Source organism: Corvus moneduloides, chromosome 4 (genome assembly GCF_009650955.1).
Source record: "Corvus moneduloides isolate bCorMon1 chromosome 4, bCorMon1.pri, whole genome shotgun sequence".
In the NCBI taxonomy this organism is placed as follows: domain Eukaryota; kingdom Metazoa; phylum Chordata; class Aves; order Passeriformes; family Corvidae; genus Corvus; species Corvus moneduloides.
The window spans coordinates 27,566,526-27,636,433 of record NC_045479.1 but is presented as its reverse complement, the minus strand read 5'-3'; the positions used below and the strand labels follow the sequence as shown (position 1 = coordinate 27,636,433).

General features: G+C 39.2%; 2 protein-coding genes across 6 annotated transcripts; both read left to right on the top strand.

Moving 5' to 3' along the window:
* Positions 1-12,877: 12,877 nt before the first annotated feature.
* NR1H4 (nuclear receptor subfamily 1 group H member 4) lies at positions 12,878-50,260 on the top strand. Of its 3 annotated transcripts, XM_032107357.1 has the most exons (11): positions 12,878-13,011; positions 13,708-13,800; positions 17,783-17,922; positions 26,442-26,804; positions 32,741-32,893; positions 37,029-37,162; positions 37,692-37,790; positions 38,382-38,481; positions 39,427-39,573; positions 48,243-48,356; positions 49,407-50,260. In XM_032107357.1, the coding sequence occupies exons 3-11, from the start codon at positions 17,838-17,840 to the stop codon at positions 49,643-49,645; spliced, it is 1,434 nt and encodes a 477-aa protein (XP_031963248.1). In that variant the 5' UTR covers positions 12,878-13,011; positions 13,708-13,800; positions 17,783-17,837; the 3' UTR covers positions 49,646-50,260. The 3 variants fall into 3 exon arrangements, with proteins under 3 accessions (XP_031963248.1, XP_031963247.1, XP_031963249.1); XM_032107356.1 differs by lacking the exon at positions 13,708-13,800; XM_032107358.1 differs by lacking the exon at positions 13,708-13,800 and having other exon boundaries at positions 12,879-13,011; positions 32,741-32,881.
* A 467-nt stretch (positions 50,261-50,727) lies between these two features.
* Positions 50,728-68,855, top strand: GAS2L3 (growth arrest specific 2 like 3). 3 transcript variants are annotated; one of them, XM_032107189.1, is made up of 11 exons: positions 50,728-50,795; positions 53,594-53,755; positions 54,506-54,633; positions 55,986-56,032; positions 56,998-57,166; positions 57,560-57,678; positions 58,389-58,530; positions 61,075-61,138; positions 61,809-61,947; positions 62,786-62,893; positions 64,275-68,855. In XM_032107189.1, the coding sequence occupies exons 4-11, from the start codon at positions 56,015-56,017 to the stop codon at positions 65,646-65,648; spliced, it is 2,133 nt and encodes a 710-aa protein (XP_031963080.1). In that variant the 5' UTR covers positions 50,728-50,795; positions 53,594-53,755; positions 54,506-54,633; positions 55,986-56,014; the 3' UTR covers positions 65,649-68,855. The 3 variants fall into 3 exon arrangements, with proteins under 3 accessions (XP_031963080.1, XP_031963082.1, XP_031963081.1); XM_032107191.1 differs by having other exon boundaries at positions 50,777-50,795; positions 53,607-53,755; XM_032107190.1 differs by lacking the exon at positions 50,728-50,795 and adding an exon at positions 51,198-51,921.
* The last annotated feature ends 1,053 nt before the right edge of the window (positions 68,856-69,908 follow it).

The window sequence follows — 69,908 nt, the reverse complement described above, 5'->3', positions numbered from 1 at the left end:
TCATCACCAAAAACAACATGCCAGGTGCTTTCTCTGAGCTGGGAATAACTGTAATGAACAGCAGAGGAATTAGTGGGAGAAACTTACTGACACAGTGCTTAAGATAAGGGAAAGGGGACTTTCTCTTCTTTTAGGGAAGGGACTTTGATCCCATCTGCTTGTTCCCTGCCCCCTCTCTGGTGTGTAATCAAAAGAAAGATGTCGGCAGGTCCTGAGCGACCCCATTTATTTCTTGGCAATGATCAGTTGTATAGTTTGTGCTGGTACAAATCTGCAGGGGGCTGGAAGTGGCTTATGGGCCCTTACTGATGTATGTTGGGTGAGGGGGAAATCATAGTACTAACATGAAACTTGAATTTAGATGTGAAAGAGATTAACATTAAGGACAAACAGGTGAAAGACAATCAGTGTGAATGGATGTAATGTTACTTCTATGGAATAATGCTGCTGTGTGGGGCAGACACGGGCAACTGGGAGTAACCCCAGCAGGTAGGTTTTCCCTCAGCAAGGGAGTGTAATGGAATTACCTCTCTTGCACTGTTCACTTCCCATTTCCCAGTGCCCCATACTGGCTGCAGGTTTACCTGTTACAATGCTTGGACAGAGCATTGTAGAAAAGTGCTGCAGTCACGCCAGACCCCTATCTTTACCTTGTATTTTCTTGTTTTCATGAGTGGCTTCCCCTGACCCTTGCTAACTGATGGAATGGTGTACAAGACACCAGGGCAACCCAAAGTCAAAATCAGCAAGGGTTTACTTTTTAGTGTATTCCTTATTTTATTTTAATTTTTTATTTTTGCTAGGAAGTGGCAAATTTTGTGCTAAGGTTCCTGGCAGCAGCAGCTGGACCTGTGGGTCCATGGTGGGCAGCTGAAATGTTACCCTGGCTGGCCAAAGGTCAAGGCCATGCTGGCCTGTCCTGCTCCCTCTGCTCTGCCAGAGCACACAGCAAACTGTCACGCTTGTAGGGGTCTGAAGGGCAAAGCTGCTGACAAAGCACTCAGGATCTCTGTCCCCTACCCTTGTTGGTTGCCTGGGTACAGGAACTGTAAGACCTGAGAAACACCTGGTGTTTCCAAGTAAGTTTTGGCATTCCTCATACGCAATCTTATTCCCAAGGAACAACCTCTATTGCAATTTCATGGAAAACTGTGAGCAGATTAAAATGCCCCTTGTCAACTGGCATCTTCTGCTGTTGTATTTACCTGGGACGAGGAATAGCCCCACATCGAATTCCTTCTCTGTCCCAAGATGTATTCCAAGCCAGGAGTCCATTATGCATCAGTGCTCCCAGTCCAACCCTCCTTCACTGCCCTTAAGCTGTACCTTTGGTAAATGCCCCCCTCTTGCCCCCTTCTTCTTCCCCAGAGCAGTGGTAGGTGCCACAGCCTGGGAAACATTCAAGGTCAGGGTAAATTGGGCTCTGAGAAACCTGGTCTAGTTGAACATGTCCTGGCTCATAGCAGGGGGTTGGACTAGATTACCTTTAAAAGGTGCATTCCAACCCAAACTATTCTATGATTCTATGATTCTTGGGCAATTTTATGTCTTTCAGAGAAGATATGGTGCTGACTCATGCTGACTCAGTTATTGGGAAATACTTACCTCAAAAGAATCTGCCTCTTCAAAAAGGCAAATAGAAGAAGTTGGCTAGCAGGTTGTTCTCTGCTTGTGTCAATGGCTGGAATTGGTTTCAGAGGACACAGACACATATTAATTAGAAAAAAAAAATCACAGGATGTTTTCTTGAGCCATCAAATTGCTGCAAGACCTGAAGGTCAGCAAGACCTCCAGCCCAACACACCACAAATGCAGATTTCCTCATCAGGAACGCCTTGTATAAACCCTACTAGGACAAAAAGCATTTCCTTCAGTAATATTTTCATTAGTGCTTCTCCCAAGAAACTATGAAATATCTAAGGAGGAGCAACTAAAGTCCACCAAACTTGTGTAGAGTTTGAGTTTCCATACCTGGTGTTCTCTCCAAATTGTGGGTAGGCTTAACATTTTAATTTTAATGCTACATTTTCTTTGGAGAGATAGATTTCTGTAGCTAGCGTCTTAGTGAAAGATGCCCAGGTCAATTTGGCTACTCCACAGGGCTATTTCTCCCCAGCTGCAGGACTTGAATTTCCCTTTGTTGAAGTTCATAGGATTCCTGTCAGGCCATTTCTACAACGTATCAAGGTCCCTCTGAGTGGCAGCATGATGAGCTGCCAAGCACTCCTGCCACTTTTGCATCATCTGCAAAGCTGTTGAGGGTGTGCTCTGAAATTCACCCCTGGGATATACCACAAATCACTGCCTCTAGCTGGGTTTCATGCTGCTGATCCCAAACCTTTGAGACAGTTTAGCCAGTTTCAAATTAAATTCACTTCATACTTATCTAGTATGTGCTTTATGATTTTGTCAATGAAGACAGTGCTGAAAGCCTTGTTAAGTTCAAGCTCTGCCCTTATTCACTGAGCCTGTCTTCTTCTTGAGGAAGGCTATCTGGTTCCTTCCCTTCTTAAAGACCAGTGTGATGTTTGATTTTTTCCCAGTTATCAGGAATTTCTCCCAGTAGTTATGACCCTTCAAAGGCAATTGGAAGTGACCTTACAGTGGCATCAGCAGCTCCCTCAACACTCCTAGTCCATCAAGACCCATAGACCTGTGCATGTCCAGTCTGTGTAGATGCTCCTTAAACTGCTTCTACTCTATGGAGGGCAAGTCTTTCTTGTTCCGGACTTTTACACAGGTACCTGAAATTCCTGGAGGCTGCTCTTATCAGCAAAGACTGGGGCAAAGGCAGCATCATATACCTTGGCTTTCTCTATGTTTATCAGCTTGTCCCCTGTCCCATTCAGCAGCAAGCCCAAATTTTCCCTAATTTTCCTTCTGCTGCTGATACACCTGTAGAAGTCTCTCTTGTTGCCTTTCCCATCTCTTGCCATATGCAATGGGGTGGTTTAACTTTCCTAAAACTGTCTCTGCAAGCTTTGCATGCTCTATATTCCTCCTGGACCATGTAACACTGCTTCTGCCACTTCTATGCTGCTTTTCTATGTTTGATTTTAGTTAGAAACTCCTTGTTCATCCATGCAGGCCACCTGATGACTTTGCTTGATTTGTGCTTTATGGATGGATTGTTTTTTAACTTGGAGGAGGTGATTTTTGAATGATAACCAGCTCTTCTGGACCTCTCTTCTCTCCAGAGCCATATCCCATGATATTCTTCCAAACAATTCCTCAACATGCTGACATATGCAGAGTTATGATCCACCATCTAAAGACAAAGAATGGAGACACCCCAAATTTTTAATTAATTTCTAAAACTCTGGACTGGGAAGTAGATTGCTAAAATACTGTTGAATTGTGAAATTAAGTGGAGGGATCAAGCATAGGTACAGGAAAAGAGTGCTTTTCCATACCTCAGTTATTGCCTTGAAATAATCCAAGGTTAAAGGCAGTCAAGGTCTCATTTCATTTTAGCACCTGCTGGCTGACAGTCCAATTAGAAAAATCTTATGTCTCTGCCCACTTTTACTGGTAATCTCAAAAAACTGTATTCTGGCAATTATGGATCAAGATTTTCCACCTGAAGAAGCAAGGAGCAGTATATTAACAGAACAGAGATTTATTACGCTCAAGAAGCCTAAAATATCTGGTTAATTACTGGAAAAAAATGATGATATCCCAAACAAGATTTTATCAGCTTCTTTGCAATACAGTCCATTTTACTGGCAGGCTGTTCAAAGGTTTCTATTGCAACTCATATTTAGGAGAGTTACATAAAACTTGATGTAGGAATAAGTGACAAAGGTTTTGTTTATTTCATATTATTATCTGTTGACTTTAAAAGACCTAGGTAACAAGACAAGTTAAGCAACAAGTCAATGATTAAACGGATAAAATGAGTATCAGCTCTGCTAGTTTAAAAAGGTATTTAGAAAGTATGAAGATAAAAAAACAGTTCTCTGAGTTGTAAGAAATTTGAAGTACTAAAATTTTTTCTGTTCTGCTTATTTAAAGCCTCTGACATTTATTAATTATCCTCTTTCTCAGGCAATTAATTTTTGTATAATTTTAAATGCTTCAGGAGAGGCATCTTTTTGGCAAATTCCAGTTTTAGAACAACTTTACAATACAGAAAGGTTATGCTTTGCCAGTTTTCCAAAAAGATTTAAGACTTGATGTTTCTTCAGAGCAAATATTTTTGACTATAGACAGTATCATGCTGTAGCAGTGACATAAAGGTCTTGCATAGGTTAAGGTTATAGTTCATCACCTATTTCAACAGCAGTTCTGTCACTGGGAAAATAGCAGTTCCCTCACATTTTCTAACTTTGACTTACATCCCTTGGACTAAATTAAAAGTAGTAAGAGCTAGGTATATTCTTCCTTTGCTCTCTCTGAAATGAACTGGATGTAGAGGAAAAAGAATGCAGTTCCAGATTGACATCACATATCCAGGAGAAAATTGTTTTCTGTTTTGAAAAACTAATGTTGCTACATGCATTTTTTTTCCGCCTCTATTAATCTTTTATTTGGCAGCATGCATGTATAGTGACTGCACATTAGCGAGACACAATCTGGAACAGAATCATCTGCTGGTATTTGGGTAATTTTCATGCATACAGGAAGGAACCCCTTTTGTTGTTGTGTTTACATGAGGATGACTTTCTGGAGGTATACATTTCATACTGGAAGTAATCAGTTTCTTAATATTAGAACAGGATTAGTCACATTTAATAATCACACTACTGTTCCAATATTTGGTACCTTTGATATTTCCATCATCTTCTGCTGCTGAGTTTATCAGCAGTAGCTGTTATGGGAAAAGTCTACTGGAAAGAGAATAGGGCATGACTTTTGCCCCTCTTGTTGGTGACGTTAATTTAATCACATGTAGAGATTCTGTTTCCTTTAGTAGAAATAGTAGAACTAACAGCACTTACATATAGACACATATGTGCTTCACCCCCAAAAAAATTCATGGGTAATTTTGCTGTAGCTAAGACTTAGCTGTAGTCCTCATGACAACCAGAATAGCATCTCTCATTATTGGTGCTGTCTCATTTTAATTTTTCACTCAAATTTAATAGATCAGAAACTGGAGCTGTATTCTCCATACTACATGGTGGCTGGTTTGTGTGGCCTGGGGATGTTTTTGTTAAGCAGTTCTGTACATCAAAGAGGTTGGTAGAAGGGCTCCTGATTACTACTGGAGCCCAGTTCTTTGCCAGTTCCTGCCAGACAAAAGAGTTAACACCTCGATCCAGCCACTTCTCTGAAGAACTTCCTAGATGGTACTTCTGTAATGATAGCACCTTCCTTTCCCCATTTGCCACTGTGATAATCAGTTACTATATTCAAGAAGCACAAATATGGCTGAAATTGGCTGTGATATGTAGGTATGAATCCCACAGGCTTGCACAGAGTTATTCTGCCATGGATTAGCAGCTGAGAAAGGGCCATCTCCTTATGAGCACAGCACATTCTCTGGGTAGGCAACTCCATTGACCAAGGGAAATACAAGTTTTGCTTGAAGGCTTGTAAATTCAGAAAGCAGTAGACACAGTCCCACACTAACTTGATGCAATTTTGAGGAAACCTCAAGGAAAAGGGTAGAAACATCTAATTTGGCTCCATATTTGTGAGGAGCCAGTGTAGAGGGAGAAACAATGGCTTCAGTTGCTGAGTAGGTGAGCTGCCATGCTTTGAATTGACTTTTTTTCCCTTTTCCTCATAAATTGTCTTATCCTACCTGCCTATTTAAAGAAACAGTTAATTGCCTAAAATTCCTGGATTTGTAAGATTCCCTCCCTTGTGAAAGTTTTGCAGGAGGGGGTCACAAAAGATGAGAAACAGAACTAGCTAAACTTCCCATGCATGCAATCTACTCTAGATAACCTGGTTTTGTTACATGTTTTGTGTTTTGGGATGAGATGGGGAGATAAAAGACACCAGCCAAGTGAGATTTGACGTAAATAAGGGATCTGCCAATGCAAATGATCCCATATTTTGGGATGAGACCCAATTTTGGACAAAAATGGTATTCAGATTAGATATTGATAAATGAAGCTTTTGTTCAGATTGAGCCCAAGCTAATACTGGTATGAGATAAGTAACCTCTCCATTTCCTGATATGCATTATTTAAATTTAATAAACTTTATACCGTATTTAGTTTCTTTCTTCTAAAAAGGGAAGCAATTTGTTTTCAGAATGCAATGATGTCAACCGAAGATTAGGAAAGAAAGGAAAATAAACTAATTCCTCCAAGACCTATTGTTCAATATCCCTTTAATTTTCCCTTCAATGACCACACTTTTCCTTGACCTCCAATTCCCTTTCTTTCCTCAGTACCAACTCTTTACTAGGTGGAAACTAAAAGGATGATCAGATTGACCTGGGCCCTGGTACATGAAACTGTTTTTCTGAGTTTGGAAATAACTCAGCTATATCCAGGTCCTAATATTATCTGATTTCCAGCTCCTTTCATCTCTTCTTAGCTGGGTGGAGTCTTAAATACTCTTCAGCTAAACTTGTGACATGTCTTAGTATTTTCTGTGCAAGTTGGATGTTGAAGGTCTAGTTCTGCTGCTACTCCTCTTGCCTGCCACAAGTGATCATAACCATGTTCATCATTTGTCTAAATTCTGTTAGGGAACAAGGAAGAGTCAACAAAGCTTTGAGAGCTGCCCTTCATTAGGGTCCTGAGGCACTAAAAGGCTTTAAAAGGCCTGATCAGCCTCATCTGGAGCCTCCAACATGCCTTGCCTGGGTGTTGAGGATGCTGTTTAAGCTCAAGCCTGGCCTTCTAACCCTGGTTTGTGATAAGCTTGTGGAAGTGTGTTTGGTATTGTCCTGTCATCTCCTGGCTCATGAGTGGATTTTTCCCCAGATGGACTGCAGGTGTTAAACTGTAGCCTGCATTATCTCCTGTCTCTGCTCTGCCTCCTGGAAGGACCTTGGGCTGATGCTGCAAGCAGTGTGTCTCCAGGCCTCCATCTGGCCCTACCTCTTCCTGCTGCTCTTGGTTGATACCTGGATAGCCCCTCACCCTCATTTACCATGTTCCCTCCCCTGAGCCTGTTGCTGTCAGCACCCTGGCTCCTCAGGTACTGTGGAGCTATCCTTAGCTCCAGTTTTATCTCCTCATGGAACAGAACCACTCCTGCTCCTTCCTGATGTATGAGTGTCTGCCTTGCTGAAGGAAGAAGGCAGCTTCTCCCAAACTGAGCACTGCATTATTACTTGTAGTGGAATCTGACGTTCCCTTTTCTCTTGGATATGAAGAAAGATGTAATGAGATCTCCATCAGCTGCTGAGTGTGCAATATTCCCATTTTTCCCTGGTTATCATGGACTTCTTGAGATAGGATGGGGAGATTCCCCCAGGCTTTGCCCTCGGTACCTGTTGGGCATCTGATGCTGGCTCTGCAGCCCTCTCTCTCAATGAATAATGAGAGCAGTCATCTGCCTGCAATGCTTCAAGGCATGGTAGAGCCTCCTCTAGAACAATAAATGATAGAACTGAGGGTTTAAGAGGTTAACAGTGACTCTGGCTTGCCAGATAGTGTTAGCAGAACTCCTCCTGCACCTCCAATGATTTACACTGTCCATTCATATGACATCTAGTCTACGTTTCCTCTCCCATCCAGAAAGAAATGGTTTCTTGCTAGCTACTGAACTGGTTCTTTTAAACATCTCTTTTTCCTTGACACTATACAAAGGATGAGAAAAAAGTAGAGGTTTAAAAGTTTGCAGAATGAATTTACTTAGACTGATTATTTTAACAATTCAAAAACTCATCTAAAAATATCCTAATATTTATTTATTAATAATACTTCACTTGTCACCTTTGACATTTAGTTTAAAAGAACTACTTATTAATGAAAGGACAGTGCTGTCATTTACTGGAATAGATCAACATTTCTTTATAATTTTATCTCTCCAAATATTTACATAAATGAAGGCTAACCCTTATTGAACTCAACACTACCACACTGTAAAACATCAAAATGTCAAGAGAAAAAATTGTAAGACTAGAGTATATATTTAGTTCAAGGCCTCTAGAAGAACTTCTTATCAGCTAATACTGTCCCAACATGTTTAATTTAAAGCTGTGATTTCTTTAGGAACTTGTAAACTTGTAACCTCTAGCAGGGGGTAGGGGTGGGGAAGAACATGTAATATCAGTGTCTCAATTAAAATTTAAAATAATAAGAGATAATCTAATGTGGAATACCAGAACTTATTCATAGAAAAACACATCCTAAATTTCAATTAAGTCAGCTGGAGGAAAGTAGACCAAGTTTCCCCTACTGAAACTTAGCTTTTGATGCTGTAGCTGATGCCACGTATACTCAGCTCTCCTCTTGCACCCAGGCAGCCATAAGATGGTATCTTACATATATGCTCTTGCTAGACCATGCTGGCTAACAATTAACTGCCTGCCACCAGGGAGGAATTCCCCCTCATCAGACAGATTGTTCTGTGGTCATTTTACCCTTCATGACATTCCACTTAAAATATGTGAGTGACAAAGATTATTTCATCAGGGCGAAATATAAGATTATTGAATAAATTTTGCCCTGCTCAGAAACTGAATAATCAGAGAGCAACTTAAAATGAAGAGGTTCTGATTAATGAAAGACTTATTCAACAAACTAAACTAATCTTAAAAGCAGTTATTCCTCCACTTTTGAAATGCAGGAGGTAAAAAAAAAAATTGACAGACACTAGAGTTAACTCACTGAAACTTTGCACCCATTCCTCACCAATTTTTTAACCTGTGCAGAAACAGCCATCTCTATTAAGATTACTTAATTATCTTTAGATGATAAAATTTATTGTAAGCTTGTTGTAAGCTTGGACATCTTTCCAGAAATGGAAAGCTGAGGGTGTCTGAGAGTAAGAAATGGCTGGTTTGAGGAGACAGACCATGGCCCAAAGTGGTGTAGATGGTGTGTATCATCTGTGTAGCAATAATAAATAAGGGGTGCTGCAGGGATGAAAGAAGAGCTGAGGGTGACTGCTGTTTAACGGCAACTTTTTATGATCATGTTGTGAGCACTTTCTGAGCTGAAAATGATGTTTTGTACTGAGGCACAGTTTCATTCACATGATCTCTCAGGTGCCTGCAGTACCATTCATTCTGGGAGCTGTGAGAATAGGGAAAAAGAAGTCCTTGAGCACAAGTAGATCTCAGTCAAGATGCATCCCTTGGCCTATAAAACAAACACAGGTGCAAGGTATCTCACTCATTGTGACTGCTGCAAATTGGATCTTTTGTCAGAAATGCCCAGGTGTTTTCAGGGTATTGACAGCTCCAGGTGCCAGTTGGAAATGCTGATTTATCTTTCAGCCAAACCAGATCTACTCCTTCTTGCAATTCCCACCTGCCCCAAGATGTTCCCAAGAATCCTGAGGCCAAGAAGATACATTTTCCCACTGGAAAGACAGGAGGTTTCTCCCCTTGAATCATGGGGAACAGAGAAATTAATCCATTGGCAGAGATCTATCTGGCTTTAACTCCTTGTCCTCACCTTCCCTGTGGTAATGACTGTCTAATGCAGGAAGGAAATGGTCTCCAGTTGTGCCAGGGGTGGTTTAGGTTGAAAAAAGGAAAACTTTCTTTACCAATAGGGTTGTCAAGCATTGGCACAATCTACCCAGGGAACTGGTTGAGTTCTACTACTCAACTCTGGTTGAGTCACTATCCCTGGAGGTGTTTAGAAGGTGTGTAGATGTGACACTTAAGGACATGGTTTATTGGTGGACTTGGTGGTGCTAGGTTAATGGTTGAACTGAATGACCTTAGAGGTTTTCTTCAACCTGAACGGTTCTACAACTGTCATGTGTACAGTGGTGTTGGACCTCCAGAAAACTGGCTGTGAGTAGTCAGAAAGCTTTGCAGCTGCTGGAAAATTTTTCTGAGCACAAAGGAGCAGGTACTGGTCATTTGTGTGTGTATTATTTTCATAATTTTTTTAATGTGTGATGATGCATTCATCCAGATGTGAAGAGAAGGATATGTTGAAGGTGAACGCCCAGCTTACTTTTTCTTCTTTTCCCCCTATCTCTTTCTGTACGAGATTTTTCCCATCCACACTTTTGATGGGAAACTACTTTGTTGCCAGGATTATTTTTGCCTTTCCATGACCCAGGCCATGGAGCTTCCTTGCCAGTGAAAGTGCGGAATAGCAAATATTTCAGTGGAGAAAAGACAGAGTAGCAGGAGGAGGAGCAAACGAGCTACGGCAAACACCCCCATTCTTTCATGGAGTGTGAAGTTAATGAAGTGGTATTTTCTAGGCAGACAGATTTCTAGCTTTGAATGTTCTCTATATCCCTGGCTTTGTTGCTGAACATGTACTTGGACTGGTAATGGCATAAATGTACTGTAGAACACATGCTCTTTGTCACTTACAGAAGTAATGTTACTACTGTCCAGAGAAGCTTCAGGATGTCAGATAATATTCTGAGATTTTAAAAATTATAGAATGCAATGCTATCTTAGGAAAGATATTCCATTTATAAATATCTGTGTTTGAATACTTTCTCATTCTCTTCTCTCCTGAGATGCTGTGTATGTAATCTCCTGAAACACTACAGAAGATATATTTGATTTGCTCTAATTCCTTTCTCTTCAATTCTCATTTGTACATGAACCACAATAAATATGAACACCTGGCTTTAACCAGTAATGCCACATGTCATTGCTACAGGCAGTATTTCCTCTTTTGACCACGTGGATTATTTCTTTGCTGTTTCCAGTAATATCTTGAATGTATCGATTAGTGGACAAAGGACCATTTTGGCACTTGCCTCTTTATTATCATAAGGAAAGAAAAAAATGTTTTAATGCAACAAATGTGTTGGTGAATAGGGGGACTAAATTCCATTTCCTTTGTGCTAAGCTATTTGCTGTCTGACAAACAACATCCACACACAGGAAAATGCTTTTTGGGAAAGAACACTTATTGATAGTTAGTCTCTAGAGACTTCTAAAAAGCAATTTCTCTGTGCCACCAACTACATCAGACCAATGCTGGGGGAAGTTGAAAGATGGAAAAGAGATTTCAGATCCTTGGAACTTGCCAAAAGACAGAAAGCTTCATGAGACATAATGACATTTGTTGGACTTCTTGGCTGCACTTCTGCTTTTTTTCCAATGTGGGACAAAACCCATCACTGGCCTCAGGATGACCAAAGAAATTGGTTTTTTTGGCATGTGTTTTCTAGGCACCACTGGAGTGGACGTATAGTGGAAAGTGTCAGATGGGCTGTTGGCATGCTTGGTTGAAGAGACCCTCTGTCACCTCTGGGTAGGGTTATTTTGGAAGAATTCCCTTACTTGAAAATAGTTTGTCAATTTTGCTAAACATGAATTTGTCAAACAGAAACATCATTGTTTACAGAAGTAAGATGGTGTTCAGAGAGTCAGAAATGAGGACTGAGAGAGCCATAGTCTTAAATATACTTATCATATGGCCAGTACCTGCTGGAATGAGCTGTAGGCATTACTCCCTGAAAACAGTAACCCCTTGGGAGTCAGTGTCCAGTGACAGCCTTATAGCATCATTCTCTCACTGTTCTCTTCAGAAATATGTCATACCATGACTGTTTGGCTGGCTACCAGGTGAATTTGCAAGGGACAGAACACATAAAAGGGACTCTTTATTAATAATATTTTTATGAGAAGTATGGAGAATTTATAGAGAATTAGAATTTCTCTGATAAAAGCTTGAGGATGAATATACCTTTTTAAAGTATTATTTTTTTCTCTTAAAATGAGGCAAAGTGAAGGAATTTTATTCTTGGTAATTTTAGGGTCAGCAGATCTCACCTTTCACATAGAAAGGACTGTGTTGGCTGCCCAGTGCCTCTCTTTGCTCAAGCAGGAGGCACAGCCTGTTTCTCTGTGTATTCAACCTTGCTCAGACTGTGCAAATGCCTAGGGAAGGATGGAGATCATATACTGTGTGGCAATCATGAATTCACTTACCATGAGTGATGCTGTCAGTGGTCTCCTCTGACTGAAATTTGTCTCAGTATCACTGCCAGATCAACTCATGCCCACTGGATATGTTTAGCAATGCAAACCCGGGAATTATTATGCTTCCTGTGTACGTGGGATGTTGAAATAAAATAGCCTCAATCCATTCCACTTCACTTTAATTTCCTCTGCAGGGTAAATGGGGATGTAGTAGTTCAAGGTCCCCTTTCTGCCAGTGACAACACATCGGTGTTTTCAGATACAGTGCAGCTCACTCAAGGATGTGGTTTTCAATCTACAGGTACCAATTTCTTCCCCTTGTGCACAACTAGTGCATGAATCTAACAGATTTAAAATTAGGGGCCTCAGTTTCTTGTCTAAAGCTCTACGCGATGAGCCCAAATCAAAATGGTGCAGTTTTTTAGAGATTCTTGCAGATACAGGAATTAAACTTTAATGTCCTCATGTCCCTGTGATGCTGTAATTTATAGCCTATCTTTCTTCAGTACTCAGTGTAATGCTCAGTCTCACTAGAAAGGGTAAAAAACAACAGAAAGACTTAGAAATCAAGTTTATGTCTCGGAATAACACCTGGGCTCTTTGGGTGGGAAAGACAAGGAGGCTGAGAATGTCATAAAAATGTACATGTGCAAGGAAAGGGTTATGATGAGCAACAAGGTGCTATCACCCCACTGTTTGAGTTAACTTCCCCTCTGCACCCGACCAGAGTATTAACAAGCATCTCAAGTCTCTGTGCTGCTGGTCAAGTTGGAATTCACAACATTTTAATACAGCCCATGTTTGGAGAGTTTCGCAAAGAAAGAATTGTTAATGAGTAATCCTTGTCCATTAGGGCACTGAGCCAACAAACGCAAGCTTTGATTCATTGTGTTATCACTACAGGCTTTTGCTAAACATGAAAGCAAAACAAAACAAAAATGTTCCTATGTGAGAATCATTAGGATACTGAACTGAGCACAGAACTGTCTTACATCCTGCCATCTGCAGTCTTCCAGAAAAAAACAGTAAGTAATAATTCCTTAAACTGATAGTTCTTGCTGTTATGTAGCATAGAAGTAATTTTATCACCTGAATTATTTAGTGGATGTTATTGGATTTTTGATCAGAAAAAAAAAATTAAAGTGAAGAATAATGTAAGAAGTCATTTCATCCACAAAACTGTCTCAACAGTAGGAATTCCCCTTGGGAAAATGGTAAGGTGGAAAATAAGGTCATGTTGAAATTGTCTTTAGAAAGCTGGCTCTGTGTGTCACTGGAACAGAAGGCGTAAGCTCGATAATGAGACTTTCTTGCAACAGCACTATCTAGTTAATTGTGTGCATTAGCTCTAAAATTGTATTCGTTGGTTTTTTTATCCTTTAGAAACAGAAAATGTTATCAATGTGATTAATGGGAGAGCTGAGAGCAATCCAGAAAGGGAAAATTATATTTGTTTCATGTAGATTTTTATTTGACAGTTCTGCGTACAGATTCCAAGTGTGTCTTCCAAAGTTGAAGACTTTAGCACATATTTCACATAACTAGGAAGAGCAAAAGGGGTTTCAAATTTCAAGTGATTACCATTTGAATCCATTGCTAGTTTTTAAGAAAATGTAATTCTATTCTGAGTGTTCTGCTACTCATTTATCTTCAGAAAACTGTAATTGTGGCGGAATACATTTTGCTTTTTGTTATTTTTATGGCTATTGCTTGTGTTACAGAGAACCTAGAGACTGGGAATTAAATTGGAATGTCCACTAGTCTAAATGGCAGTCCAAAACAAGTTAGGAATGGAGGGCTTGCAGTTTTATCAGGTGAGACATGAAAGAGATGCTGGAGAAAGAAAGACGCACAGAAATGGTGTTTAGGAGGTAATCCAGGGACAGTCAGAAGTGGCCCCACTTTTTGCAGTTACTTACCTGCTTACAGAAATGCCATTGATGCTTTCATAGAGTTTTTCAGTTCTACATGGGACTCAGACACCCGGATTTGCCTACAGAATTAAGCAAGAATTTTTTTTTTCTGTGTCGGTGTCTCTTTCCTGCTCTGATTTTTAAATGCCATATTGAGAAAATCTAAACAGAAACTTTTCAAATAAACACTAGTAACACTAGTCCTGCTCTGGTTCTCAAACTTGCTCCTATGGTTGCTTGCATTTTTGCATCAGGTTGCTGTGCAGTTTGCCTGTAGTGCTGTTCTCTGCCAAAATGACCTGAGAGCAAAGGGCTGGAAATAGAGCGAATAAATCTCCCTAATGCTTTCAGGTCTCTCTTGATACATTTTAAAACAAACAGGTAAGCAAATATAAATAGCTTCTCAAATAACTGAGGCACTGCATTAAATATTCTACAAAAGGCATGAGGCACATCAAAAGCCTGTGAATGAGATGGGAATCTATCTTCCCATTGATGTTAACAACGTTTGGATTGGGCCATAGATTAATGATGTTACTGAAATTTCTCTTTGAGCAGTAGGCAGTCAGATGTATGAAGAATAGTAAAATATTATGGGAAAGGTGGAAGGAAATGTACTTCACTAATATTCGTGAAAATTTTGTAAGAGCTTTGATAGATCTTCCTTTGCTGAGTAATTGAAATAGATTCAATCATTCTTCTGAAGGTAAATTACAATTAGACTGTCATGGAGCTTTTCTGGTGATGAAACGTATTTTTACATTACTTGAAAGTGTGGGGCCATGATGCTTTTGTTTTCAGTGATCTCAGTTGATTTAACTTTAATTATTTCACTAAGAGACTTGGCTTTGCTTACACAGAAGCCAGGGAGAGCTTTACTACTGACCATAGCAAGGTCAGAGGTAGTGCACAGGTAAGAGCCCACAATAAATCTGAAACCTAGAGTTAAGTGGTAAGCCCAGTTGTGTATACATACATATTTGTATACCTCAATGAACACATTTTCCCATAAGAAATCTGAATAAACATGTATATGCACCCATACAGTGGAAAAACAAGCCCCATAAATAATAATATACATGTAAATTTTCTTAGTCAAACATAGAATGTGTAAACACACATAGATTGACAGTTCTAAAGTATGTTAAAATGTAATAAAATTTTATGTAATTCAGAGCTCTTGACACGTAATTGAAGACAATACTCTCAATCAGTTTGGCACATATTTTACTTTATACATACTGATCTCTGTTTTTCTTTGCTATATATTTTGGCCTATGAAGATAATCTCCAAAGGTGGTAGGGTAAATAGGTTTATTTAAAAAGTTAACTAAAAAAATTATTTGGAAAAAGAAGCTTTCTAATTTGTCACATGCCTCTTCTTTTCTCTTGTAGGCATCTTATTTTGGAGAGCAATATTGATTTCCTGTGCTTCTATTGCCTTTATTTCAGCTTTTACATATCAGATGCTCTTTTTTGTTGTTACACCTCAGAATGGAGTATCAGCCCAATATATAGACCTATATTATTTCCCAGAGCTGAACAATGTGTAGCTTAAATTCTCTGTACTGTGTACCTAGTGTAGGTGTTACAGCTAGAAATCAGCATCTGTTGCTTTTAAATACACGTAAAATTAATTATGTGGGTAAATCTAATATAGGTTAGATAGATCACAGCAGACTGGACTCAGGAGAAAATCAAAGCCAAACATTAATAAGTATTTAATGAAGAGTTTGGTGTCCAGTGAAATTTACAGTAGCAAAGCTACATGCAATGGAAAATATATATCCAGCCTTTTTTTATGGTAATCTTGTGCCTTGAAGAAATCCCAAGAAGATAGGAGTAATCTCTTTCATGAAATCTAGTAAATGGTCTACATCAGCTGGATATATTAAATGAAATGAAGTATTAAAATTCTGGGAACTTTAAAATTATCATGAACATTTGGCTTGAACTGAATCCATCCAGACCAAAATTTACGTGGCAGAAGGCTTAAAGTTACAAAACCTGTAACATCCTACAAAAGCACAGATTCTTACAAATATGTCCTCAAGATTCTTACTATAAACAAGGCAGTATTAATAACATGAGGGTTGGGTCTCTTTGTGTGTGTATGCAAAGAATAATAGATTCTAAGGAGTCCATCTTGAGGTTAAAGAGGGGCATTATATATATGTTAAAAAAGGGAATGGCCTCAATGAAGCAAGAAAGTAGTTTATAGACATATCAAAGAGGCTGTAAAAAACACAGGCACTTTACAAGCATTTAAAACATAGCCTGCTGCTTCCCTCTTTATTTGCATCACAAACTAGAAGGATGCCAGAATATAAACCTTAGAAGCTAAGAAGTTATGCACTGAAAGTCTGACTATATATTGGCAGTCCTGACTGTGCTGCTGTCTCCTTCCAGAACACTTGTAATGCACTGTAGGAGGAATTGCATCCCTAGAGCTTGTCACGGGTATTTCATGAGAAAACTGTCTGTCAGGAATTTTAAGACCTTAGAGCTATGTGGGTAGCCCCACCTCTTGATTTCGGCAGATAACTTCCCTGGCAACTGAGGCAGCAAGGCAGTAAAATGGTTGGAAGTAAATGTGGACCTAGTGGGGTGGCTGGGCTGATTGCCAAACCCCATCCAAGATACATGGAGTTTTTCTGCTGTTGCAAAACTATGTTTCTGTGCTAGATTTGAGACACTGTGTTTACATGTTATTTGCCACAAGAACCCTATCTGGTCTGCGATACAAGTAGCTTTTGACATTTCTAAGTAAACTGTTTAAATTATCTGTGGGCAGACATTTAAAATGCATCTGTCTAATTAGAGGGCCTCTGTTTATGTTAAGAAAGAATTTAATGAATCCTTACGACATACAATTACAGAGTGTGCTTGCCACTTTCACAAGCTACTTCTCAGTCTGCTCAGCATTGTGGCCTCCTGCAGCATTCACGTTTTTGTCAGATGACTTCATTTCTGCTCAAGAAACATGCTGAGATCTCACTGGGAAGCAGACTAGGCTGTAACTCTCAAATGTATTCAGTAAGTGGAAATGTAGTCCCAGGGACAGTCCCACGGTAATAAAACCAAATAAAGGAATTAAGACTATGAAGCAAAGGAAAACAGATTGCTGTCGACTTTATGCAGAATCCTCTTGGTGTCTGTAGAAGCCCTGAGAACCTCTCCTTGGAACTCTGTATTCCCCTGTTGGTCCTGCCTCAAACGCAATCTGGAGTTGGCTCCACTCCACCCCACATGGGCCTGGGCAAGGGAGCCCCTTTTCCCAACCTCTCCCAGCCTCCCCCAGGTGAGAGTTGTGTGGCTGCTTGAGACCACCGAGAGAGCGGATGGGCGAGCCCTGGTTACAGAGCCAGGCTTGGCTTTCTGCGTTTGCCACCATTCCCTCTTGTTCAGTAATCACTGAAGGCAAGATAAAGAGCTGGGTCCCTGGAAATTAAACTCAAGTTTCCTGTCTGTGTCTCTGCTGATCTAACCATAAACTTCGCACTTTTCAGTAAGTGAAGCAATGACATGATGAAAGGGTGGTGAAAAATAATGCAAACAATTGTATTGCATGGAAGGAGGGCTGGGCAGCATGCCCTCAGGAGGTCAGGCCCAGTGCTCACTCTGAATATTTGAATAAATTTGGGCATAAACCTCCATTAATTTAAAATGAACAGAAAGAGGGTAAATAAAATATGCCACATCAAGGAAAAACCCAACAGGCTGGATGTAGCATTTTATTTAAAGGCCGAATTAGGTATTGTAACTTCAAGATTAATGTTTGTTTACAGCAATATTGAACTAGCCTCCTGCATCCTGCCTTACACTAGGTACACAAAAGTTAGTTATCTTGTTCTAAATACTCTTTTTGCTTCATATTTTTCAGGGTCTCTTTTCAACCTCCTTTTTAATCAGCATATTCCTCCTGAACTGAAGAATAAATGGGATCTGAAATGAATTTAATAGGACATCATCAGCTAGCCACAGCTGATGGATTTCCTCTTGCTGAAGGTCCTCATTTGTTTGGTAAGTCACCAAATTAGGTTGAAATAGTAAGCTGTCCCTTTACTCAGAAAACCTAGGGGAAATGCACTGAAATTTCAAATCAAGGACAGGTGGCTGAAATGTGCAACCTTCTTGAATCTTCAACACTTGTGAAAGGAATAACAAACAATACATCTGTGGTGTTAATGTAATCTTGCACACCATTGCTTTCATCACTGCTCTTAGCAGAACCTATGGGTTGTTTTCGTGACACTCTTCTAGTACTAGAGACCATTTGGCAAAGACAGACTTTTGTATGTAGGCTGGATGTTACCTTCATGTGAGTCACTTAAATCAAGCTGAGCAGATATATTTCCAGTAAATCTGTAATAAAATTACAGTGCAATGTATTTGCATTGCCATATTATGCAAATTTATGAAAATAATTTCACCTAAATTAAAACACCGTTAAAAACTTAACCTATTAACTTCAGTACACAAGAAAGTTTATAAAGCAGGCTGGAAGATCCTCCTTGCTCCAGTTCCACTGAATTTTTCAAGGCTAAGCATGAGTTTGTTAATGAGTGAAAAATTCTTGGTCAATATTTTATAAGCATGGGTAAGCTTATCTTTTCTGATATATGTACTGCTAAGGGGAAAAAAAGAGGATAATACATCACAGCAGAGTGGGTCCTTCATTAAGTTATGGCACATTGAGGGATGCACACATAATACAAACCCCCACAAAATGCTGCAACACCTCAGAAGTTTACAGTCCAAATAACACCAGAATTCTGCCTTTTTGAGTGCTGGAAAAACTGAACATATTCCAGTTTCATCTGTCTGGAGCAAGAGTAGTGCCTGGGGCATGGCAGGAAGGACTCTGACACCCAGAGCTGCTCCAGCTGCAGAGCTCCTAGAAGTCAGGAACATCTCTAAAAGTCAGACCGCTTCCAGTGTCCTGGCTCCATACAGCTAAACTAAAGCATGATCACTAATGATAAGCAGAACCCACTCCATTATTGTGTGTTACTGGTTTTTATCTCTCTTTGTTTTGGGGTTTGGTGGGAGAAATGTTTTGGAGTTGTTAAAAAATAATATGCTAACAGCTAAACAACTTCTTTGCTACCTCTTAATTCCAATGTCAGGCCATGATATACAGAGAGGAGAATGATGTTCAAATCTAGGGTGCCAAATATGATATCCAGTCATCTTTTAAAACCCCTGCCTATCCGAGCTACTTCAGATTTTTGTCAAGAAATTTGACCCAATATCTATTTTTTATTTAATTGTTTAATTATTTTAAGGAGTAATGATAAGGTATTTTGAAAACACAAGGAAGAATGTTAATGTAAAATACTTGCCCTCCACAGGGTAATCTTACTTACAAATTGTGAAGCTTTCGGAAGAGGGATTGTGTCTCTCATTATAGGTGTTCAGAGCTCAGCACAATGGAGATTTAATTCAAACTGACATTTCTGTAACAGAAAGAAATAATGTATTAAGGAGTTGAATCAGGGGTCCCATTAGAAAGAAAACCTAGCTCTCCTGCTGTGTTTCACTTAACCTGACTTTTTTTTTGTGGGGTGTCACTCTAATGTGGTGTCTTTTTTGCTTTTATAGCTGGAAAAAAGCCTATCAGAAATAATATGCAACTGAGTCCACAGGGAAACTTACTCATTGTGAAAATATGACTCTATCTCTCCAAAACACTTGTAGGAAATGGTTTTGTCTCTCAGTTTTTTATCTTTGTAAATTACTTGCATTTTTTTCACATTCAGTTTTGGCAGGAAGTGACTTCTGAACCCCAGAAAACAGGAAGAAAGCTTTTCTTTTAGATGGTCCTTATAATGCACGTTTCTTTTAGGTCTTCTCATACATTGTAACTCACAAGTTAAAAATTGCTGGCTTACAAGCATTAGCCTTTATACAAACCAGTCTCCTTTATTCAAAGATGCACACTCACCTTCTGTAAAAAATCCCTGGAAATATATTTTCTTTTCATTATGCTTTATTCAGTCTACAGGGAGAGTGTTCTTCAAAAACAAATCTAATTGCATCTCCAAACATTAGCTCCAGGTTCAGGTATTTCAAAAGAAATGTTGTCAATTCTGAGTTGCTTGTGCCTCACCACCATGGTGATTCCAAGGCACTTCTACATACTTAGCCTCAAGGCTTCTAGTTGCAGCAGGTTTCAGAAAAACGGTTTTCACCTTTCTGTAGCTGAAAATTTCATGCTGCTCTTTGAAGAGCGTATGTCTAAGGTAAAGTATCTCTGTATGTCTTTGGAGTTAGTGTGTTTTAACTATGGATTTTCACTTCTGCAGTTATGAGTCCCTGGGAAAAGGGCCTCAAAATGCAAATGAGGAAGGATCTTTAGCCTAGTAAAAGTGAGGGTGCTTCTCTTCCACCCTCTCTTCCTGAAAAACTGCTTTTCTTTTTCCAGCTCCCTACTCAGGTGATTTAGAAATATCCTAGATCTCTTTACAGGAAATATATCTTTGAAGAAGTAGCCAAAACCAAATATATAAAATGACACAACCTCTATAGTATCTGCACACAAAATCAACTTTATCTTTCTTGCAGCTCTGGTTTTCCCAGTGAGGGAAAGGGACTCTTGGTAACAAGAAATCCCAGAAATGTGTGGGTCTCCATAAGACCTGTCCTGTTGAGATTCTTCCCTTCCTCAGTCAAATCCTGTTTTCATTTCACAAGTCCCATTGTACTGAGCAGGGCCAGCTGTGTGAAGACTGGGCCAGTTTCATATCCTGACCTAAGAGAAAGTGGCACACCTATCAACCTTCCTTTTTTAACCTCTGTAATTTAGGACTGAAATCTCCTTTAAAATCTTTGGAAGCTTTGTAGTTCACCTTGGAGCCATGAATTTATTCTGTGGACATGTCTACCATGACAAACCTAGACTGATCTGAGCTCCTCCACTTTGCCCCAAATTGGCTGGACACAAGCTGTGACGTAGAACATGCTGAGGCTCATTAGCAGAGCACTGTGACAAGCCTTGCTCTAAGGCTTGGCAATTCAGCAGGACTGTTGCAAAAAGGTGTTTGATAACATCTTTCAATTGCCTTTGAAATTTTTTCATATTAGAGACAATCCATTGTTAAATACCTATATTCCCATTAGCTTATTTCTCTCAATGGTCTTCACTTGTCTTTTATCACAAGGGACTGAATGAATTTTCAGACACCAAAAAAATCTCTCCTTCAAATCTTATATGTGTAAGGTTATATATTTGTGTGGCACCTGAAATACATGACTCAAACTGCCATTTCTATGATAAATAGATGGTATCTACCTTATATAGAAGTTAATATGCAAGATACTAAGTGTGAAACTTCAGATATCAGAAATGGAATTATTTCTAAGAACCTGAAAAGATAATTCAGTACTATTGTATGCTTGGTTTGAATGAAGACCTATTTTAAGTATTTTTGATGGCCTGAAAATGTTTTCCTGTAAGGTGACATTAAAATATAACAAGACAAGAAATGCTACCCTCCTTGTACATGTCCCTAGCTGGGAAAGAATTTTTAGGGGAAATGAACACTCTTAAAAGCTGTATTGAAAAGGATGAGGAAAAATAAGAAAAAAAATGACATGTTACAAAGCGGGGAAAAAAGCAATATATTGAAACTTCTTAATGAAAGAACTATGAATGCCACTGAAAATTGTTGTAGACATAGAACAGTGCCTAAGAGGAGCTTAAAAGGTTGACTCCTTTTAGGTAAATCTGCATTTTTTTTCTGGTTTGGGGTTTGGTTTTTTTTCTTAATAAATAACAGTAATAAAAAAGGTAGTAGGGTCAAGTGTCCAAACTGATTAAACCGCTTCAAGATCACAAGATATGTTAAATAACTACTTGTCTTTAGCACCACCTGGCATTTGATGCAACATCTGGCATCATCCCTGCAGAGAAGATAATTAGGCTCATAACTGACCCCCAAATCAAAAGGAAACAAACCAACACAAATTAAAACAGAAAATCTTGGATGCATAATAATTATGAAGAGAGCCAAACCAAACAGAGTGACAATGTGAGTAAAAAATTTAATGAGAAGGACAGATTGGATGTGGCTTTGAGCAACCTGTTCAAGAGGATGGTGTCCCTGCCTATTTCAGGGGGTTTGGAACTAGGTCATCTTTTAGGTCCCTTCTAACCCAAACCATTCTATCTTGTCATACAAATGTGTCCAGTAGGGTCTGAGCACTTTGGCCTTTTTTTGAGAATGCAACATTTCTGCGCTTAGAAACATGCTTCCTGTGATACTGAAGTGGTTAATCTATTGCACAGAACCACCTGGCCTTACCAAATATTTATTGATATAAAATTTTGTTGTAACTAAACCACAATAGGTACAAAAATACAATGGCTAGGCTACTTGGAGGCATCCCCTCAGCTGGTAACCCAATTTTATCCGGGTAACTCCACACTGGGAACAGACATTATTTCCGGCATTTACAAACAAGTTTCTCGTAATGAAGTTAATTAGTAAACTATATAACCTCTGGTCTGTGTCACTCCTTTCTAATCTTAAAGAAAGTTCTCACAGTAAAGAAGTTAACAGGACACAGACAAAGCAGAATTGAGAAGTTTCATGTATATATAGACTTTAGGAGGTATAAAAGAAAAAAAGAGAAGGAAAGCAGGACTGAGGCACCCTAAGGAGAGTATTTTTCGTCAAGAAATGGTCAGACTGAACACAGCCTGAGGTAGGATATTGCTCTATTCTCACTTGGATATTTTTGTTATCTTTTCTTGCACTCTTCCTTGAAATTGTAGGATGCTAGTAGGTTTTTTAAACCAAGGGATCTTTAAAAGATACACAAATAATTTGTTTGGAATTAAACCAGGATTTTGTTAATGGCTATGCCATGGTTTCCAAATTACCTAATTCTGAATATCATTATTTTATTATGTTCCTTCAAAAAAAACAAAGGAGAGACAGGGGTTCATATTTTAAACCTGCTTAGAATTTGTTTAGCTTTGTATGAGTGGAACAATAACTTTTACATTAAAATGTCATCTCATTGTAATTTATTTAATATTCTGCATAAAATCCCCTTTAGCTTACACAAGACATCAGTTTAGCTCTGCAAACTGAAAACAGTTTATTCCTGCAAGGAAAATTATCTCTTGTTTCTACAAGTCAAATATTTTTTTCAAGTTTAATGTAGAATATTCTGTGTAAAATTTAAAGTAATAAAAGTAAAACTCTCTAATAAATTTAAGTTGCAAGTAGAAAAAATATTTGTAGGACAATAATCACATATATGTGAAGGTTTCACTTTGCTTTTAGTAAGCTTTCCTTATTTTTGTAAAAGGTTTTCATTGAAAAACACTTACTTGCAAAATATAAGATTGGCAAATTGAAAAAGTCTGCAGCTATAAGTAGCATAACATTTGTGTGTACTTAAATAGTTGTTCCTTAAAACTCTGAAAAGTATGCTTTCAAAAGGAAAAAGTGATAAATGTTACAAAATATTTAAGACCACACAAACAAAATGTCGGTGTAGTCCAGTGAGCTCATTTTTGATTTCACTTTCACTGCTTATAGTACTGCAACTTCAATGATGTTACTGGGCTACTCATGCTTTAGCTGCATGAAACCAGTCCATCCCAGATTTCTACCAATATATATATCTGGAGAAAAGCTTATGTACATTCCGCTTGGTAAGATAAGATTACTTTTCTTTTGTGATAAGAAATTATTTGGTCTAGACTCTCATGTGCAGGTCTACAGGTACATCATGCTCAGGTCTACTTAAAACAAACCAAACCAAAACCAAACAAAAAATCCTCAAAACTTCAAGCTAAAGTGGGAAAACCTACATAGATGCAACCTAATTATCTTTAAAATTCATACTGGTCCTTGAGCACTTCCCAGAGTTTTAGCTATAAGTCTATTTTACATAAAACAAGACCATGTTCTCTCAGTCTGCCTCAGCCTTGTCTGTTCTTCCTTTTTCTTTCCATTGACCTGAGCATGGACTCAGTTCAGCTAAATTGTTTAAATCTGAGTCTGATACAGAAGGAAAAAGGACATTATATAGGCTGTTTGGCTTTTTCTCCTGTGTTTAACTTAACTAATTCAGACTCTTTTTTTTGTTTGTTTCCTCTGGAAGCGGAGTACAATGGTTGGGAAGATTTTTTTAAACATATTTGTAACCCAAATGGCTCTACAGTTGTTTAAATACACCCCCACTATTGTCTCAGGATGTGCTGCAGTTCTTTAGTAGCTCTGAGTTTTTAACAAGCCCTGAGATTTTTTTTTGGGGGAGGAATGTTGCCTTCTCTTCTTGCTCTTTCAGAGGTCCAAGAAGTTCAGGAGGCTGGTACACAGCTTTTGTGGAGTTTCCTGTGGAGGCAGAAAGCTAAAAATCAACAGTTTCTTCTTTTTCATTTTGGGATTGTCCCACTTTCCTTTAGCAAACTCAATTAAATAATTACTGACTAGCAAGTGAAAACTTAGGTTTCCATGGTGAACAGATTCCTTTCCAAAGAGAGATTAAATGAATGTGTATCCCACAATTAACCCCAGCTTTTGTACCTAAAGTACCTTGACCAGTCTTCATGAGCAGTGGCCCTGACAAGTGGTAAATATAGCTAAAGACCCATTAAAGACTCATTAAACCTATACTGGATATCAACTCATCGTTGTCCTCACCCTTTACTTGTTTTGTCACCACTGTGGCTGGCAGGTATCAGTGATAGTTTGCATCTGATGCATGAAGCTGTAATTTCACTTCCAGGCTCTTCCATAGTGTCCCCAGATGCCCTCTGTATGTCTATACTCTTGGTTTAAATGGCATAACCTTGGGTTTGGGGAGTGCCTTCTGCTACTCTGCTCTGCAGAGTAGCAGAAGGCACTTGGTGTCCTGGCCTCTTCTGGGGCAATGAAGTGCAACCATAATTAAACTAATTACAAGTAACAAAGGGCACCATTATTCTCACTCAGTTTTGTGTCACATTTTTCCAGTCATAGATCTTGCTGATTATTCTGGAGCTGGGACCTCAACCCTTGCTGTGGGCAATAATAGAGCAACCACACAAACCCAAAACACTTGCGGGGCTTCTACAGCATGGTAAAGTAGGAAATGCAGAAAGCTGCAGGGCAAGAGCGTGAGACCTTGAAAGCAAAAAAGTAGGTGTAATTAAAAGGTTAGTTTGTGGCACTAACTGAAGTGAGACAAAGGAGAGGGGAAGATCCCCCACTATAGATTTTAATTATTTTTGTCATTACGGATGTTCCCTCCTCTTAATTGTTGACATTTCTTTGTTGTTTCTGATTCCTTGCAAAAGGACACTTGTCTGGGACCAATTTTGTGTCAGCAAAAATGTTTCTGGAGTTCTTCTGAAGCACTGTTAAGTGATGGTCACCAACGAACATTAATCTATGATTTCCTTGTAAATACTGCTGTTGACTCAAATAAAAGTGGACTGGTCATCTGCCTGGAAATATGCACTATTTTTCTCAGACTCTTCTTGGAACTGTTGAAGGAATTGAGTCAGTGTTTTCATGAAACAGCAAGATGTGGCTCTCTCCAACAGAAAATAAGAAATAGTTTGCAAATAACTTTCAAATTCAGCTTTTCAGTTGTTTGACATGGGCTTGATTTTAGCTACACCATCCAGGGACTGCTAGATGTTGTAGTGTCTGGAGTACAGAAAAGAAATGAGAGTTCAGTTGTTTGCAATTTTAAACATGCTATTTAACAAGCAAGGTTAAGGTAACCTCCAGATACCATGTTGTTCCCGACAGGAAATTTTGCCACTCCTTGTGCCACTGCCAGGCCTGTTGCTGGCTCAGAGGTGACTAATGCTGACTTAGAGAGGTGCTTCTTATGAGAACTGCACAGCTGCACCGAACAGCACAGGCTTGTAGGGGCTGGGGACCAGGCTGTAGGGTCTGGCTGGCCAATGGAGGCTGGATGGTGAGAAGGTTGCATTTCACCACTTACATTAGGAATATCTTTCTTGTTCTTTCCTGGTAACCTCACTTTCCTATTTCAGGCTCTTCTTGAATGTTTATTTCATTTTCTTAGTCTTCTAATTAAGCCTCGCCCTTGTCATTTTTTCCCCAGTGCAGTTTTTGTCTGTCATGATGTATTCATTCAGAATTAAATACAAATTAACATGGAGTCTTGATTTAGCTTTCACCAGTGCCATGGGGTTTTTGCCATTTGTTTGGACTTGTTCCATTCTGCTTTAAGGCCTAATTTGGGCTGCTGGCTTCCCTGGGGTGTGGATTGCTCTTTCCTGTAAACTGAACAATTATACGATTACCTGTACAATATTTTTCAAGATTTTTTTTATGTAACTGCCAGTGCTGGACGTTTCCACCAATTATAAATGAGTGTCTGAGAAGGAATAAATTATATTTAAAACTTCTTGCAGTGTATTTGTGTAGCAAATCTGAGTTTAGAGAATGCAATCTTTATGCTTGTGCCTGGTTTTTGAGATAAACATCTAGAAGTGGAAACTTCTCTGATAATTACAGTTTCATGGTAGTAATAGAAACTGGTTTTGCATTGCTATTTTCCAGGTGTCCTTTCAGAACCAATGAGTTCTCCAGTGCAAGAGGCAGATGTGTCACCTTATGCACAGTACAACAATGTGCCATTTCCCCAAGTTCAGCCTCAGATCTCATCGCCACCTTATTACTCCAACTTAGGCTTCTACCCTCCGCAGCATGAGGAATGGTATTCCCCTGGGATGTACGAACTCAGGAGGTTACCCTCAGAGACCTTTTTCACAAGGGAGACAGAGATAATGGATATCCCTGCAGCCAAAAGGCCTAGACTGGGTCACTCCACAGGAAGAGTGAAAGGAGATGAGCTCTGTGTGGTCTGCGGTGACAAAGCCTCTGGGTACCACTACAATGCCCTTACTTGTGAAGGATGCAAAGGTAGGATGAAATCAGTTCAGCTAATAGGCACAGCAGCTTCTCAATTTTTTGGGGGTTGGTTGTTTTTTTGTTTTTTTTTTTTTGGGTTTTTTTTTTTTGGTTTTTTTTTTTTTATAATTTATTTTCTTGGTAATTTTATCCAAATCATTAAACATATTAGAGATTTACATTTGGATCCTGTGTACCCTATTTTCCCCGAGACAGACTGGCAGAGTCTTCTACCATTGCCCTGTGGTTATACAGCATAGTAGGCCAATCTGTGGCTCTTGAGCACCACTAGCTTTTGGTAAACTGAAGGACAGCTTCTCTGTGGAGACTGGCAGCCTGGCTCTGCTCTCTATGGAAGCTGCTCATGCCACTCTCTCTCTGGTGGAAGGAACACGCCCATGGAGGCCCCTGGGAGCTGAGTGCTAGGCTGCCCTAGAAAATAGCTAAACCAGCCCAAGTGCCTCATGTAGTGACCACTGAAGGGGAGTGAAAGCTGTCAGCCCCCATCTGCGGGCTGTTCCCAGGGAATCTCTTTCCCCCAGCTCCCAAAGGATATAATGGGTGTCTTTTGGTTTGTGAAATGAAAGGATTTCTAGTTCTATACTTTCTTCTAAGGATAGCCCCTATCCCTAAGGAGGGAACTTCTTCAGAAAGAAGGTTGTATCTGGAGGACAAATACCTTGCTTCTCAGAAGAATATTATTCACTTGTTATTATCAGGATAAATGTGGTGTAGAAAATCATTGCCATTATGGTAAACATGATTGCCAGATATTTTAGCAGAGAGGGACAAGAGGTTATGTCAATGATTATACCTGAAGAGGTATAATATATCTGTGATAGGGCTGAGGAACATTACGGCCAGAAAAATAGTGCCCCAGCTTTTCAATCTGTTCTGTGAATATTTCATTACCATTCCTGTTTAATGTATAAAGACTAAAGCATGGTCACTACCGAATTACTGAAATACCTTAATGTGGAATTCACTGTCATAGAGAGTGGACCTTGACCTAATTTGGGGCTTTTGCTTTATCTATCACAAAATCATTTGTGAGGAAAAAACAGACCACACTAGTCAAGCACTCTAAACATGAACACAATCACAAGGCTGACACAGTTTTTCTCAACAATTTCAATAAATAAGAGGTTCATTTCTTTCTGCTGTCTGAGTTAATAGTCTCCATGTCAAAAACTATGAATTAACTCATATGAATGCTGTCATTATAAACCAGGTTAAACTCAATTTTGATGTGATGATTTCAAGTAATTGATACATTTATTCTGTTAGTAAGCTATTCCTACTCTTTATTAACTTCAGTATTAAATATGTTAGGAAGTTTTCAAAGACCTAAAATTACAAACTTTGAAATTTGTACTGAATGTTTCTAGAAGAGAGGTTAAAGCCATCAAGTAAATATCCAGACTAAAACCCATGGTGAAAGGAAACGTGTCCACTTCCCTACCGACTCATTTTGAATCACTCTATGTAACCAGAATTTTACTGCTTTATTGGGATAATCTATTTTATGTTTTTGTTCTGTTTCATGACTGCAACATCAATTATAATAAATAGTACCCTTGACCAACATAGTAAAAGTTGAATTACTTAAAGATAATGGATTCTGTTTCTACAATAAACTTTAGGGGTGACTAAAGTACCAGCTGATTCAGTAAAGAGATGTGCTGAGGACAGTAATTCTGTCTGACAATGTAAAGCAGATGCTATGTTTTCTAGATCTCTTGATCATTCTTGTTATCTGTGGAATTTTTCACATGGGTATGCATTACCTTCAAAGCATGGAGACCAAAATTAGGCTCGGTACTTCAGTTGTGCTTCAGTGCAGTAGAATACTACTTCACGTGTCTGTGTCTTGCACCCCAGTATGAGATTATCCCTTCTTCTTGGCAACAAGACTGTTAATTCATGCTCAATGTGTGTCCAAAATAATACACAGGTCCCTTTCTGTAGGACTAGTACTCACCTTGCAGCACCCCTGGTCCATTGATGCAGTGGATGCTCTTATTCAAAGGAAGAAGCTTTGCACATATTTTTATGGGATTCAATCCTCTGTAATGAATATGTTAATTTTTATTTTTTTAAATTTCTTTCTTGGGTAATGCATTCAGCAACAGCTTCCATTCTTTTTGGTTTTCTTTCTTGGGCAGATAGAACAAAATTAGGATCTTATCTATTGTCCCTCATGACAATATTAATCTGAAGATGCAGGAGTATACACTGCTATACATACATATATATCTTATTACATTACCATCTGTTGGAACCCAGAGTGCAGGGAATGTTTCTCTGCCTGTCCTGAGGGACCCACCCCCCCAGGGAAACACTGTTTTTAACCTTCATCCATGGAGAGAGCTGCCCAGGCTTTGGGATGAATTAGAATCTACAAGGGTGTGAGTTAGGTGGTAGTACAATATATAGTTTGTCACATGGTGCAAAATTTAACGTTTTAGGTTTATTAGTATGGTAAGCAGATGAAGGCAAGATGGAGGATCCCTGTCGTTTTTCATGTCTCTTTCATCTTCTTCACCTACTCCATTTTCTGCAGTGTTGGTAGCACAGAATGATTGGTTAGGAAATGCTGCAGTACAGGGCTACGTGAATAGATAGTTCATGAGGCATTGGTAGAGAAGTCAAAATAATGTACATTCTTAGTGACAACTGGGTGATTTATCTTTAAAAGGGCCTTGAGTTTCCTGCATTTTGTCTTTTGGTACTTGCTCTGCTTCATGCTATGTCTGTGGCATGTAAATTGCTGATAAGATATAATAAACAATCTGAAGACCGAGAAGATCCAAAAGTGCTGTTTGTCTCTTACTCCTGGCAAGGACTTTCTCCCCTATCCAGGGAGGACATGTGGGGATCGAGAACCCCCACAACCATCCATTAACCAATATGTATGAACCATTAATATTTTACATAATATTTACAGCACAAGGAGCAATACACTGTGTTTAAACTTGCTATCATGGAGACCATTTCTGAAACAATCTTTGCAGACAGACATCAAAGACATTCTGGTACAGCCTCAGCCTGGATAGTGATACTGGGTTTTAAGGGCCCTTGCCGGATGTTACAGAACAAGTGTGACATATTGTTGAGCTTGTTTAATAAAGCCACAGAAGAAGTTCTGCTGAAACAAAAAGCCGCTTTGGCTTTTTGGATCTTTGAAATCCATTTCAACCCAAACCATTCTATGACCCTATGAAAAGTTAATTACGCATCCCCTCCATGCAGGCTTGCAGTAGGAGTTTTTGCAGTATTCACACCACTCCTGTACTGCTTGATGTGTCTCACACCAGACTAGAATTCTTCTTGCAAAGAAAGGTCCTGCTTCGATCCTCTCCTCACACAAACACCCACCACGGGGGCATGGGGCGAAGGAACGCCAGAAGATGTCTTGATAGTCTGACAGAGCAGAGCAGATGCTTCGTTAGCAATTGTGAGCTTCAAAAACTTTCAAATGTAAAACCCATCAGGATGTCAAACAGAGATACTTCCAAAGCTTTCATCTACTCTTTTTACAACTGCTCTCCTTCAACTTTCATAATTTCCATAAGAAAAAATCAGCATTAGTAACATTGGAACAGCTCTACCATAATTAATCATATTCATGACTATCTGAGAACAAAGCAAATTCAACATTTCCAGCCAACATGAGCTTTTTGTAATCTGGCAAGATCGAGGAAAGTCAGACTGTGTCAGAAAAACCTTCAGCTTTTGGGTTACTAATCCTTTGTTAGTTTAACATATGCTGTTTCTGACATACCTTTAAATGTTAGTAAAACTCCTCCCACTACAGAAAGTCACATATAAGTATTTCTGGCAGTATAAGTTCATTTTGAATTAGTAGTGAATAATATATACAGAAATTTCATTCATACAAAAAGCTAATTTCAAAATTAATTATGAAGAAGTCTGTTCAAGAAGACAATGATTCAAGAGTCACTTCACAAAAAAAAATGAAGCAAGAATAGGGTTAAAACTACTTTTTGAAAAAAAAAATTATTTTGCTTTTCATTTTAAATAATTTCACTTTTTCAAAACCTTTGTTTTCAAGAGCAAGTATCTGACTGCTTGAATCTTGTTGGTTCCTAGCTTTTGCATCCATGTTTTTGCCTTTTTCTTTCTTGCATATCTTAAAAAATTCATTTACTAAAGTTCTTTTTCTTTCTTCCTCCATGAAGAAGTAAATGCACACCTTGTGGATAGGTTGAGTGATCATCAATCAGTCTTAGAATGTTATGAAATATTTGTGCAGAGCTTTTCAGTATTACTAGTAAATAATGTGTCATACACTATAGATTTAAAATAACAAATAAAATTATAATTTATATAAAGCAGATGTAGTTGCCTTTAACTGACAGTGAAAATTTACAGCTTAAATCCAGGCTTTTTTTCCCTTCCGTGACCAGTAAATGGTAATGTATTAAAACCATGTGAGTGATGAATAAAAATAATGCCTGGGGCTTCTGGAGGTTCTAAGTATCTGCATTCAAAGAGACTGATGCAGTCAACTGTATTTTGTTTGAAGAGCAGCCAATAAAACAGACAGCATGGAAGAGATTTCAAGCAGGAATTACTGAAGATTCAGAGAAATGCCAGATTTTTTTGTGACCAGGTAGTGGAATTGTTTTACTGGTTGCTACACACTGGTGCTTGGAAGAGATTAGGCAACTATAAAACCATGGGTCAAATTCGGGAAATTGTCATCTGACTACACAATTCTGCAAACACACAGACAATTCTTTAGATTCACAACTGAATTTGCTCTATGATTTGAGCATGGGAGACTGGGTCTTATCTGGCTCCTCTTTCAATGCATCAGAGTGCTAGGTTGGAAAACAATAGCTTTATTGTGCCAGGCAGTGGTGATAAGAAAGCAAAAGCTTTTTGAATAGCTCTGGTTAATATAAATGTACACAGAGCTCTAGTTTGAAGCACAGTATGAATCAGTGATGTGCCAGGAGAATCTCCCAGGAGTTTATTTCAGAAACCTGTTCTCACATGGGGAAGAAATCCGCTGTAGCTGAGGCTAAATAGTCTCTGCCATATGAAGGGCAATGTAAGATAGTAATGGCACAGTGAGTAACACTAAAAATTCAGGAAACATTGACAGCAAAGATTCTGCTGCTTTGTGATGACTCTTATTCAATCACATTTAATATCTTGTGCACCCCATGCTTTGCCCACAGTGGCACTCTCACGGATGTGATAGGCAGCAGCCAAATAGGAGATTTGGACAGATTTAGGAAGGGTTGTCTCAATTTCTTTTATCGGTTGCTGTTTGCAGCGATCACTGTGCAATTCTTGAGTGAATCCAGTGATGGTACCAGTAGAACTACCTGTGTAGGTGAAATTAGGTGACTACTTAACTCATCAAGTGGACAATACTCAGTGAATAAGGCTGGAGAGTCTTGTAAAAAGGGGTACATGTACAACAGGCAGATAGAATGCAGCTTCCTTATTCAACTCGGGGGTGGGTGAGCAGACCAATATGTGGAGCTTCTGTTGCTCCCAGGAGCTGGGCGAAAGGTGATGAGTTACTCAGCTCTCTTTCTGCACATTCCTCAAGAGACTTAACAGACTCATTTTTTTTCACTGACTATTTGTATGGCATCACCCTACAGCTCTAGTGCTGGTGCTCAGCCTGTTACTGGCAGGTTTCAGATTTGGGTCTGAATTTTCCCGACATTCACAATTCCAGGACTAATGTCTAGTGTGTGAACTCATTTATTAAATTATTAAATATGACTTGGATACTGTTGTTAATACAAGTATCAAGAATGTAGTCATCCAGGCACTGAAAGAAACTGATGGTCTGGTAGAACACGTGTCATTCAGAAAAACAAGTGCAGATGGAGGTGCTCTTCAACTTGATGACTTGGCTTCTGAGTGTTCTCTTTCATCTACATCACTGCTGTTTTGCGCAGGATTCTTCAGAAGAAGCATCACAAAAAATGCAGTATACAAGTGTAAAAATGGAGGCAACTGCGAGATGGACATGTACATGAGGAGAAAATGCCAGGAGTGCCGTCTAAGGAAATGCAAGCAAATGGGCATGTTGGCTGAATGTATGTATACAGGTATTTGCATCATCTAGTCAGAGCATGCATTAAATACTGTATTTGTTTGAGTGGTCTGTTTTTAATAATAAAGTTATAAAAGATGTCATTTGGCAGGTGGAAGGTGTATTAAAGAAGGTGCTGTGCCTGTGCATCAAACCCTGTTGAAAGACAAATGCACTTTAAAGCAATGGGATTTCATCGCTGGTCAGGGATGCAAGGACATAGGAGCTGAGCAAATAGTGAAGGAAGGTCAGTCCTGCACTGGATGACAGCTATTAGTCTGCTTGAGTGGGAAGGAGAAGCAGTCAGGGAAGTGACTCTATGGGAGACTCCCCAGGAGTGAGGATTTTGCAGTATTATGGAAGCCAGAGTAGGAAAGTCCTGGTGCTTCTCTTTCCTACTCTTTCTGTGGCTCCCCCTGTCAAGTTCTTGCTAGCCAAGTCCAAGTTTTGGCACATAAACAATGCCATTTTCAAGAAAAGAGCAGGAGTGTTGCTAGCAGGAAGTTTCTGTGGCCTTGCCAAGTGTATGTTCCCAGACCTCACCCAGCAATCAGGCAAAGCCTGGTAAGGGCTGGCCCTTTTTTATAGTCTCATTAGCTCTTCTCATGGAGCTATAGATTTTCCTGCCTTGCATATAGGCACGTAGGTAGAACTCATAGACACACACAGGTCTCCAGAAATGAACTTGATGGATTTTAATAATGTTTCATGTTAAAACAAATATTCTATTCAGGCTGACAGTTTATAAACTTTATTGAGCTTCAAACTGGATAACTTAGAACAATGGGGATACTAGAGTACAACTTTGAACACGTTTAAAGCTCCTCTTTAAGTAATTGCACTGTTTTTGTAAACTTGCTCCTGAAAATACTCTGTGAACATCTGCTCTTTTGCCTTCCATGAATAGGACTACAATTTATTTTTCTTGATGGCTCCAGTCATCCAGTCACTTCAGCATACACGTATGTGTGAAACCAATTTAGGTTCATACCGGAAATTAATCTACTTGGAATTTTTAATATATTTCTATCCTTCAATCTGATCAGAAGATGCTATAGTAACTGTTGGTTATATGAGAAACAATAAGCTCCATCAATATTTTGAATGTGTCGCCAGCATAATGTAATTAATCTTTCATTCTGCAAATTGAACAGGCTGCCGAGATCCTGAGATATTACATATTCTCATGCAATACATAAATATATGAGCAGACCCCACTCTGATGGAAGAACTTAATGCATCCTACATTGTCAGAAGAAAATAACTCCCCTGTGAACTCACCCCTGATCCATTGCTTCAAAATTTTGAGGATTCAAAACAGCTTGAGTCACTCAGTGCAGCAAAAATCCAACAACCCACTGCTGTAAAAAAAAAAACCAGGTCAGCGTAAATAATACTGGCTGGGACCACATGAAACTTTTATACTGGCCTATCATTTTCACAAGCTGGCATATGGGAAATAAAAGCCAGTGGGTGCCACTGCCATCTGACTCTCTCTCTGCAATGGAAACACGGGGTATCTTGTGTTGCTCATGACTTAACCATAAGTGTGCTCTAACGCACTGCAATGAGGATGTTTGGCAAGGCACTATTTAATGGCTTTAAAGTAGGAGTGTGTTGTATAATTGCTTTTAGTTCAAGGCAATCTAGGACAGTAAAACACGAAACTTCTAGTAGTATAGGGCATTTATTTGAAAAAATATGACTAGGAAATAAAAGGTTACCTTGAACTTTGTTTCACTTACACATTTTGTAGGATTGTAATTGCAAGTTCTGTGGATTCTTTTTTTCCTCTGAACAAGGAGGTAAAGTATTATAAATATTTATGACACAGCTACTCAACAATCTTTCTCCTGCCCTTTATGTGAAAACTACAGACAGACCAAAATTACTACCCATCAATTTCAGTCATTTGCTGTCATTTTGATCTAAACTGCAAGTTTCTTAGGTGAAATGTCTAGCTAGGGAAGACCCAGATTCTGCCACTCTTCCTGGAATTTAATACCCACTGAAACCTAGCTATCTCTGAGGTAAAAAGTGAAGTCTTGTCTCACACACGAGTTTTTCAGCTGACTTAAATGGAGCCAGAATAAGATATCAAGGGAACACTCACTAGCAGGAAGCATGAGAAAAATCTGTCTTAATGCTTAAGGCACACGTAAAGCAAATTTTCCCTAGGAAGGCAATAGACCAGATCCTAAACTGGTGGAAAATAGCACAAGCCTATTAACAGAACCAAAGATTGCACTGAATAATTTAGAAAAAGAAATCTATGGTGTTGTGTGGCACCACAAATTACATGGCTTGATACCAATTATTATCTCCATCATTCCTATTCCCTCCTTTTTCCTTTCAAGGTATTCTTTGAAGGTCTTATTTTAATCATGTAAATTTCCTCTTTTCTCAGCAGTTCAGGTAGGTCATTTTATATAGGGCTTAAACAGGAAATTAAAAACATTCACAATGAGATTCACTGGTTTCGTGGTATCTTCCTCCACATCATATACTCACTGAATGAGCCTCTTTTCCTGCTCTGCATTTTTAAAGGTGAAGAATGGGAGGAAAGAAAAGAAAAGAAAGAAAAGAAAAGAAAGAAAAGAAAAGAAAAGAAAAGAAAAGAAAAGAAAGAAAGAAAGAAGAGAAAAGAAGAGAAAAGATAAAAGAAAAAAGAAAAAGGAAAAGAAGAAAGAAAGAAAAAAAGAGAAGAAAGAAAGAGAAAAAGAAAGAAAGAAAGAGAAAAAGAAGAAGAAAGAAAAAGAAAGAAAGAAAAGAAAGAAAGAAAAGAAAGAAGAAAGAAAGAAAAGAAAGAAAGAAGAAAGAAGAAAGAAAGAAGAAAGAAGAAGGAAGAAAGAAAGAAAGAAAAAAGAAGAAGAAAGAAGGAAGAGGAAGGAAGGAAGGAAGGAAGGAAGAAGGAAGGAAGGAAGGAAGGAAGGAAGGAAGGAAGGAAGGAAGGAAAGGAAGGAAGGAAGAAGGAAGGAAGGAAGGAAAGAAGAAGGAAGGAAAGAAGAAGAAAGAAAAAGAGAGAAGAGAAAGGAAAGAAAGAAGAAAAGGAAAGAAAGAAAGAAAGAAAGAAAGAGAAAGAAGAAAGAAAGAAAGAAAGAAAGGAAAGAAAGAGAAAGTCCCGTGCTGATAGGTTTATTTTTAGATGAATACTTAGGTGATTACTTTTTCATTTGTGATTTCTGTCTTCCACAGATTGTGTAGGGTACCTATTGTTCCTTTCTTTTGTTAGCACAAGAAAATTGATAGTTTTTATGACATCCACAAAAGGATGCTCACTGGTTCAAGGTACTGAAATGTAGTCTAGAACAAAAGCACCTGAACAAAAAATCCCAAACCACAAATGCAAAAATCCTTTTATTAGGGCAAGTTAAACTCTATAATAAAACCAGGGCTTTATGCAATCCTCTAATACAATGAAAAGCAAAATAACAAGACCAGTTGGGCAACTTCTTAAATAAATATATTTTAAAGGTAGGTCTGCCAGTCTGAGTTACTTCTGAGTCTACGTTTTCAGCTGTTGGTCTACCTGTGTAGAGATGCAGTAATGGCTAAAGCCCCGGAGTCCCCTCTTCTGAGTGGGCTTTCTTTCCAAAGATTCTGCACAACAGACCTAATATTGCTTAAAGATTATTGAAAACATCCAAAGCTCTTTGTGTAAGAACAGCTGCACCTCAGTCACTACTCTGGATTAGAGCAAAAGTGCACTATTTTGATGACAGTCTTCCAGTTGTTCCTATATATTGCACTTTGGTTTAGGTCTCGGGGCACAGGAAAGGCTTTTCTCTTGTATAAAACTAAACCAAAGGCACAATTCTCCCATCACTAACAGGTTTTTTGCCTGTAAGAATAGATTAGAGTTGGTCCAAAGGAAGACCCTTGACATGCTCAGTGTGTGAATGCTGGGTTAGCAGAACCAACTGTGTTGCTCTGCAGATGAGCTCCATGTGGGCTAGACTATTTATCGTGTGTACCTAGCTTGTCTCATTAGACTCACATCCAAAGATAATGACGCATTCAGGAGATGATCTGCACAGGTAAGCGGGGTTGTTAGTGTAAAGAGCATTCATGGCATGTTTATGTACCTCTTCAATGCTTCAGGCATATATAAGTTCATATATGAATGCTTTATGTTGCATTATGTGTCCTAGGTCTCTTAACAGAGATACAGTGCAAGTCAAAAAGGCTACGGAAAAATGTGAAGCAGCCCCCAGATCACACAGTCGATGAAGACAACGAAGGCCATGATGTGAAACAAGTAACATCTACAACTAAAATATATAGGGTAAGAGAATTCTTGTAATAGTTCATACAGTAGTGGTGATGTTTGATTTTTGTTAAATGCATCTAGTACAGTGAATAAAGAGTATTGAAAACTCTCTGGAGCTACCTGTATTAATTAAAACTCCATCTTCCACCAAGTCAAGGAAATACCTTGAGTGTAAAAGTAGTTCTGATAATTTTTTAGTCAAAACTCTGTAAGGCATGTGTAAGATCCATGCAGTATTTTTTCTGTGGTACATATATCACATACAGTGAGGTGTGATATTAAAACTCTAACATACCTAGTTATATGCTAAACATTTCCTAATTTCTGATAAATAACCACACAAACCTATGCAGTTTAAAAACATTATATACCTCTCTTCTGTACACTTCTACAAAAACCTCAGTAACAAGCAAACCTCTTATCTCCTTGGTCTTCAAATGGTGAAAAATAGATGTATAGATCTTGCCTAAATCAAGAAATTCTACATCATTGCTATGACTGCATTTCGTGATGGGCGTTGTTTTTTTTTTTTTTGCCAGTATAGGAGAAGGTAGAATTTACCCCAGAACAGCAGAAACTTCTTAATTATATTATGGATTCATACAGTAAACAAAAAATACCACAGGAGGTGTCAAAAAAACTAGTAAGTATATTGACAAATTCATTCTTGAAAAACTGATAATAAAGCTGAGGATTACACAGCAAAAAATACTTGTAGTCAGCATAAGTAGGTACAGTAAAGTAGAGCAAACTATGGGTAAAAGCTTACAGTCAAAGTATGCTGAAACTGGGGCAGAATCTTTCCCATTCAGTCAACAGTTAGACCACATCTTTGTCTATCAAACTTAAATGTTAAGAAAAAGCTTTCAACTCTAGAATAAGACTTTTATGATCAAATCTAACCTTTGCTGATTGGAGCTTTGTTTTTCCATTGTCAGTATAGGCAGTGATTTGAGTTTGACTTGCTGTCAATCTTCCTTTCTATAAAGACACCAGCCTGGAAGCTTGAAAATAATTTCTAGAGGAAAAGATACTCTTATGTGTATCTAAGATACTCTTATGTCTACTTCTTATGTTGCCTTCCAAAATACTTTGGTTTGCCAAGATTGGAGACAAATTACAATATTTGGTGGAACTCTTGCCTGGTCCAGTCCAATAGTTCTTGTATTTTATGCTCTTAAACGTGAAATGTCAGTGAAAATTAACAGATTTTGTTTGGTTTAATTTTTAACAGTTAAACGAGGAATTCAGTGCTGAAGGAAATTTTCTGATTTTAACAGAAATGGCTACCAGTCATGTGCAGGTTCTTGTGGAATTCACTAAAAAACTACCAGGTATATCCAGCATGTTGGGGCAAATTTTGTTATTGCAAGGTTTACATGCCTTTCTGTTGCCTTTTGGCAATAGTTGTGTATATTTTGAAGACTATAAAACAATTCCTGCTCCTTCTACACATTGCTTAGATACTTTAGATACAAAGCACAAAGGTGCTTTGTTCTCAGAAGAATAGTAGGTTGAGCAATCCAAACTCTGCCACTCCAAGATGTGGCACCCTTTAGCTATGGACAAACAAAATGCTCAGAAAAGGGATTGTGTCTGTAGAGATATTTTATTTCTATATATTGCTGCAATGCCAAATAGTCTGCTTCTAAATTACCACTAACACTTTCTAGACTCTACTTCATGCCCTTTGCTGCCTTTCTAGAAATGCCTCTAGGTTATAACATCCACTGAATTGTGAGTCCCATGCAAGAACTTTCTCTAGTTGGTGGCACCAGTATTTATGGTCCTGGCACAATGTGTTATGGACAAATGCTGAAAATCTGAGTTTATTAGCATTTTTTCAACTCTCAAGTTGATGTTACCCAAGACTGAATACTGGGCATATGGTAGAGGTCCCCTTTAACTAAGGAAGGTGCATTGTAACACTGAAAGCAGCATGGCAGTGGGGAAGGCACGTAGAGAGCTCTGGTGGAAACATGACAGAAGATATTATGGAGCTAGACAAAATTCTCACTATTGGTTACGCTACACCACATTTTGCTTATCCTCTAAAAGTACCCTGAAAACTGAAACACACGTGTAATCCTCATAAACTTTGGGGAGGTTCAAATCAGTGTCATTTTCTGAAGTCCAGGTTTCAATTTCTGCAGCACTTGGCAACCCTACTGACACCAGCATCAAGGTTATGCAGATGTGTGGCACCTCACGTGCAGGAATTTCAGGACAGAAAGAAGTGGGAACTTCTACTGTCTGACTTATCTCTAATGTCTCCTCAGGCTTCCAAACCCTTGATCATGAAGACCAGATTGCTTTGCTGAAGGGCTCAGCAGTAGAAGCAATGTTCCTCCGTTCAGCTGAGATCTTCAGCAGGAAACTTCCTACGGGACATACTTTCCTTTTAGAAGAAAGAATTCGCAATAGTGGTAGGTATCTTGTTTAGTGAGGCGAAAACAAACCACACCATTGCAACTTCTGTGTCAGTATTCGGCCCTTGGAAAGCTAGAGTAAGATTGTTTAGTAGCATTGAGACAGATTTATCTGAATGTTGTTTTTATGTTAACTAGAACAAATCTAACTCAGCCTGAGTCTAAAGTTCATAAGGTAAAGGTTTCTTTACAAGTACTTTGCAAGTATTATCAATAACACTACATCAAATAAAACTAGTGCATGTCTCCAATGATAAGCATGAAAGAATGACGAAGAAGAAATAGTACCATTTCAAATTGTTCACACAAAGTATTGGTAATTATGCTTTCAAAGGCAATCCCTATAAGAAGCAAAGAAAAAAAGATTTTAGGATGTTACTGGAGATGACTGAAGGCAAGCACCTATTCTTAGGGATGTTTTGGTAAAATTGAATCACACTGCACAAGGTGCATAAAAGAATTACAAATACAGCATTTTCTCTGTATGTTTTCTGCTTCTTAAAGTCAATCAAAAGCTCAGTGACTCTGATAAATTCCACTGGTCCTAGACATAAATATTAATAATTATGAAAAGCCAAATGGGGCTAGATATTATTCCTTAAGAGCAGGAAAATTGTGTTTTGAATTATTATGCATTCTTTGTGCTCCACCAATGCAATACTGAATGTTTTGCATTTTTCTGTATTGATCAGCAAGCTTTATCCAACCCTCAGCTACCTATCGCTGAATATTCAAAGAAATCAACAATTCTGAATCAGAGAGTCAGTCTGTAGATTCTGGCTTCTGACTTTCCTTTTTAAGGATCAGAAAGAGAAGAGACAGAAGAACATGTAACCTCAATATTATTCATGGAAATGGACTTGAATTCAGTTCAGAAAGTTCTACTGATGTAAGCAAAATTAAGCCAATGCTTATATATTTAATGCACTGAAAAGGAGTCAGAAAACTTGAGAATAAGTCACTAGCTGAACGTATGTATTTATTTCGGCTTAGCACACTCGTTTCTAAGTTTATAATTAGTAGGTTTTTATATTTCTTTCATTTTGATTGATTATAAGAGGTTACTCTTTGATGAACTGGAAACAGGGACTTCCAGAGTGATATGAATAGCTTCTGGTCCAAGTTCTGCAGGCAGGGAAGTATGCCAAGAAGGCCAGATATATTTCCTGGAAACTGTAATGAGTTGTCATGGATCCAAATGTCTTCATTAAGAGATTTTTTTACTGGATTATAACCCCCATTTTTGATAAAAATAGGTTTTAGAGAAAGAAATCCATATGGCAACATGATTACTGAAACCTTCTCTAATCTGTACAGTGAATATCAAGCTTCTTTGTTCAGGGTATCAACTGTTCATTAAATAAACCCCAGAAGCAAGAAATACTTGAACCCAGAACATAGCATAAGCCATTATGTCATACCAGTAATTTTTCCTTAGTCATAATTTTAAAATATTCTATTAATTCTTTGCAACTACTGAATCCAGATGAGATGCAATTTTTTTTTTTTTAGTTTGTACTAGATTCATGACAACACAACTGGCTGGAATATTACATTTTATCCTGCCTTAGTATTATTTACCTGTCATGTCACAGATTTTAAAAAGAAACATTTAGTGTAGAACAAATTTTCAAGACAAGTAACAATTTCAAATGTATTGTTTATGCCAAAGGAAGACTTTTTCTGCGGAGAAAAAAACCAAGGTAAATTAAAAGCAAATTCTTAGACCAAAAAACAGGGCTAAATAGTTCTAAAGAAATGAAACACAGTACCTTTTAAAATATGTGTGCGTGTATAAACACAAACGTGTATCTTCTTGCTCTTGGAAGAGGCTTTCTAAACCATCTTCCCTCAAGCCAGGATCAAGTTGAAGACATAAGAGGAAACACTGATATTAGAACTTCTCCCTCCCTGTATTACAGGAAGATAATGTATTATCCAGCTTACTGCTGCTGACTGCATTCTTTCCTTCTATTAAGAGCCAGAATACAGAAAAAATAACCTTTCCCTTATAGTTTATTTCTCTACTTCTGCAAATTCAAGCCTACTTTAAAACATTTTCCCCTGCTGCCTTTAAGGGGGCTGTGACAATAAATAACAAAAGCAGCTTGTAAATCTTTGCATTTGTAGTTTAATTACTGCTACTAGACCTATTTAATTTCTAGATAAATAAAACTTTGAAATAGTTTTAAAATATCTACTATGGAAATAGCTTATTTTTGTGGCTTAAATCCTCATTATTTTCATGTGTCCAAGTTTGAACAAAATGAAGGAAAGGCATATGAATTCTTTTGTTATCATTGTTTACACATACAGCTTTCAATGTTATTTCAGTAATATGTAATATAAATTAGAGTAAAATAAAAATATTACAAATATTTAATATTAAAAATATCAAATATTATGCAGTTCACACCCCTGCATGTCATAGGACTCAACACCAGGGCTCTAGGTTTCATAATAGCCTGTACCCAATGTGACCTTAGAGTAGAAATGTAAGCAGTCTTCTCCAGTGTTAACCAGTAACAACAAACACTACTGCCCATTATGTTATAGACTGGTCCAAGAGATAGGACTGGCCAGAAGAGATTATATCCCTCTTTTTACATACACCTCACTGGAAAACAAACAAAAATCTAAAAAAACAACACACAAACAAAAAAGGCTAAATGCAGCAAACTGAAACCTACAAAGACAATAGAGCATCAGAAGAAGTTCAGTGATGGCTGAGTGGGAGTTTAAAAATCAAGTTTATAGGTAATAAATGAAAAAACAGCATCAGGATTATTTATGGCTCCTAGGGAGGTCCTAAACCTTTTCATGCCAGCAGCCATTAATTGTTGCTGTTAGTCAGAATTTCTGTCCGTATATTTTTAGGTACAGACTAATGCTTGAATATCACATACGTTCTATTGTCAAGCTTTGATGCCTGTATCCATAAAATCAGGGAGGGTGGTGGTGATCCTGCCTAAAAGTCACAAGCTGTCCAGACTTCTGTCACCTGCCACCATGTCCACGTTGAAGCTGCTCTCATCTATTAATATTTATGTCTTCTCCAGTCCGATTGTATGGAATGTTGGGGTTTTTTTTCTGATAAGGAAGTCAGAGATCTGGTGGTGATGACCTTTGAGCGTTATCAGCATTCATTTTCATTCTCATGCTGATGAGGTGTATTTTTATTTCTCAGCTTGTGCCTATTGCTCAAGTCCTGCTGCACCTCAGAGACTGCCTTTATTTGTGCCCTGATGGTCTTTCTCCATAACCCCTTATGAAAATTCGTGCATCAGCTGCTTGTGTGACTGAAATCCTCTCCTACGCACTCTAATATTGAGACTTAATGAGAAATACAGACATTTTATTTAATGTTACTGAGATTTGGTGCCATTTACTCATCTTATTTGATGCTTCACTGTGCATATACCACATTGTGATTGACTCACTTGGTGAAAGGCTGACATTCCAGTAATTTAATGCTTAGTGTTTTTCTGTTATTTTGAAAGCAAATTCTCCCCATTATTGAGCAGTACAGTATTTTTAAAAAAACAGAGCTGAGATACAGAAATTTTTCTCTGTGAGCATTTGTAGTTTGTTTTGCTAAAGATACCAGGTTTCAGTGGTCATGAAAAGACAGAGATTTTTATTTCATCATTTTACTCTACAGAGCAATTCTAGGAATTTGAGTATTGGGAAATAAAATACTACCTGGTATTGACAGAAAGGGAATATCTGGACCCAAATTTTAAGTTGGCAGCAGGACATGTGACATTGTGAAATACACTGTTGTCTTCCTGGATGGGTTACAGGTGCTGAAGTACACTCAGATCCAAAGTAAAGAAAAAAAAAATAGCTGCACTTTCAAAGCATTGGCAAGAGACCACCTTTTGCCATTGAATGTGGGATACAAAGTTCACATTGATTTGGATAAGAGGCTCCTGCAACCAAAAGCAAAGTTTGTTATTGGAACACGGATAATTTCCATTGCCCTTGTCTTCTATCATTTAGTTATTAGTACTGAGGAAGGGTGCTGCTTCAGGACCCCACTGTGCCGGGGTTTGTGTAGAGAAATGAAATGATCTTCACTGACGTGTCCAAAGTGTCTAACTCTCCCAACAGTCGTGTGCATCCTCGTGGAAGGAGACACATCATCCTGTAGCTCAAGGCAAAACTGGCACACTGCCCAAAACATTTAGAAATTTGGACCACTTTAAAATACAAAATATAGGAAAGAGCTTTTCTGTTCACACACCTTTCCTGCACAATCTACCACACCGACTCTTCCAGTGCTAGGTTCCTGAGTAATAAATACAGTTGCTAAAATTATTTAAATCATATATACAGAATAGATCTATACCATGAAAGCAAGAACAGATGTCAGGGACCTGACCTCTTTTCTTCTGCATAAGTGTGCTTCTTCAGGCCAAAAACTTTTTTAGACTCTGCCTATGAAGACTAGCTCAAGCAGTGCAGATGCTGCTAACTGTGTGCCAGACCACATTTCTCTCCTGACTGCAGGCACTCAGGCCACTGCCAAAGGAGGGTATGAGGCAAGGTCATTTGCACCCTCCTTGCAGGCTTGGTTTGTTTGGGTTTTTTTAAGCTAAGGCTTCTTTGCTTGCAATTATGACTTAACAGAGGTCCTATGGATTGCTTTAAAGAAGTTTGCTACTTCGTTTTGAGTTCTGCTCCACACATGCTAACTTCTCATTTAAGTTGGCTATTTAACCCCTACAAGATAATGACAGACAGAAGAGCATGTGCCTATGCTCTGCTGTGTCTTCTCTCCTGGCTAGATTTTCCCCTATCTGGCACTCAGCATCAAGGGGGTGAATTTGATCAGTGTTTAAAGGATCACTGATGCATTTGAATAGCTCAGAAGGGAGAGCTAATAAGCAGCATGAAAAGCAATTCTGGTGGATGGAACAATGTGAAAGATAAAATGTAAGTTTGTGAGTAATTAGAATATTTTATTTGCATAAAGCAGCTACTAATATACCTTTGGTTTCATATTCACTAACACCTCAATCTTTATCAAGAAAAAACGATCTCTATCTATATTAATAACACAGTGTTAGTTACTGTTAATTAGCATTTACTCTCAAGCTTTCTTCTTGCAATAGATTAATTATTCAGTTTTACAAAACAGAAAAAAATAGAAGACAGAATGCTGTCTCAAAAAGCTGTCAATACTGACTTGATATAACAGTAAAAACACCTATTCCAGGATTATGTTAAACAGATAATTATTCACGGCCTGAAACTGCAAACTTTATGAAAGTATCAGTGATCTTACCTTCATAGAAAAATCATAGCAACAAAACTCTAAAAAAGGCAAGGTGTAGAGTAATGCTGTTTCTTGGGCTACAGATGGAGACGAAGTTGTGCAAGGAAGGGGTGTTGAATGAATAATGTTCATGGGTTTAAATCTGCTCTAGTCTGATGCTGCAAAGCTGCACTCAGTAAAGCTTTTATTTCCCACTGACTACCCTTGGGTTTACAGCCAGACATGCATGAACATAAAGAAATAATCAAACAACCTGCAGTATCTTCTGCAGCTGACGGAGTTGGGCTGGCAGTTAGGTAGGGATCCGTGTAACGTGGAAAGATGCCCAATGACATATGAAGGATGAGCATGTTCTTACTGCCACAATGCTGCATGAAACAAGGGTTTTGAAACCCTTTTGAAAAAAGTTAGGAAGGAGGTACTATTAGCAGTGACCAGGAAGCTCTGCCTGCCTGACAGCACTGTGCAGGGCTCTTGTCTGATCTAAATATAGAGGGTTAGGCGGAACTAACTTTTCTGTTCTCAATGAGGCCAGAAATATAATTTCATCTATTTGATTTTTTTTTTCACTTTTGGGTATAACTCGTACTAATGACATTGGGAAAATCACATAACTCATTTCTTCTCTAGCCTTTCCAGTTACAAGCACCAAATCACCTTTAATTCTTGTTCTGATAATCTGAATTGAAGTGACAACATCTTGTACAGTAGCTAGGAAAAAAAGTAAGAACTATAAACATCTGTTTCCTATGTTTCCTGCCTTTTTTTTCTTTCTGTTGGAGCTTATTAAATCCAAACCGAAGCGTTTACAATCACATTAGAAAACAGCCCCCTCTTGTGACAAAAAAGCAATTTGTGTCATGCGCATAAAGGAAGATGAAGTACTAACAGGGAAACTCCAGCATAGGCGGGATGACAGCAAAACTACTAACCAAGGAAAGAGTCCATTATCCTAGTTTCGTAATTGTTAATTTTTAATGGGTTTTTTTTTTCATTATTGCCTTGTGACATATATCAATTCAAAGATTTTGAAGTTCTGTTCTCCTTAGGAAAAGTGATAAAACACTTGAATTGCTGAAACATCCCTTTCTACTCCCTCCCATCTCTACGGTTTTATTTCTCTGTTTGCAGTACACTAATGCAGAGTTCTCAGCAGTAATTTCATTTGCTTCCACATCTATACTCATTTTTTCTTCACCCATTCATACTTCAGTTTCTTAAGGTTAGCTTATAAGCTTTCTGGGCAGGGATTGGTTTTACTATATGCTTAGGCATTGTTTGGACCAGTGAGGAACTGAATTAGTTTTCCCACATCCTGTTTGCCAGCAACACTTTCATCCTTCTTCTGCTATATTGACAACAGGATTTGAGGAGTTTGGGATCACCAAAAGCAATTATTTCATCCAGCTGAAAGCAAACCTGACCTTCAAAAAAAAAATCAAATTATGAATATGAGAAACAAATGATGGGAGTCTTAGTCACAGCCCACTTCCTACCATTTCTTGTTTCCTGTCAAGACTATTGTGCCCAGAGGCACAATACCTTGCACAGAGACTTATAAAAATATCAAGTTTGTCTTGGACTTTTCTCATGCTGTTGCTGAGGTACTCATATCCATGAAAGGAATTCATTTGCTCTTCTTTAGGGCCCAGCTTTTTATTATTTTTTGTTTCTAGTTTCATGCAAACTGTGCTGCATATATGTGCTACTTACACACTATAAGGAACCTTGGCATTTAAAACCACCCAAGGGAGAGACAGGTGGTTCCCAAAAAGTTAGCAATAACAAGTATTCAAAATTTTAAGTAGTTAAGGTTGATGACTAACAACATAAGCCTTGCAGCACATTAGATGCTATGACTATTGTTTGCTCTGTAAGAAGGTCCAGCTGTGTTACTAACTTCTACAGGACGAGCTGACCCGCATCATACATATCTGCTTAATTTACTTAGACTCAGTAGTATTGAACTCATCACAAAAACAGGATTTGTGGCTTGCAATCTGAAGTGAACATAGGTTGTTTATGTCGTGTGTTTAAACACATGACTCAGCCATAAAATAAACCACACCCTGCAAGACCATTCTTTCACTGCTGGGACACAAAACTATTCCACTGCTTGAAGTAAATTCACTGTCACAGCAAAATGTGACTATTTCATAGTTAAGTCAAGTGACTTCATGTTTCCTTTCTTTGAGTTCCACCTGCTGAGTTTCAGTTTGAATTTCCCCTACTGGAGGCACTCCAAACCTCCCTAGTCCTGGATTTCAGCTTTGTGTTGCACATAACACTCAAAACTGCATTATTTCATGTGGTTTCCAAGGCAATTATAAAGACTTCTAGAACAGCTCAAAATTAAGATTAAATCGACAAGACATCCTATGGCCCTCATCTGTGGGAACCAAGGAGGTTTCCATCCTTTCAGCCAAGGAAGGCCAAAAGACTCTTGCTGCAGAACCACTGGTTTGGATGTCTACACTGCTTCAGAGCTGCAAGCAGCTGCTGTCAATAGTCTAGTGTCTGCTCTGAGTGACTCACATAACATTTAAAAAAAGAATAATTTTGATGTCACAAGACTTACTTCTCTTTTACACCAAAGAGCAGGATGGAGTACATTTGTAATTTAAGGCTAACTAAGAACATTGTGACCTGATGACAAAGTCAGCAAGAAGAAGCCTCATTGGCATGCCTTAGTTTGGAAACCCCAAAGGCTTTCGCTGATGGTGAGAGAATCACATGATCCCATTCTTAAATAGGCCTGGATTTTAACTATTTTTGGCTCTGTATTTTATAATAATAAAATAATATTTTGATAATTATTTTATGCTTTAAGGTAATAGTTATTGCAAGCAAGTTGATCTTGGAGTACAGGTAATCCTAGACCTAACAAGAGTTTCAGGCTACATAAAAGGAGTAATTAAGCATCTTTATGGAGACAACTGAAGCAACCGCCCAAGGCAGTTAGCTGTAGAGTAGAGTTGGGCTAGAATTAAACCATACACCCTGAGAGGTTTCCGTATAACTAATGCAGAGACAGGGAACACAGGCACTGCTTCGCAAAGAGGATTATCAGCAGACAACGAGAAAACCACGTATGAGACTTGTCCTGAAGAGCCAGATGGACAAACCTGCAGAGTTAAATAAATTGTTTGAAAGAAAGACTTTGAAACTATGCAAAAAGAAATTTCCAGTGCTTGCCTGTGTCTAGTTTGCTCTGGAAAACAAGGATGTGCTTGCACTTCTGTAACTAATTGTCTTGCATCATGATTTCTGTAGTAGATTTCTCCCACAAAACAGTCAATACAAAATATGAAATAATTGCTGGGTAGCAATAAACCGACTGCTTCAATAATTAAGACATACTGTAACTATTTTTTCCTTCTCACAGGTATCTCAGATGAATTCATAACTCCCATGTTTAATTTTTATAAAAGCATTGGAGAGCTGAAGATGACACAGGAGGAATATGCACTGCTCACAGCCATAGTTATCCTGTCTCCAGGTAACTTCTCATCCAGAATTAAATATTAGTGATTTTGGAAAGAAAGCATGAGGAGCATGATGTGAGATTTGTAAAAACTTACATTCTACATGGAGTAAGAGAGCGTATGTGCTCATTCTGTCATATTTAAACCAGAAAACAAGCACACAAATACAAACTCCAAATGTCCTGCTACACCATTTGGTTTTGCATACAAGGAAAAAACTGCTTAAATAACCTGCTTTAAAGAATTACTGGTATCTCTTCACTGCTTAGCAAAACAGGCTTCCTCCTTCAGAAAACCCCAGATGTGGCTACATGCACATCACTACTGACCACCGTGGAATGCCACATTTTTTGGAGGGAAATTGGGAAACTCTATAGCTTAGAATAGAGTATGACAATGAAGGTCTTCAGCCTTTATTGGGAGGTTTCCAAATCAGGTTTCATGAAGGATGGGAACGTGAAGCATTTCCATCACTCTTTGAGTCAGTGTGTCTCAGGAGATTTTTTTACACCAAAAATCCCATTCTCCTCTTTCCCTCCCAATCCAAGTATCCAAACACATGCTTCCATATGAACAAAATAAAAAGATAAGTATTTTCTAACAAAGAAATTTAATATGAGGATGAAGATGTTTGATTTTGCCTTGGTGACCTGCTTGTACACTCTTCTCAACTGGCTAAATTCCCCAGGAGTACTACACCTCCAAGAACTTAGGGTGTTGCTCGGTTCTTGCAATGCACTGCAAGACATACTCTGGTGCAGAACCACATGGAAAGATGATGATAGAACTCCAGTGAAACATTGTAGAGTTAAAACACTTTGGTTTTTGAGAAGGTTAAATGTTTTCTCTAGCTAGAAGTGGGAAGCTTACATGAAAGCCCTAAAGCAAAAATACAGCATTAAACATTTTTATTTCATCTTATTTTCAGAATAAATATTCTTTGTGAACATCAGTGGTCAGTGAAAATATTTGAATATTTTTATATTAAGTTATCAGTGCAAATAATTGCAATGTATCAGAGAATATACTTGCTAATTACTTCTTTTCTTTAAAACCATAATCAGATCGACAATACATAAAGGACAGAGATTCTGTGGAAAGGCTTCAAGAACCACTACTGGATATTCTACAAAAAGTCTGCAAACTTCACCATCCAGATAACCCTCAACACTTTGCATGTCTTCTGGGTCGTCTCACAGAATTACGGACATTTAACCATCATCACGCAGAGATGTTGATGTCATGGAGAGTGAATGATCACAAATTCACACCTCTTCTCTGTGAGATCTGGGATGTGCAGTGATGGATACTTTTTTTTATTTTATTTTAGGAGAAATATCTTTTAAAAGGACCACATAGCATTTATTTTCATAGAAAAGTATCCCACGGTGCATTATATTTTCTTTACTGCATTTTTATAGAAACATGCCATGGATTCATAGAAGTCATTTTGTTCACTATGCACAGAATATTGTACAGCTATCAGATCCTAACACATGAGTATAACTTTTTCTGTATTTATACCCTCTGATCAGAAAGAGCCCTCCAGCTCTTCAGAGGAACCCAATTAATTCCGGCTGCAACTAAGCTGATTGCAGTTACAGTTCCTCTGTAAAGAAATGGGGGAAAGTAAGTTTCCATTAATAATTTTTCATTGCAGGGCTTTTTTGTTCTTTACATCTGTCAAAGAATATATTCCAGATAGTTACAGTAATAAACCAGCTGAAATGGTTAATACCACGGTCATTTGCTGTTCAACTCTGAAATGTGTTCATGTGAGGTATGCAAGGTGTTATTTCTTCACAAGATGAAGAATTATGTAATGGAGAATAGCCACACACACACAAAATCTCTTTTCATGATACATGTAACTTCAATTGCATTATTATTTCAAAGTAAAAATTACAGAGTATCTCTACTTTGTGGAAGTGCGTCACAGGTTATTTTGCTTTATGACTTTGATTGCTGGTGCTTAATGGCTCTGAAAAACACCATCAGCAGCATCCCTGGAACTGGTAAGTGTGTCTGGATGCTGTGTGCGGCGGTGCGGACTCTCTGATGCGGCCGGGGGCTGCAGGCACGGTGCGGGGTTTCCTTGTACCGGGGTCCGCTCTCAGACGGCGGGGCAGCGGTGTGCCGAGCGCTGCGCGGCGGAAGGCTCCGGGCGCAGAACGCCGACTGCCAGGGGGCCCCTTCGGCTCTCAGCTCCCGGGGGTGCAGCAGGGCGATGTCCCAGCCCGGGGGCGATGTCCCAGCCCGGGGGCGGTGTCCCAGCCCGCGGCAGCTGTGCCGGGAGCGGGGCGGTGCCGCGGCTCCGGGCCAGGTGCGGCGGACACGGCCCCGCCCCCCGGCGCCGATTGGCGCTTTCGAAAGGAGCGGCCGGCGCGGCGGCGTGCGGCGCGCCGTGAGGGCACGGCGGAGCACGGCGCGGGACGGCACAGCGCGGCGGAGCGGTGGGTGTCACGGCAGCCCGTACCGGGGGGTGGCGGTAGCCCGGCCCGCGGGGGAGGTGCGGAGCGGCCGCGGGGCAGCGGCTCCGGTCTCGGCGCTGCGGCGGAGCCGCGCTCGCGTCCGTGCCTCGGGCGCGCAGCTCCGGAGCGGCGGCGCTCGGGGAGTCCCGCCTGTCTGCAGGGTCAGCGTGCGAACGCGCTGAGCGTCCCGCCTGCCGGTGAGCCCCAGGCAGAGCTCGGTGTTGGGCTGAGCCGGTCACTGGGATCGGCCCGGTCACCCGTCCAGCGGCAGCAGTTCCCATCCGGCGTCTCTGTCCTGTCATGGATGTCGGAAGGGAAGTGCCTCAGAAACTTACCCTGGGGAAGGGAGAGGGAGGAGGCTTTGCATAACAGCCTTCAAACCAGTCTCTCCTGTGCCCTACGCAGGCGTTTGGGGATGCAGTGCTGTTTCTGCAGGAAATTTGCCCCAGTGCTCTTGGCTAAAACACTCATTCATATTGCTTAATCAGCCGAAAAGTGTCTGGCTCCTTTCTTTGCTCAAAAGCTGGCCGTGTTCCAGGGATGCTGTGTGTCACCTTTGGCATAGTATCAGATCAAGACGTGGGAAAAACTACATGTATTCCTTTAGGAGCTATAAGGCCTAACTGGCCTATGCATTTGAAATTGTACTGGGTGGATCTTTCAGAATAAGACACGATTTTATATTGAAGTCATAATAAACTCCTCCTGTTTGTGGACAGCCAGCATCCTGCTGAACGGGCATCAAAAAATGCTCCCGTTCGTGTTGCTTTGCTGGAAGAAGTGTGGGGAAGAAATAGGAGGGAGAGAAGAGCTTGCCTGTGAACGTGAGGGAGAAGCTGGGGTAGTGTGTCTGGTGTTAACCAGCCTCTGCCCAAACTGGATGCTCCTGTGGGAAAGCAGCCGTCTGCATGTCTCCTGCAGAGATGCCAGCTGTTGAGATGAAGTGCTCCTCCCTGATTTCAAGTGGGTTTCTCTGCCCTGACAGGTGTATCCAGGGCCTTTGTTGCCATTTGGAAAGGGAGAGCGTGCTCACTTCCTCTGCTTGTGTGCACTTCATGGAGAGGTGTGGAAAGTCAGTCTCTGAGGAGAGCAGTCATCGTGCCTTAATGTAAGGATTTGGTTGCCACCTTAAAGCCCATGAGCTCGGACTGACTAGTCTGGTTCTTTCTCTTTTGTGCCTCTGAGGCCTCCCCAGGGAAGCAGAGCTCCTGCTGACTCAGTAATGAAACAAAAAGGCTCTGTAATTGCTGTAGTGATGGAGGGAGTAGCGCTCCGTTCAGTGGATGTCTCTAGTGCCTACCCCTTTTCTTCTGCATGTTAGCAGATGTGTCCATAAAAAAATCTTGACTATTCTGTAGTAGGTTTCAACAGATACTGACATGACAGCTTCTTTCATTTTGGTGTGTTTATAAACGTGGGTTTCAGTAGGTACTGTCAAGACTAATCCAGCTGCTCTGGGTTAGACTGTTGTGACTGCCTTTGGGTGATGATGGAATAGAAGATGATGCTATATATTTTAAATATAGGGTGAAGATGTAAAAGTGTTTCTATCCAAGTTTTTTTTAATGAGCCTATTAACCGGAGGCATTTTAATGAGCCTCCTGTGAATGCCTTTAAGTTCTACTTAAGCTAGGTTAATGGCTGCTTCATCAATGTTTCAGCTATCTGTAGGGTTGTGGATTTTGTTTGTTTGTTTATTTGTAAACTGTTCAGTCAAGTAAAATGGGATTTGGACTCGGTTCATCTTGTGCTACGGAATGGGTTGTAATTAGTGTAGCATGTCTTGCTGGTTGGGCCCCAGTGAGTGATCTATAAATCCTGATACAACTGATTCTAAGCAGGCTATCTCATGTAGCATCTAAGAGCATGTGTTAGCACCCTTAAGTATTTGTGTAAAATGCTTTAGTATTTGCTGACTCTGCTGTTTCTCACACTGTCTGGGGGCAAAGTGCTGGGCATCTCTGTGGAGAGCAGAGGCAAACTGTGGTCTCACAAGACTGTGGGTCATGTCCAGGGTGTGTCTGCACCCCCTTTCCCAAAGAATGCCTGTCCCTATGCCATGTGTCAATAGATAGGGATGTTTTTCTCATGTCTCTTACCTAGTGTTGATCCATAGCATTAGTCCCTCCCTGGAGGTTTGGCACTCAGCCAGCCAAAGGCAGTTCCTGCCTCTCCTGATATATCATTTGGGGCTGACCACCTGTCTCCCAGTAAATCAGTGTCCCTGTATTGATCCATCTGTAAGGTGTGGCTAGGTGACATCTCCTCTCCTTCCATCCCACAGAGCCATTGGCAGCAGAAGTACCAGCAGAAATGAGGTGTTTCCTGAGAGGGGGGTTGGTGGTGGGGGACCTCTACGCTTGCTGAGCTTGGAACTGGACTGGTTGCCCCCTGGTTGGGAAATTCTTGCAAGTTTCTGGTGTTTTCCTTAAGGGATGAAGCAGGGATGGAAAAATGGGGAGGAAACACCAGAAAGAAGGGGAAAAATTATTAAAATAATTGTTTCTGCTGTGATGGGCTTATTAAGTCTTTTGTCCCAAGGGACCTTGAGGGTATCAAGGTCTGCCTGGAAATGAGAATGGCGTGGCCTAAAGCTATGCGGGGGATGTGTTACAGTGTGCTTGTATTTTGGGGTCTTTTCTTCCACAAACCTCAGTGCCTGAACATCAAATGGCTGTTGAATGAGAGTTGGTAAAACTGGCATGTGTGGGAACTGATACAGTCCTATCTGGAGCTGCCAAAATTCAGTATCAAATACTTACTTCATTCATTATGTACAGCTTTTTGATGCAGGGAACCCAACTGGTTTTAGAAGAAGCCAGATTTGGTTATGACTCTGCCTGGTACTGCAGTATTCACCTCAACACAGCACCTTCTGCACATTTGCAGGCTGACTACTTGAAGGTGGCAGATCTGGGTCTTCTCATCCAGTGTCTCTCACAGTAAGTGATAATGCTACATTAATCTGTATTCCCTGCAATCTCTGAGCTGAGCTCTTTGGCATCTGAAAATGGGTAATTGTTACTATATTACTTTTTCAACTCAAAATTCATGCACTGTAGCCTGCATCATCAGAGGGGGTTTTTGTTAAGTGTTTTTCAGATGCCCTGATAATAAGTGAAGCCATTTGACTTTCTAGGGAACTCTGACATATGGGCTTACAAAATAACTTGTTTTAGAAGAGCAGGCCCTTGAAGTTCAAGTGCCACAATTTTTCTCAATCTCCTCTATTTTTTTTTTTGGCAAGACTGATTTTTGTTAGGCATGCCACTAAACTGCAGATGCTGAGCATTCCTGTGATAGCTGCAGTGTGAATATTTTGCTTTGTTCATGTTTTGAGTGCGCCCTGTGAATTAGGCTGCCTTTTGTTTTCCCTTGGCAGTTAATATGCTAGAGCTCTTGTTAGCCTATATGGAACTCCTTATTTTAATGAGACCAACTTCTCTACTGGCTGTTCTGCTGTTGTTTTATTTATTTTTTTTAATCAATGAAGCCTCTTACTGAGCTTCTCTTAGGACAATAGCTTTCTTATGCCAAAGGAAAATGTATTCCCCTGGACAAAGCTGTGGGAAGCATAACATGCTCATTAGTAATGCTTGGTATATACCCTTCCCTTCCCTTGTTCATTCATAGAAGGAAAAATGACATCAAGGAGAGGATGTCTCTCTTTTTCTTTTTTTTTCCTTCCCTAGAAATAAAAGGAAGGGGAAAGATATCACTTGGAGTGTCTCTGATAAGGTCTGAGAAGTGCTAGCAGTCCTGGTACAAGGAAGTGGCTTCACCTGAAACCAAACTGGTTGTTCTTTTGCCAGTCGTAGAGGTAAGTTGTTTGAAATGCCTGATACATGTGGTCCTACTTAGTGTGCGAGGTTTAAGGCAGGGGGAAGGAACAAGGGGGAGACAATGACACACACCATTGTGCTTTCTATGTAGGATGAAAGGGTGAGAATTTCTACAAGAACTGTGTTTTCTGTGATGAGCTATTCAGCCTTTTTGTCATAGGAAGGTCAGGTTGTGCAGGAAAGAAGGATGCCGTCTACATACAAAGCTTAAATATCTGGGACAGGAGAGGAAAGTTACTTATTTTTAAATGAAAACAGATGAGTTAAAAATGTCTGATAATGTCTGCAATCTGGTTTTCAGTTTAATCAGGAAGATGAAATTTTATTGCAGCTATTAAGTAACAGAGCAAATAAGTTGTTTTTAACAGGCTTCAAGACACAGATAGAAACTTTTTGACATTGGAAAGTACCACTGTGGAAAATTATTATGGAGAAATACCTTCTGTGTATGTGTATGCAGCCAACCTGGCAATGCTGCACATCTCTAGACCTGGAGCCTCCAGGGAAAGATTTACTAATCCTCAGCCCAGTGTAGAGCTTGTGCTGGATTTTCCCATGGTTGAAAGCATTGCTGGAAAATACAGTGTTGGCTTTGGGAGAGAAAGCATTGACCAGATTGTCTCTAAAACTTTCCTTAATGTTAATTTTGCCGGGGATTTATCCTGATAACTATATTGCTGCAAAAGTTTGCAGCATTCTGTTGAAAACTTAGTGTATGCATGCTGCCTGCAATGTCACAATCCCAACAGAGATTAATAAAAATATTGATTTCTTTCATGTATCTATGCAAGAACTCGATGATCTTTAAAGTCCCTTCCAACCCACAAGAGTCTTTAAGAATGTGTAAGAGAGAATCTTATTCTTCAAAATTATTTCTTTGCTTTAAGGTTTTCATGATCTTCCAAGTATTTAATGTAAACTCAGGGTGCATATATCTGTCTGCACACATGTACAGGATACAGCTGTGATAACTTAAAAAGAAAAATCAGTGCCAACAGTGTTAAATTCAATAATGGCTTGAAGTATGTGTATTGCTTTTTGGCAAAATAAATGCCATACAGCTCCTAAAAATCTGGCCAACTTTGGAGTATTGTTTATGCATACAGAGTTAGTTGCTACTTTGTGCTGTAATAACTGCACTTTTACCTAAGGGCAGAGAGCTGAAGTGTACTGAATACTGGATCAAAGCCTTACTACTAAGATATTTCCCTCTTTCCCCTTCTCTTCCTATAAGGCTTCTTCTTTTTTTTCCAAAACAGCACTGATGGGTTTCTCTCAGGATTTTCATGAAAGCAGGAGAGACTGTATTAAAAATCTTGTTTTTCCCCAGGAGGAGAAACTAATGTAAAGCAGGTGACCATGCAGAATGCAGTTCAGGTAAATGCCTTTTGAAGTGTTTGAATCCTGTATACATGTATAATAATTTTTTTTTAATGCAAAAGTCTACTCTGAAGCAGATGAAATACTAGATTCTCTAGTTACCTCTGATTAAAAAAAAAAAAGTAATACTTTTCCCTTTTACAAGGAGCAATGTGACAAGATGGATAACCCACTGTTATTATGAGATAGGTGACCCTTTCACTTCTTAGTGCTGTTAGGTAAGAAGGTTTTGAAGTCAAAGGCTGAGATTATTGAAAAATTTCCGTGACGATTAAGAAGCTTTTTTTAAAAAACCTTATATTCTATTTAATCATTTAAGTATAAATAAAATAAATGTATTTTATATACACACTGAACTGAAGGAAAATAGGTAAGAATACCGGAAAGAATACTGTCTTTGGAAACTTTTCTTCATGAAATTTCAGTGTGGTCCTTTTCTTGGCATGTAAGTTACCTGTCATTTAGAAATTATGCAGTCCTGAAGAGAAACACTAGATATTTGTGTTCAAGAAGTGTGTTTTGTCCTTGCATGGGAACATTTCCTCTTTTAATGTTACAATTTTTAATGATTTAAGCACAAAATGCCTCTGAAATGTTTGATCAAGAAATCGGTAGTCTGCAGTAAATGGTATGATAATTTGCAGATTTTGTAACTTAAAATGTGCTGAGTTAAAAAACCCCCAAGCATTTAATGCATGTTCTCGTTATTCTATATTCAGGAAAGTATGTAATTTTAAATCCAAAGAAGTTATGAGAACGAGTGCAATAGTACTTTGATGCAGGAGTTACTAACAAGAGCAGAACCATTTGATTGCTGTGTTGGTTTGCTGTATCTGCAGAAAGGGAAATGAACGCTTACTCTTTGAATAATAGTTCCTCAGTGTAATTCAGAACCACAAGTTTTTGTCATCTGACTGCAAATATTAGAGCTTCCTGTTTCAGCTTACTGAAATCTTGTGCAGGTGTGGTTTGGAGATGACCTTCCCCTGAGTCCCCGAAGTCCTCTGACTCCGAGACACGGGCCGGGTTTGGCAGATGTGTGCCTGTATGACCAATGGATCTCTGTGCGGCATGAAGCCTCTTTAGTGCCTATGCAAGAAGATCTCTCAATTTGGCTGTCTGGCTTGCTGGGTGAGCATAAAAATAAATCACTGTTGAATGAATTTCAAAGCACTTCCAATATTCTAGTCAGCACTGACACTTAATATCTATAGTACTATTAAGATCTGGTGTATTTGAGTTTGAATGGCTGGGAGAATTGCATTAAAGTGCATGCTTTGATTTCAGTTTTATTAGCTGCCACCTCTTAAGGGTTGCACAATTAATAATTCTAATTTATATTTCTGAATCTTGTTATTCTAATTAAAATCTAATTAAATGAATATTTTATTTTATTTTACTTAGGTGTTTCTACTCATTTTCAGTTTTTAACACTGGAATGCTGTTTGAGTTGCCTGTAAGTTCACGTGAAACTTCTTTACCTTTTGTGCAGTAAGTCTAATATTGACCTTCTTTTTCTTAAAGGAATGGAAGTCAAAGCAGAACAACTGCTAGAAGAACTTGATAATGGGGTACTGCTTTGCCAATTGATTGGTGTTCTTCAAAACACAGTTAAGAAATGTTGTAGCACAAATAACTTAAGGGTGAGTCATATAATGATTTTTAAAATGGGTATATAAAGTCTTAAATTTTAATAGTAGTTATAGGGAAAGCAGGTGAATGAGGCTTCCCAAAGAAGTGTTTTGTATGCTCTCTATCCAGAGACTGATTAACAACAAAGTGGCTTTGTACATTGATAAACTCATGCAACAAATTACTTGCTTTGCTAATCATATCCTAAGGTCTTTACTAGGTTTTTAGTTTGATTTCAGTAGAAGTCTTGCCAGCAGAAGGTCTAGTCCAAGTCTGGAGTTTGTTCCCCTGACATCAGTGTGGGTTGTTAATAAGATATCCATTGGCACTTAGTAGTATGTTTTATGCCAGAAAGTGGTGGCTGAACTCAAGTGTACAGGTCAGCCATAAAAATATCCAAACCTGGAGATGGGCTTCAGTGTTTTTATTGACAACCAATGCTTAGTTGAAATGTGAATCTCAAGCAAGTCTCTGTTACTTTAGAGTACAAAGGCTGCAGAACTAAGGATTGTTCACTCAGTGAGTGTTCACAGTGATAAGGTAGAATGCCTTCTATATTAGTGTAGCTTTTTTGATGGAATACATAGTGAGGTGGACACAGAAGAGTTACAACTGTTTCTGTACTCTGAATTTAGGGTGTATTTTCCTTTGCAAATATGCTTTGAAATCTGTTGGCAATGTTGATGTGCACAATGTACTTTTTGTTTTCTTCCCTTGCCAGAATTTTCCTATGAGAAAAGTTCCATGTAAGAAGGATGCTCCATCGGGATCTTTTTTTGCCAGAGATAATACAGCCAACTTTCTTAACTGGTGCAGGGCCATTGGAGTTGATGAGACTTATCTCTTTGAATCTGAAGGTTTAGGTAACTCTCTCTTTTTGTAAGATTTGCTTTGATCCCTGTGTGGATAGCTCCCTGGTCGGGGAGATGCCTTATGTATACACTTTTGAACCTTTTCTCTTGACTCTGCATGTCTCATGCAAACTATTAATGCTTTTATTTATCTTAAGGAAGTGTCCAAGTTAAAAAAAAAAATCAGTTCAGTGACTGCTATAACTTGCACGACGCTTTTCCAGACTTCTGAAAGTTGCTGTGTGGGATGAAGCAGGGACTGAGAGCTGTGCAACAAGATACCATGTTTTTCTTCACTAAAAAGAACCACTGAGAAACAGAGGAGGAAAGTGTGGTTTCTCTTTCTGTGTGTGGGAAGACCACAGGGCCATGGAGTCAACTCACAATGAGATCCTTTATTTGGTATTAGAGCTCGTTCTTGCAAAAATCCCTCAGAATAATACATTCATGATGGTTAAATTTGGTAATGATATTAGGGCATTGTGTCTGAAATGGCAACAGCCTGTTGGTAATTAACATTTACTTCAGGACCCACTTAACATGACTCTAAACCATTTGTATTTTCCCATTTAATAGGATAGTTATGAAAATAAATATTGCCAGCTCTGACTATGCCTGCCCCAGTGCACAATTGGTGCCTTATTAACAAACAGCTTCTAGACTGATACAGATGGAATAAATTTTTTTTGACTGCTAGTTAAGAGGATTGTACTTCCATCACATGATAAATAAGGAAGTGCTCTTCTACCAGTTATTATGTCAGTAAAAATTAATTAATACAAAACTTATTGTGTGTGGCAATATGTGGCAAGCCAAATACTGTTTTTTGTTGTTTGGCTTTTTTTTTTTTAACAAGCAAAATATCTGCCTGTCAGCAGAATAGCAAAAAAATTGAGAATTACCTTTGTTTTCACTAATCAAATTAATTTGTCACAATATTTACTGGGTTTTGAAGTCTTTGTTCCACTTACATGCTTGTTGTACTGGCCATGCATCTCCGCTGGATAAGTCATCTTTTAAAATAGTCAAGAAAACACCATCATTTAGATCTGTCTCATTTTGATTAACTACTGAGTGTATCTTTTTTCAGTGCCAGGAAATACAGATAAGTAGAACTGAGCTACAAGAATATTTTAAATTTTTTTTTTAGTTCCTTGTATGAATTGTATTGCTTAAACATATTAGTTCCTGTAAGTGGATGGGTAACTAGAACCTGTTCAGCTTCCCTGAGATAAGCAGACAGGATTTCCTAGTGCTGTGGCTTTCACTCATAGCAAAGAAGTGTTTTGAAGTCTGTAGCTCTTGACACAAGCTTGCTTTGTGGTGTAAGTATCTTCTGTGGGCCTTTTTGGCAGTTGAAATGAGCAGACTTGCAGCCTCCTAGATGAAACATTCTTTCCACTGATGGTTTCCATCAGACTTTCAAGCCATGCTTCATGAATGAAATAGGGGAAGGATAAGTTGACAATTGTCTTTTTCCCATCAGGTACATATAGCAACACCTCCTGAAAAGTGTAGATGACTGGGAAGGAAATAAATCAAGAGGCTCCAGAGACAGCAGAAAGGAAGAGTAGGAATCGTGGGGTGCCCTTTGACATCAAACCAAAACAAATGTCTTGATCTCTGCTAAGGGTATATTTGGATTTTTCCCTTTTGGATTCAGGCAAATTAAAACATTTCTGCTACATCTGGCAAATATGCACACACATTAAAAGATTAATTGACCTCTAGTAGCTTTTAGATTATGGCTGTGAAAACTTTCTATTCTGGATTTACCCTTCATAATCAGATCTTTTAAAAAGCAGACTTACAAACTGGAGTAGATGATATAAACAAGAAAATCTGACTTCATATCTGGCTTATACTTTAGGGAACACATTTAAAGCAAAGGCATTCTAAATATCAAATTGAACGTCAGAAAGATGTTGGATTTCATCTGTAAATATAGAGCTGGAACTTCTGAATTGGTGATAAGAAAAAAGATCTGTTGCTCACTGAACTGGTAACAGTCACCCAGATTGTTCTTTCCCAGCCAAGGTTTAAAACCACTCAGGTGACTGGCTGTGTAGCCATCCAGTTGTCAGCTAGGGCCCTAGCAGTGTATCCTCCTGCAGATGGTAACCTCCAGAGTGCATGTACCTAGCTGTGTCTGTAGGCATGAGCATGAACAGATGGGTGTATTTTCCTATTTGTAGTTGTTAAATGCTTTTCATCTTTAAGACTGCGATATTGCATTGGGGGGTAGGGAAGGGAAAGCATTGACATCTCTTTATTTCCCGTTCTCATCAAGAAGGAAGATCATAAAACATATTTCTCTTAGGAGGAAGAGTGGTTTCAGGAGTGCCAGTATGGGTTTAAAGATTTTACAGAATAGAAAATTAGAGTTGTAAAGCATGTAGTGCTTTATCAGTGATAATGTACATTGCCTCTGAGTAGGGTAATGGGCAATTTATAGTCATGGATACCTTATTTTCCCTTCTCTTGGCTGTACCTAATTGCATAGACCTCCTGCAATAAATATGAACTATAACTCCTCTTTATTCTCTTCCCTTTTAGTGTTGCACAAGGATCCAAGACAAGTATATCTTTGTCTGCTGGAAATTGGGCGCATTGTATCCGGGTACGTGATCCACATGTGCTCCTAATGAGAAATTGAGGATGCATCCTACTAAGTAAAAGCTAAGACAAAGTTAAGACATTATCTGCAGTTGTTAAGTGCAACACAGTGGATGTTAATTCTGTGCAGAAAGCAATGAGTAGCTTTTCTAGGACCATCATACAATATGAATGGTTTTTCGAGTATTTGTCAGACTTCCCATGGAGAGGTGCTGTTCCATGCTGCATTCTATAGCTGTGTGTTTAAATGATACGTTCAGCTTATGTGTACCTCTTGGAAGAACTCACTGAGCATTAAATATGATTTTAAGGGTTTAAATTTTTCAGCTTTCTGGGAGGTATTTCTTTATTCTCTAAATTTAGGCTTTTAATTTATTTCAAGTGCAGAGCTGGAAGCTTTAAGATAGTCTGTCTATATTGGATGTGACCTCAATTGTGTAGTTTTGGCAGTATTTTTACTGCATCCTCTGGTAACACCAAGGCTACCTTAGGAAGGGCTTCTGCTTGAAACTCAGAGATGCTCCTTCTCTTTGGATTATCAAGGCAATTATTCCTCTGACTGATTCAGATGTCCCTGTCTTTCAAGCCACTTATAATCTTGCAAGTTTGTTATCATCAGTTTCTTTTTGTTTTCTTTAGTAAATTAGTAATTAAACTCTGCTTTGGTATTTAAGGTATGGAGTTGAACCTCCTGTACTTGTAAAACTAGAGAAGGAAATTGAGCTAGAAGAAACCCTGCTGATGACCTCTGGGCCACCATCACCCATTAGCACACCAAAGTCATGTTGTCACCATGGGGAGCTACACGAGGCAGTAAGTGCTACTTGCCTAGTGTGATATGGGCTTTAAATTAAGCTCTTAAGTTTCGTGCTTGTATGATCTGACTCAGTAAGCACAGGCTGGTTTTCATCTAATATGTGGAAGCCTCCTCAAACAGAAAACAGAAGGGTATGCACCTCTTTTTAGGAATTTGTTTTGTTTTGAAAATGTAAATAAAATGCTGTTCTATATATTTTGGAGTGCATATCACCTACACTGATTTCCTTTCCCCTCTTCCTTTTCATTGCTTCTTTGAGTATAAGAAATGCTCTCATTCAATTTTTCTGGTATGTCAATATTCTACAACTGCAATGTTTCTTTTCAATTTGATCTTTTCATAAATCTTCATCAAATGTTAAAGTAGGCTGTGATGAAAATCTTTTGAAAAAAGATTTTAAATCAAACCTCTGTAGCAGTACCAATTTGAAATTAATATGTATGCAGAAAAGGAAATTATTTGTACAGCTTGTGAACTGGTCCAAAGGAAATTATGAACTATTTTCCTATTCTGTTTAAAAATTTATTTGTTTTTAAAGGTCCTCTGTGTTTTCATGTAAAAATTCTGTTTCTTTGGGAATGTCAGCCACCAGATCCTTGCTCTCTCTGAAAACTCACTATTTGTCCTTTTTGGCAATAGTCTTGACCTTCCAATTTTTTACATTTCTAAGAGGCAGATCTTCTCTAACCCAGCACGTATTTGGGGACTCCTTTTCTCCTTTTTTTCAGTGGTTGCCTTCTTGGGTCTTCCTTCTTAATAGAAACTTAACTGAAAGATGGTTAAATTCATGCTTCTGTCAAAATACTAACAAATGCTTTCAATTTTAATAACTAGGTAAAACATATAGCAGAAGATCCTCCCTGCAGTTGTTCCCATCGATTTTCAATTGAATACTTATCAGAGGGACGTTATAGGCTGGGAGATAAAATACTCTTCATACGAGTAAGTAGTTTTTTAGAACTCCAATTTATATTTATACTGGGGAGAGAAATGCTTTTAAGTGAAATACCTCATTTTTATGGAGTTGTTTTAGAATTACAGAATTATTTAGGTTGGGACAAGTTGTCATGCAACCCCTATTCTAAATAGCTGTAGTTACTCCATTCTTTACATCTTTGATCTACCAACATTGATTTTACAACCACACTAAACTAAGTTAATGCTTATCTGTGGTGTCTCTAAAATTTCAGTAATGACTTGCAGCATAAATAAGGGTAATGCCACAGAATTTCCTGAGAACATTGCTTGTTCAAAACCTGGGCTCTTGGGGTTTATAATTTGTGGGGTAGTTGAGTGTAGGAACCCAGAGTGCTGAGAATATTTCTCTGCCTGTTTTTAAGGGTTCTTAGTCCCCTGAACAGCACTGTTTTAGCCTCCAACCTTAGAAAAAATTACCAACGATCAGACAAGAACTAGAAAATACAGTGGTGTGAATTAGGTTATAGACTACTATGTAAGATTGTCACAGGGTGAAAAATTTAGAGGTTTTGGGCTTCTCTTTGTACTAAATAGAGAAGAGTAAAAAATATCAAAATGGAGGATTGTTGTTGTTCTCTAAACCATCTTCTCCTTCTTCTACTACTTCATGTTCTGCAGTAAAAGTAGTTTGGAATGATTGGATAGAGAATTCTGCAGTTCCTGCCCATGTTACTGAATAATTGGTAGGAAAGTGAAAATAATATACGTTTTTAGTAACTATTGGTTAAATTATCTTTAAAAGGCTGTGTAAATCTTGATAATTAGAGACTTCACTCCTGCTTTCTGTGCTCTATGCTGTACCTGGGTCACGCTAGTGGCTCTGTTCCTCTGATAAGACTTAACAAACAACTATCCGGCAGCACTGAAACTCAAGGAAAAGTCTTGGTTTATCTTTGAAACTCCTTGCAAGGACTTTTAGAAAATTCTCTCCCATCAGGAGGGATTTGATTTATGGCATGGTTCAGTGTCAGTTGAGTACTCCCATCAGCAGTCATAAGAGGTTGTGTTACGAGGACATCCATAATTTAAATTGAACCCATGTCCAGAACTCTGTATACTAAACAAAGATTCTTACAGAATGGTTAAAATGTCTTCTGTAAAGATGCTTCCATTATTTCCTGACACAGAATTACTGTCTCTGCAGGAGAAGCTATGTAATAAAATAATTGGGAAGCAGAAACCTTGTTTATCACATCATTTCTCTGTTTTAAAATGTTTCTCTGTAAGAAAGGAGGTGTTATTTTTAGTCTATTTCAATAGGTGGTAATGCAAGATGAAGAAAAATAAAACAAGATAAAGATGTCTCTTGTTCTTCTGCTCCCACCCCCTCTTCTCCCATTCTCAGATGCTACATGGCAAGCATGTGATGGTACGTGTTGGTGGAGGCTGGGACACTCTTCAAGGTTTTCTTCTCAAATATGATCCATGCCGAGTGCTTCAGTTTGCAACTCTGGAACAAAAAATCCTGGCATTTCAGAAAGGGGTCACCAGTGGCAGTGTCCCCAGCTCGTCAGCCAGAAATCAAGAGCCTCCTGTTATGAATCCAATGTCAGCTGTCAATATGTTTCAAAAGCAGCCATCAAAACCTCCTGCTCCTGTTTTAGGTCTTGGGGCCAGTGCCAAGAAGGCTTTATCTAAATGCCCTCAGTCCCCTGCGCTGGCATCACCAAGAGTGCCAGTGACCCCATCTTCCACTGCCAAGTCATCGACAGTCAGGTCCAAATTACAAGGGTCTTCAGCGACAGGTGTGCAGTCTTCTTTCAAACCATTAGCTGGCACCTCAAAGAAGCTGGAGTCTCCTGCATGCAACTCACCAGCTTCCACTCCTTCACAGGCTGGAAGCAAAAGTTCTTCATGTGCAGGAACAAGAACAGCTCTTGTTCCCTCTGAAATATTGCACAAACGTATTCAGTCCCCCAATGCTACCAAGGTGAAATTTGCCATGCCTTGGGGTTCCCCAGCGCCTGCACTCCACCCTGCCCTCTCACCCTCTAAAAAACAACCATCTCTCCTGTCTGGGACAGCTGGAACAACGACTTCAAAGCAGAAGTGTGTCCCTGCTAAATGCAAACCTGTATCTGCCACTAAAACCAAAGCAAATTCAGTCGCTCCCAGGGGTGCTCGGCTGCCAGTTACAAATCTGCGTGCTGTTGCCAAGTTTGCACATTCTCAGCAGCTCCTTGCAAAACCTCCTGAAAATGATATTCAGATCTCAGGTGCTAGGTCTCAGCATCCTCAAAAAGTCCCACAAACAACTTCTCACCTAGCAAGGAACTTGAAAACTGCTTCAGACCTAAAACTATCTGCTTCTGCACCTTCCCTCACAGTTAGCAAAGCATCAAAGTCACCACCTTCATTGTTACCTACAAGCAAAAATGTGTCATCAGCTGGCAGTAAGCAGCCAAATGCCAGTAATCCCCCTCAGGCTGCACCCTCTTTAGCCAAACCTGCTGAACGCACGCCTTTATCTGTTGTACGGCTTCCTCAAACTTCAGCCAAAGCAGCAGTGGCCAAAAAGCCAGCACAGCCTTCCACAAAAGGTCAGCATTCAACCAAAAACTTGCAAACGAGCAAAAGCTCAGCCCCAGCCAAGAAGCCGCTCCCAAAGGAGCAGGTGTACAACAAAGGAACAGCTGGTGTGTCAAAAGTTCCTCTTCTGAAGAGCAGGCAAGATGATCACTATTTTGTTATGACAGGGAGTAAAAAGCCCAGAAAGTAAACTAATTTGTTACTTTCTGTGGAAGTCTCTGTTTTGTTCAAAGGGGCCTCTTCTGCTTCACTGAGGGCAAGGAAAAAAAGTTAAATAACACTACATTTAATAAGAAATTTTGGTATAACCTGCCTTTTGCTGCCTAACTTACTCTAAGAGCTGTGTTTATTTTGCGGTTTAGAAACTTCTGTTTGGACATGTTTAGAAGTGAGCTTGCTCGCTCTGTAGCGCTGTGGAGTAGCAAATATCCTTGACCTGCTGTAGAAAAGAGTGGGAGAGGAAAGGGGAGTTAAGGCTGCTGCTTTTGCTGCTGCTCATTTTCAAGGGAGTGGAGCCTGCCTGAGAAACATCTATCCAGGACAGAACCTTGGTGACTCTGGTGGTTCTGACACATCTACACTGAGGTGTGTGGCAAGCAACAGAGCCGTGCACAAGCTGTAAAATTTCTAATACCTCAAACAAAACTGTGGGTTTTAGTTCACTGGTATCCCAGAACCCAAATCTGGGTCACATGTTTAAGAAGCGAAAGAAATTTCTAGTCCTGTTTTGATTTGACAGATGCTGTTATCAGTGTTCACTGTGCCCCCCCCTCCCCCATATGCCTTAAAGTGGATTCAGCTCGCTTGGAAGTGGAGCTTGGTTTGTTTTAAATTGTAATCATGGCCTTGATTTCTCACTTTTGTTGTGCCTTAGCCTCTCAAATTTAGAACAGAACTCTTCAGTGAGCAATATTGCCTTTAAAACCCAGGGCAGATAACCTTGCTTAGTCCATGTTCAAATCTGACTGTAAGTGAGCCCAAGCTTTCCTAGAAAGCTCTTGCTGCATGGAGAGATGCTCCTGAGTTCCTGGGAAAACAGTTTCCCCTGGGCTGGAGCCCCATACCAGCTCCTTCTCCTGGGCTGGAGCCCCAAAACAGCTCCTGCTGCAGCAACACTGAGCTGTAAGCACTGACCTGCTCTAGCAGAGCTTTACTGCTCTGCAGGAGTGGCCTTTGCATGTAAGACTGAATTGCTAAATGCTTTTTTCAGTGCTACAGGTTAATTTTTGTGGGCACTCTAGTCTGCAGTGGCCTTTCTTGTTTTATTTACGGAGACCTCTTTCCTGGCTCTCCTCTGTCGCTCTCTGGAGTGAGAAGTAGTTTCCCCAAAGAGGAATGTAGGACTGCGTTTGCCTTTAAGCATCTTAAAGTGCCAGAAAGCTATGCACTGTTTGCACTCAGCTCCTGAAATCTTTCAGTGGCTTGAACATCTGTGGTGCTCACCACCTTTACCCTTAAGAGAAGTGAGCTTCATGATAGATTGAAAACTACTGTCTTTGGGACTAATGCTGTTTGAGTTGTTTTTGGGTTTAATGAACAGCTGTCCCTACAGACATTGAGGAGCTCTGAAGGTCTGTGAAGAGACACTGATGATTTCCACAGACCATCACTTCTGCCCTCCCTTCCCAGTCTATATATGGGGAGGAGTGGGTGTGTCTGCCATAGAGGCTCCTGGATGGTGGGACAGGGAAGTCTTTTTAAAGGGAGAAGAATTCCATGGAATATGTAATTTCTGTTGTTATGGGGTTTTATTTTTGATTTTTTTTTTTCCCCCGGAATAGAGTAAGCAAGTATCGTAAACTGCATTCTCATGCGCTGTGGCAGAGTCATAGAGCTGCCTTTCTGAGCACCTTGTTAGCTTATTTTATTTAATTTATGATTCTATTTATGCATATCTACTGTACAATACTGCTCACAACCTGCTGGGAGTAAGCAGTAGATGCCAGTATCCAAACTGTAGGAGGAAAACATCAATTTTGATAACGTGGACACAGGTCCCACAAGATCACATACAAAGCTGTATGTTTGGGGAAGGCCTTGGGCTTGCTTGTTTTTTAAGTACACTGGTCAAAGCCTCTGCTACAATGTTAGGCAGAGTATTGACTATAGTGGATTGCTGTCAGGTTTGATAAATCTGGCACAGGGTTTCATATGCTGAAAGCATTTTACAGTAGATGACTTGCTTTTGACTTTTGGGCTTCCAAATGGTGAGTTACATGGGATATATCTCATGCAGATTAATAGCTGATTCTTGGGGTCTCTTTCTGTAATGGTCTGGAAGAGATGGAGTTACCTTTCTTCATAGCATTGCATATGGGGCTGTGTCTTAGATTTAAAATCTAAAATAACCCACTCATGTTTTGGCTGTTGCTGAACAGCCCTTGCCAGGGTCAAGTCTTTCTTTTTCCTGCTCTGCCCCCACAGTGAGTAGGCAAGTGATTGGGAGTGACATGGCTGGGAACTGAGCAACCTGAATGGGCCAAAGGGCTATTCCATATCATAGAGCATCACCTGAACAATAAAAAGAAGGAAGAGGTAGAGAAAGAAGGGGGTGCAGGTTGTGTGGCTTCTGAGGTGGCTGTTTGCCAGCTGGCTGGGCATCAGTCTGTCTGTGGGTGGTAGTGAGGGATTGCCTTTGCATCACTTGGTGGTTTACTTTTCATCTTTCCTTCATTCATTAAACTCTTTATCTCAGCCACCGAGTTTTGCTTTTGCTGCTCCTCTCTCCTTATCTTGCCGGGGATGGAGGAGAGATAAGGAGAGTGAACAGCTGCACAGGCACTTGGCTGCTGGGTGGGGTCAACCCACAGCACCTTTTAAACCCTTTACAAGGTTTTTAGCAGCAATTTAAAGACTGAGGCTCTTGGATCTCAATGTAGGGCAACTTTAACATCTACCTTTTTGAACTACAGAGAAAATTAAGCAAATGACTTCATCTTTGTGATTTATTATGTCATGTAATAGACTGAATTTTAAAGTTCAAAATGAAATAAAAATGCATAAGCTGTTGCAGTTGAAACCTTAATCAGCTAATCTAAAGATCTCACCCATTACACATGGGTAGACTTGGTTTTGTTTTATTATAAAAACAGTGTATTTATGCATGATCCAACTTCTGTGAAAATTGCAGTCACCAACTGCATAACTGCATTCTAACTGCGTCATGGAACACAAGGTGAGCCAAGAATAAGGGCTAACAAAGTACCTCCTAATGGAAATACATACTGTTTTTGCAATGTTTATGTTGTCAAATAGCAAGTCTAATCTTCAGTTTATATTACTTTTTGTGAGGGAAAGATAATTTGGAGAAAGAATCTGACTGAATTCTCCATGTGATATCGATGTTCTCTGTATGAGTACTTATTTAAAATAAACAAACACTGCACCTTTTAATGTGCACACGTGTTTTTTCTCCTGACATCTTTTTGTGGGGAGGGAAAGAGAATGCATTTCAGAAGGCTCACATTTTCTCTCTACCACCACACAAACAGTAGCTTCCATCTCAGGCATAAATAGCTGCGTCTAACCCATTGCTTTGTTTGGAGTTTAAGACATTTTGACTCTGATCCTGGTCTCAGTGTGACTGATTGTGTAGAAGGGGCTTCCTACTCTTTCCTAGCTGACAGTGAGCCTAATTGTTTCAGATATACCTCTGAAAGTTGTATTTGCAGCTCTACTTGAAATATAAAGCACTTTCATGCCAATATTTGTCATGCTTATATCTTGTCAACAAACTTAAGACCTATCTCTGTGTCTGTTGCCATTAATGACAGAAATTTAATTAGTTTTGTTGAGAAGAGAATTGGGTGTTCTCACTGGAGCCACTTAATTAACTTTTTTTTTTTCCCTTCCCTATTTTGATTTTTTTTAAAACTCTTTTAATGCCTGCCTTTCTCTGCCTGTTCCCAAGTGTCTTAGTTCCTGCCAGTCTGATGCTGGTGCCCAATCACATGGATAGACTTACCCTTCCACTGCAGCTCTGTCTAGTAAGCACATTCTTGTGGCATCTGCCATCCTTGTTCCTACAGGACCAAGCTCTGCAGAGGTGTTGCAGCTTTTTTTTTTTTTAAGAGATGCTGTTACAGCTGGCCAATAAAATGCAAAGGCAGTCCAAGATTTTCTCAGGTAAGTATCCTAACCCTATTTTATATATCCTAATCATATATATAATAGATATATATGGACAGTTTTCCTTCTAAAATTTCAAACAGCCATAGCTTTGAACATCAAACTATGCAGCTCCTTCTCTTTTTCTCTACAGGGAAACTGAAATCTGTTTGTTAGATGACTGAGTGCTGTGGGGCCCTCTGGTGTCTATTAATTTTATAGAGACTACTCTGGCAATGTAATCCCCTTAGGTTCTCTAGAAATGCACAGGCAAAACTTTCCTCTTTGATTCAAATAAAACTTTTAGCTAACAAAATCCAGACTTGGCATGAAATAAATAATG

Bases quoted from the DNA above. Each gene is read 5' to 3' on its own strand.
- NR1H4 (XM_032107356.1), top strand. From the start codon at position 17,838: ATGGGATCTGAAATGAATTTAATAGGACATCATCAGCTAGCCACAGCT. The intron at 17,923-26,441 runs GTAAGTCACCAA...GCTATTTTCCAG, and splicing joins TGAAGGTCCTCATTTGTTTG to GTGTCCTTTCAGAACCAATG. The intron at 38,482-39,426 runs GTATATCCAGCA...ATGTCTCCTCAG, and splicing joins ATTCACTAAAAAACTACCAG to GCTTCCAAACCCTTGATCAT.
- GAS2L3 (XM_032107189.1), top strand. The intron at 58,531-61,074 runs GTAACTCTCTCT...CTTCCCTTTTAG, and splicing joins CTTTGAATCTGAAGGTTTAG to TGTTGCACAAGGATCCAAGA. The intron at 61,139-61,808 runs GTACGTGATCCA...TTGGTATTTAAG, and splicing joins ATTGGGCGCATTGTATCCGG to GTATGGAGTTGAACCTCCTG.